The sequence below is a fragment of the Muntiacus reevesi genome, chromosome 5 (assembly GCF_963930625.1).
Source record: "Muntiacus reevesi chromosome 5, mMunRee1.1, whole genome shotgun sequence".
Classification (NCBI taxonomy): Eukaryota; Metazoa; Chordata; class Mammalia; order Artiodactyla; family Cervidae; genus Muntiacus; species Muntiacus reevesi.
Window position 1 is genome coordinate 26,093,431 of NC_089253.1, and position 61,261 is coordinate 26,154,691.

A 61,261-nucleotide genomic window follows, 5' to 3' on the forward strand; every position below is an offset into this window, starting at 1 on the left:
TCTAATATATTGTATAATATTTAAATCTAGTAGTCTAACTAAATTAGGTAAGAGACATCCCCATCCCGATCCCCCCTCTCAAGGCTTTTTTTTTTTTTTTTTTTTTTTTGAGAGTTTGATGCTTTTCTACTAATAAGGGAAACTTCTTATATTGTAAAATGATAATCTTCCCCTTCTTCCACTGAATGTAAGCAATGTGTGTATATAGATTTGTAAATGTTTATTTTTCACATACAAACACATATATATTTATAAAATAGGTTGAACTTCCCAAAGCAATTGCATTGTCTCAGAAAAGTAAATATTCTCCAATTTTCTTTTTTTAGGTTTTTGAGAAGGTTAAATTTTATACAATAGCTAATTTGTGCAAAATACTTCATAAATCAAACTGATCTTTTTATGGCTTCTCATCAAAGATAACTTTGACTCAATTTCTTATTTCGTTTTAACTAAGATTTAGTCATAATTTTGATGTAGCAGTTCGGAAAAGAATCCAATGTAAAGAAAAAATTACTAATTATATGAACAGAGGTTAGAAATACCCCAGGAAACTTCACAAATGCTTATGATATTAATATTAAATAAGAGACACTAGACTCTCTTCAGGGAAATCCTTGTACCAGTCCTGGTTCTACATCTCAAAGAAAGTCTGATTATACTCAGTAAAGATCCCAGTGGAAGTTATGACATATTAAAAGCTGACTAAGCTGACTGTGTTTCTCAGAACCTAAGTAAAGATAATGAAGCAGAAAGAGGACCTGTCAATCCATGATTCATGTGATCAGTGCTCACTTTTCATGTCCTCTTTAGAACCAAGTGGCCATGTTTGAGTGCCCTTTCATTTCCTCAAAAAAAAAAAAAAAAAAAAAAAAAATTCCATAGCCAGAAATTTCTGAGCAAATGAAAGAATGAAAAATAGGATGCAGAAATGTGTCTTAACAAATCCAACAGTATAACAGTACATGCTTTATTTGAAGAGAAGTGCATTAATCTGGGGTTTACACCACTTAGGGTATCAAATATCCTATCAATGAACCACTTACAGGACGAGTTTCTTGCCTCTGAGATTTATTAGATCATAAATTCTCCAAACAGTCTACAACATAATAGATGATAGATGAGAAAAACATTGGGTCTAAAGATCTTTTCCTAAAGAGGAAAAGAAAACCTTACTAATTTCATCTGTTCTAAAAGTAACAATATTCTTCTGAATGAAAACTACCACAGTGTGAAAAATCAATCTCTGCTAACTCTCCCTGTGAATTAAGGAAGAACGTTACTTGTCTCTGAGTAGGTCCTTGTCAGAGAATGGGGATTTTGTCATTCGGAAGTGTTTTGGAAGCATTTTTAAATGTTTTCAAGATAGTCTAAGTAACCAGCTCTCATCGGTGGGAATTTTTGACTTGGATAAGATTTGAAATAATTAAAAACAAATTGCTTTAGGGAATTTCCTAAATGAGTGCTCTTAAGGAAAATTCTAAAAATCAGATTAAGATCCTTGAAATATTTGCCCAACATTTTTAATTGCAGAAAACTTTATAATACTATGGGAGAACAAATTGGTAATTATTTTGCAATCTACTTTCACCTCCTCTTATCTCACTCTGAGAAGACAGAGTTCCTTGGGGGAGTGTTAGTAGGTAAGGAAAACTTTCAATTTCATTCTATGAGGCCACCAAGACCTGCTACCAAAGCTAGACAAAGATACCACACAAAAAAAGAAAATCATAGGCCAGTATTATTGATGAAAAATAGATGCAAAAATCCTCAACAAAATCCTAACAATCTGAATCCAACAATATTTTAAAAAGGTCATACACTATGATCAAGTGGGATTCACCCCAGGGATGCAAGGATTTTTCAATATACGCAAATCAATCAATGTTATACACTACACCAACAAATCAAAGAATAAAATCAATATGATCATCTCATTAGATGCACAATAAATTTTTTACAAATTCAGGACTGTTTATGATAAAAAACTCTCCAGAAAGTGGGTATGAAAGGTCCATACCTCAACATAATAAAGGCCATATGCAACAAACCTATGGCAACCCACTCCAGTATTCCTGCCTGGAAAATTTCATGGACAGAGGAGTCAGCAGGTTACAGTCCACTGGGTCACAAAGCGTAGGACACAGCTGAGCAACTGTGTGCAGAGTCACTTGCACATTTTAGACTAACCATTTCCCCATATTTTTTCAAAAGGAACGTAATCCAACATCCTAAAAGATAGTCATAACTTGAGCTAGTTTTCAAATATTTCTTTCAAATTATCATTTTCTAACAGTAGTTTGATGATTTTATACCTTAAAATCCATGAGGAAGTAGCCAACAAAAGCAGAAGTGATTTAGTTCTACCCATGTCACACGCAGTGATGGACGTTAATGAGTTTAATTTTTTAATTATTAAATATGTTTTCATCCTACCCATAGAAATCCTGTGATCTCCTTCATATTTCTAGGTTTTCATAAAAAAGAGGAGGATCACTAAAAAGAGGCTTTTATTTTCAAAAATTTGTTTCCTAGATTCCTTACCCTTAATTTGAGTTTTAATCACTAATAATTATTTACTCTTCTGAAAAAAGCCTCTAACTTTCTCCTCACATGGAACCACAACTTTTCTACCCTCATTTCAAAAAACACTACTATTGATTAGTTGCTGTATATCATAAGTTTATGAAAGCTTTATGGACTAAATAGTTAATGTACTAGATGGAATAGGTAAAAACACTTGTTTAAATGCAATTCCTAAGCCTCATGAGAACTCCCCACAGAAACCTCTTATTTATTGGCAATGTGGCTTGTTAAACCTTGGGCTCATGACAGGATTCTGGACTCCTTAATCTCCCAAAGCCCTGTTTCTTCAATTACAAACACTTGCAGGTGTTCCATTTATTTTTCTTATTTTTTTTTTTTTGAAGAAATAATTTCCTTACTTAAGCCAGTCATCTCCCCAATATTCATATTCATAAGGCCTCCCATTTCCCAACAACAACAAGAACAACAACAAGAAAAATAAACTATTTTCATAAAAACAACTAAAAAATAACCATCCTGAGAAAAATTCATGCACCATCCAGGGACAAAACACAGTCAAATTTCAAATTAGAATATTTTCTTCTGTGCCATGTTTACTGAAACAAAAATAATGAGATAAAGTCTAAGCAAAGTATACGGAGATTAGTAGACTTCAAATCATAAAATTGAATTTAGTCTAGATGTTCTCATTAGAAGATATACAACTGTAAATAAAGCAATAACTGCCCTGAGTTATACTTTCCCATCCAGACAGTATATGCTAACAATCTGTTATGTGAAGGGCTGGCTGTATAAAAGTAAGAAAATTCTTTGTCAAGAAAGCAGAATGTATACTGTTAACAAAAGCAAAGTTGTTTATACTTAAGAGTTTTGTTAAGTATTTATGTAACAATCATTATGTAACCTTATATCTCAGGGATTAAATGAAATATATTCTTGCTCAAGGAAGACATTGTCTGATTCATGCTACCGACGGCAAGTTGTGGATAAGATATCCATGAAGACACCATGTTAATCTCAAGTTCCCTGATTTGACCACCAGTAGACCTGTCTTTTATTTCTACAGGGAAAAACATTCATACTGAAAGAAAAAAGCAGATTTGATAAATTTTTTGAGTAATATTAATAAAGGGGGAAAAGTGAGGAAAGGAAACAGTGCTAGTGGGTAAGAAAAAAGAGACCTATTCTAAAAAAAGTGGAAATAAATTGAGAGATGACTCAGATATCTTGCCACATGTTGAAAAAAAATAAAGAATATTGTCAATAAAATTACTATGATTAAGCACAAAACCTTCCTGCCTTTGACCAGCTGCACAGAGAGATGGTCTATTCAAAATTATCTCCTACTCAGAGTTTTTCTCAGAGCAGTTTTCACATCTTTATTTCTCAAGCTATAGATCAAGGGGTTCATCATGGCAACCACATTGGTATAAAAGACAGAAGAGACTTTTTCCTCATCCATAGATCCAGCAGAAGATGGTTTGAGATACATAAATGCACATGATCCAAAGAATAGAGAAATAGCAATGATGTGGGAACTGCAGGTGCTTAGGGCTTTGGATCTGCCCTCTGTGGACCTGATTTGGAGGATGTTGGTGAGGATGAGACCGTAAGAGACAAAGATTGTGAAACTGGGCACAATGATGTTGATGCCCACCACAATGAAAACTACAAGCTCATTGACATGGGTACTTGTGCAGGAGAGCTTGAGCAAAGGGTGGACATCACAGAAATAATGGTTGATAGTGTTTGCATCACAGAAGGTCAGTCTCAGCATGCATCCCGTGTGAGCCATGGCACCAGAAAATGCCATCAGGTAGGAAGAAAGCATAAGTCTGGAACACACTTTAGGGGACATGGTAACATTATACAAGAGTGGATTACAGATAGCTGCATAGCGATCATAGGCCATTGATGTCAGCACATAGATTTCAGAAATGACAAAAAAACAGAAGAAGTAGAGCTGAGTCATGCACCCCATGTAAGAGATAATATTCTTCTTTGATGTGAAGTTAATCAGCATTTTGGGTGTAAACACAGAAGAATAACAGAGGTCTATGAAGGACAAGTTAAAGAGGAAAAAGTACATGGGGGTGTGCAGGTGTGAATTCAGTGTAATTAGGATTATTAATCCAAAATTTCCGAATACAGTGACCATATACATTCCTAGAAACAGGAAGAATAGAGGGAGTTGGAGATCTGGTTGGTCTGTTAATCTCAACAGAATAAATTCAGTCACAAACGAGTAATTTCCAGGAGTCATTCTTCTCTAAGGGAAACTGTGGACACAGGAGAAAGAGTTCCATTAGAGAACAACTCGGCTCTTCCACAGTATCACATCCTACAAAAGAGCACTGTTGTTTTTCTTGTTTAGTCAGTAAGTTTTATCCAATTCTCTTGGGATCTTATGGACTGCAGGCTGCTAGGCTCCCCTTTGCATGGAATCTCCCAGGCAAGGATATTGGGAGTGGGTTGCCATGCCCTCCTCTGGGGTTCTTCCCAACCCAGGGATTGTTCCCTGTTCTCCAGCGCTGCATGCAGATTCTTTACTGACTAAGCCACCAGAGATGCCTTTATTAGAGCTGTTACAGGCTAAATATAGCAAAGTACATCACAAACAGAGGGAAGCGCAGTCCTGCCTTATGCAAGCATACCTGCTGGAAAATCCAAGGGGAAGAGGGCTGGATTAGGATACCATTGTTCTATTGTCATCTCAACTTTTCCTTATTCACTTGAACTCTTCCTTCACCAGGATTACTGGAGGCCATGACCCTAACAATAACCTGGTGATTTCTTCTAATTCAGGTTAGATCTGATGTGGTAGAAGCCAAGAGCACTGTTCTAAACTAAGATGAAGGGACCAGAATCTGTGAGAAATAGGTTACTCCCCTTGTCACAGAGCAAAAGCCATACAGGAGGAGAAATTACACCTATTTAGAGGAAACTTCCCGACTTCTATGTCATTTGTGCCCCCTCATGTCTCTGAACATGTTCTGATCCCTCTCCAACAGATGCTTCCACTAGTTTCATTTCATTCACAGAACTGGACAGCATGAGAAACTGCGGGAGTATATCAGGCCCCTGGACTTTCCTCTCAAAAAGGGGAATCATTACTAAAAATTGAATTAAAAAATGCTCCTTTCTTAGTTCAGAAAACCTCAAGGTTGTCTCCCTTATCAGTTATCTTTACCCAGTTGATTCTGGAGATGCAACTTCCAGTTCCTAAGTCTTGATTTCTTTGATTTTCTGATGAGACGGCATTGACATAAGCCCTCGAAATCTCTGTGAACTACTGTGATCTCTGATAATCGTTTTCAGTCCTTTCATGCAGTATAGAAAAATTAAGCCTTTTGTTTTCTCACTTGCTACTTGATTGGACACAGAAGATTTAATGTGAATGTAATGATGTAATGCATTTGTTTAAAAATGGGCTAGATGCTTGCTGAGTCTTTTCCCCAGGGTGTAGATTAGATGAATACAGGTAATAAGGAGATTGTTGATCCCTCTTCATGATCTGTCTTTAGTTCCTTACGGACTCACTCTTTTACTCATTTTTCACTTTACTTTAGGGATTGTACATCCCTCAGGTGGATCAAAGTATATTCCCAATCTCATTATCTTCACCTCTGAAGGGAAAGTTACTATATTGCTTCATTCTCTCTTTATGCCCATTTACTAAGTGGACATATATTCTGCAAGAGTCCTAATTCCAGAGTTCTTTATTTCTTTTTCTAAAATATTTCAGATGCTGAAGTAACTCATTTCTTGTTTTCTCTCAGGATATTTTTGAAACTATTGGTAATGTTGTATATCCTTTCTAGAGTTTATCCTCTTAATACATACCTGAAATTTCTACCTGATTCTCCTGCTGGTTATTTTCTGTAACACTTCATTAACTGAAGTTACCAATCTTTTCTCATCATAGAAAAGAGCAGAGGCCTATGGAATTAGAGAGAGTGTTGTGAATCTTGCTTTCGTTCTTCCACCCTTACTAACTACCACACTTGGAACAATTTACTTAATCTCTCCTTTCAAATATTTAAAATAAGGATGGTAAGGAGAACACCTCTTTCATTGGACTGTTGTATTAGTAAATGAAAAATATCTAAGTGAAATGGTTGACACAGTACTTGTGATATGGTGAATAGTTAATAAGTGTCAGCTGTCATTATTTATATTATCATAAATTCCAGTAACATCTCCCTTATAACACTCAACAAACTTCTTCCTTTAGTTCTTGTGTTCCTTTATAAATTGTAAATTCTCCAAAGACAAGCATTTATTCTATTGTCTTTACTATTTTGCTAATGAATCTCAGAACAGTGCAGAGTACCTAGAAAAAACTCAGTGGCTTTTGTTGAAAGGCAAGCTATTTTTTGCCTGAAACCCTCCAGAATATATTCAACATTTCTCTTATGCAAAGACACAGCATCTACAGTCACAGCGTCCTTCATCCATGACTCTCAGCCACCACATGACTTCTGGATTTCATGTTTAAACTGAACTATAATGTTGAACTACTGTGGCCACTATTATTCTAGCATCTTCCTAGCTATTTACCCTTATTTAGTCGTGGACACTGCTGCTAGAATAATGTCTGAAATCATAGCTCTGGCCCTCCCTAGTTCAAGAATTTTCAATGGTTCTCCACTACCCACTTGAAAACTGAAACTATGGAGTAAAAATACAGTTCTTAAAATGATGATTAAGTCTTTGCTAAAACTAATGAAGAAATCGAGTCAGAGTTATCTTTGATGAGAAGTCGTGAAAATACCATTTTGATTGATTGGAGTATATTTTACACAGAATAAATATTGAACAAACTTTCAGCCTTCTCAAAAATATAAAAAAGAATGTTGGAGGATGTTTAAACTTGAGATGCCTTGAGTGTTTCAAGCCATTTTAGAAATACATATGTATTCTAAATTTAATTTTTTGAGGAATCTTCATAATGTTTTCCATTTTATTGCCACCAGCAGTGCACAAACATGCCCTTCTCCCCACATCCTCATTAATACTCCATTTTCTTGTAGATAATAGACATTTAGAGGGTTGAAGTGATATCTCACTGGGGTTTGATTGGCCTTTCCCTGAGATCAGTAAGCTGAGCATCTTTCCATGTGTGTGTGTTGACCACCTATTTGTCTTCTTTGGAAAAATGTCTATCCAGTTTCTTTTCCCATTTTTAATCAGGTTGTTTATTTTCTTGATGTTGAGTTCTATCAGTTATTTCTATATTCTAGAAATCAACGCTTTATCAGCTATGTCATTTGCAAATCTTCTTCCATTCAGTATGCTGCCTTTTCATGTTTTAAAATCATTTTCTTTATTCATTTACTTGTGACTGTGCCAGGTCCTTGCTGTTGCACAGGCTTTTCTCTAGTTGCAGGGTGTGGGGCTACTCTTCACTGCAGTGGCATCTCTTATTGAGGATCAGGGGTCTCTAAGGCAAGAGAGCTTCAACAGTTGCAGCACTTGGGTCAGTAGCTGTGCCTCCCAGACTTTAGAGCACAGGTTCAGTACCTGAGGCGCATGGGCTTAGCTGTTCCACGGCATGTGGTATCCTCCCAGATGAGGGGTTGAACCTGTGTGTCCTTCATTGGCAGGCAGATCTCTACCGCTGAGCCACCAAGGAAGCCCTGCCTTTTCATATTGGTGACAGATTCCATTACCACAAAACAGTTTTTCAGTTTGAGTAGTTCCATTTATTTACCCTTTTGTTTCTCTTGGCCAAGAAGACATAGCCAAAGAGATACTGCTATTTCTGATGTCAAAAAGCATTTAGTCTATTTATTCTGCCAGAAAATTTATGATTCCAGGTCTCATCTTTAATTTTTTAATCCATTTTGAGTTTACTTTTGTATGTGGTGTGATGGTGGCCCAGTTTCTTTTGCATGTAGCTGTCCAATTTTCCCAAAACCCTTTATTGAAGAGGCTATCTTTCCCACACTTGGTATTCTTGATTCCCATGTCATAGATTCATTAACCAGACACGTCTGGGTTCATTTCTGGACTCTCTATTCTGTCCAATTGATCAACATTTGTACTATGTCAGTACTATGCTGATTTGATGCCTATAGCTTTGTAGTATTGTTTGAAATCAGGAAGTGTGATATCTCAAGACCTGTTCTTCTTTTTAAAGACTGTTTAAGCTATTCGGTTTTTTTGTGTTTCCACACAAATTTTAGAATTATTTTTTAAGTTTTATGAGAAATGCTATTGTAGGGTTTGCAAGAAATTTCCTTGGGTAGTATGGTGGCTTTAATAATATGAATTTTGCCAAACCATGAGCAATGTATATATTTCCATTTCATAGCTCAATCTTCAATTTCTTTCACCAGTGTCATCTTTTTCTGAGCATCTGTCTTTCAGTTCCTCAGTTATGTTTATTCCAGGGTATTTTATTCTTTTTAGTGCACTTGTAAATTTGATTGTTCTCTCAAACAATCAAACTGTAAATTTGATTGTTTCTCTTTCTGATAATTTGTTAATTTAGAGAGATGCAGCAAATTGGTTTGTTCAGTTTTTTTTCCTGCACATTTACTGAATTTATGAATGAGTACTAATGTTTTTTGGTGGTATCTGTAGGATTCTCTTTTTCTACAATCATGTCTGCAAACAGTACAAGTTTTAGCTCTTCCTTTCCAATGTGGATGCCTTTATGTCTTTTTCTTGTCTGATTTCTATGGCTAGGACTTCCAATACTATGTGGACTAAAGTGGTGATAGTGAGCATCTTTTCACCATTGAATATAATGTCAGCAGTGAGTTTCTCACATGTGGACTTTACTATGTGGAGATGCCTCCCTCTGTGGCCATTTAGTGAGAGATTTGTGAAAAACAAGTATTGAACTTCTTCCAAAGATTTGTTTTTCATCTATTGAGATGATCATATGATTTTTTATTTCAATTTGTTAATGTGGTATATCACATTGATTGATTTCCACTTGCTGAATCATCCTTGCATCTCTGAGATATATCCCAATTGATAATGGGGTATAGGCCTTTCAATGTATTGGTGAAGTTGATTTTCCTGTATTTTCTTAAGAATTTTTGCAGCTGCGTTCATCAGTGATAATGGCCTATATATTTTGTGGCATTTTTGTCTTATTTTTATATCAGGGTGAGGCTGCTCTCAAATAATGATCTTGAAATTGCTCCTTTCTCTGAATTTTATTGGAATAGTTTGAGAAGGATAGCTGTTCTCCCTTTTTATTTATTTTTTTCATTTATTTTTATTAGTTGGAGGTTGATTACTTTATAATACTGTAGTGGTTTTTGTTATACATTGACATGAATCAGCCATGGATTGGAATTCACTTTAGAAGCCATTTGGTCTCGGACTTTTTAAAAGATACTGAATCAGCTTCATTACTGACAAGTGACCTGTTCATATTCTACTTCTTTCCAGTTCAGGATTGGGAGAGTGTACATTTCTAGGAATTTGTCCATTTCCTCCAGGTTGTCCATTTTATTGTCATATAATGCTTCATATAATCTCTTATGATCCTTCTTATTTGTGTGGTACTGCTTGTAATATGTCTTTTTTCATTTTTATTTTATTTTGGGGGCCATCTGTCTTTTGTCTTGATGAGTCTGGCAGAAGGGTTATTGATTTTGTTTATCTTTTCAAAGAACATAGTCTCATTGACCAATCCTAGTGTAATTTTTCAGTCTCTGTTTCACTAATTTCTGCTCTTTTCTTTATAATTTCTTTCCTTTTATTAACTTTGGGTTTTGTTATTTCTACTCTATATATTTTCTTTAAATACAAGGTAAGGTTCTTTATTTGAGGTTTTTCTTGTTTCATGAGGTAGGTTTTTATTGCTATAAACCTTGAAAGAAAGATCATATCTAAATTACTTATTTCTATTTTAATTGCATGAGTATAGCTAACTTCCACCTTCAAAAATTATTTTCTGACAATAATCTGATGGAATGAAACCTAATTTGAATGTTCATTTTTTCTAAAAATGAAACAAATTTAATTTCTATTTTGAGGCTTCTCAAATGGAAGATCTGTGACCAGCTGTTGAACATTTTTGGCACCTCAAATAATGGTAAAATAGAGAATAGAGTAGTGCACCTCTGCATACCTACAAAAGTTATAAAGAGTGTGATCATTATTGACTAATTTAGATCCACTTCTCTGTGTATAAGGAAGACAATTTTATAAAAAGGGATAGCAGATAAATGAAAAAATAGCAATCTAGGTCAATGGTTTTATATAAAAAGATCTTTTAAATGAAAATCATACATGTTGATATTGAGATCAGGGGATGTGTTATGAGTGAAAACTTCATTGAAAACTACAAATCAAGGATACAGTGAGGAGTTAAAAACTGTTAGGGTGAACATCTAAAAATATTAAAAAAGCAAACATACTATAGTGGTGATAAACTCATAGGTTCTCAGTATCTAACTCTTCAGAGGAGACTATAAAACAAACAAAAATGCTGTTGCTAGTCAAAACTGTATCCCATTTACTGTTTTTCTCAGAGCTGTTTTCACATCTTAATTTCTAAAGCTGTAGAACAAGGGGTTCATCATAGCAAGCAGATTGGTGTAAAAGTCAGAAGAGATACTTCTCTCATCCATACACCCAGCAGGAGATGGTTTGAGATCCATAAATGACATTGATCCAAAGAAGAGAGAAACAGCAATTATGTAGGAACTGCAAGTGTTTAGGGCTTTGGACCTGTCCTCCGTGGAGCTGATGTGAAAGATGTTGGAGGAAATGAGACCATAAGAGACAAAGATGGTAATACTGGACAAAATTATTTTGATGCCTGCCATGTGTTATGCCCGATGTCCCAATCCCCGAGCAGGAAGAGAGAAGGCTTCCAATCAATGAAACTCTCAGGAAGGGAAGTTTATTACTGATTCGAACCAGGACTCCCTGCCGCAACCAACGCAGTGGTGAGGGTCAGAGAGACCCGAGCCCAAGCTGTTACGAAAATTTATAGGGTGAGAAGCGGATTGGTTACATGTTTGCAAAGCAATTTCATTGGTCAATACTTTCGTGCGCGCGGGACTTTCCTGGGTGTTTCCGCCCCATTTCTAATTTCCTAAATGGCAAACATCGGTCAGTGTTAAGTGAAAGCTAATTGGTTCGAATTGGAAAACAGTGGCCATTGTTAAGCGAAAGCTACCTGATAATCTTACCAAGTAGGAAGGCCTACTTCTAATCTAAGTTGCGTTACTTCTGCTTGCCTCACACATGAAGAAAACTACCAGCTCATTGATGTAAGTACTTGGGCAGGAGAGCTGGAGCAGAGGGAGGATGTCACAGAAATAATGGTTGATGGTGTTTGCATCACAGAAGGTCAGTCTCAGCAAGCATCCAGTGTGAGCCATGGCACCAGAACGTGCTGTCAAGTAGTAACCAAGTATAAGGCTGGAACGCATTTTAGGGGACATGGCAGCATTATACAAGAGTGGGTTACAGATGGCCACATAGCAGTCATAGGCCATGGATGTCAGCACATAGATTTCAGAAATGACAAAAAAACAGAAGTAGAGCTGAGTCATGTGCCCCATGTAAGAAATAATATTCTTTGATGTGACGTTAATCAGCAGTTTGGGTGTAAACACAGAAGAATAACAGAGGTCTATAGGGGACAAGTTAAAGAGGAAAAAGTACATGGGGATGTGTAGATGTGAATTCAGCTGTATTAAGATTATCAAGTTCAGGTTCCCATCACAGTGACCACATACATTCTTAGGAATGGGAAGAAAAGGGGGAGCTGGAGATCTGGTTGGTCTTTTAATCCCATCAAAATGAACTGAGTCAGGAAAGACCCATTTCCAGGAGCCATTCTTCTCTAAAGGAATCTGTGGACACAGGAGAAAGGGTTCCATTAAAGAACAACTCAGCTCTTCCACTGTTTCTCCTCCTATGAAAGAGTATACACATTTTTGAACGCCTGTCACTATCCCAAACTGGTCCCATAGAGTCTGTCTTTTCCATTATCAGTATACAGAGTGATGTGGACTTGCCTTTATTCGAACTTTTATAAGCTAAATATAACAAAGGACATGATAATCATCCTAGAGTGGGAAGGCAAGTGTTGCCATATGCAAACATACCTTCTGGGAAAACCCAGGGAAGAGAAGGATGGACAAGGATGCGATTCTTCTACTCTCATCTCAACATTCCTTCATTCATGTCAACTCTTCCCTCACCAGTCTTCTCATTGCAGATAGACCTTATGGGGCAGGAACCAAGAACACTTTCTAAATCAAGATGAAGAGACCCAAGTCTATGAGAATTAAGTTACCATCCTTGTCACAGAGTAAAAGTCATAAAGGTAGAAGGAGAGATCTACCAACTTAGAGGAATCTGCCTGACTGTTATGTCCTTTGAGCCCTCTAATATTCTCCAATTCCTCTCCAACAGATGCTTCCACTAGCTTCACTTGAGACTCAACAGCACAAAATGAGAAAGAATGGTCCATGGACTTTCACCTCAAAACAAAGAATAAGTATTGTAAATTAAATTCAGAAACTCACCCAACTTTGTCTTAAAACTTCAGGTCTGGCTCCCTTACCCTAGGTCTTTACCCTGTTGGTTCTGGAAATGTCATTTCACGTTCTCTGAGCTTGATCCTTTTGATTTTAGACAAGAAGAGATAGATATTAATTCACCTGTGCTCTGGAAATCTTTCTGAACTTCTATAATTTCTGATATTTTCAGTGTTGTCCAGTGACAGAAGAAAATAATCCTTTTGTTATCATACTTGCTACTTGATTAGACACAGAAGATTTAATGTGAGTGTAATGATGTAGTGCACTTGTTGAAAAACTGGTTAGAAGCTTGCTCGGTCTCCTCTCCAGGGTGTAGATTATATGTAAAATACAGAATAAGGAAATTATGAATTCCAGTTCACAGTCTGTCTTTATTTCTTTTGGACCTACTCTTTTACTCATTTTTGCTTTGTTCTAGGGACTGTACATCCCTCAGGTATATCCAAAGTGAATTCCCATCTCCTCATTATCTACACCTCTGAAGGGAAAGCTACGAAATTGCCTAATTACCTCTTTATTTATATTTACTAAATGGACATATTTGTGAAAGAGATGCACTTTCAGGTTTCTTTGTTATTATTGTTTTTAATCAGAAATTCTTAAAAATGTTGCAGTGACTCATTTCAGTTGTTCTGTCTCTGAGATGTCTCTGAAAGAATCTGTAGTATAGTAAATCCCTTCTATAGTTTATGCTTTTAACATGTACCTGAAATTTCTACCTGACTCTTCTATTGGTCATTTTCTGTAATGTTTCAGTTATCAATTTGTTCTCATCATAGAAAAGAATAGGAGCCATGGAGTTAGAGTATTGTGAATCCTACCTTCCTTCTTCCTCTTTTACAAACTACATCATTTGGGAAAAGTTACTTAATCTCTTGTTTCTTCTATGTAAAATAAGGAAAGCTCAAATAGAGTCCTTTTCATAGAGCTGTTGTGTTAATTAAATGAAAAAAATGTTAAATGGTTTGGACACCATCTGGCATATGATAGACAATAAATGTCAGCTGTTATTATTCATGTTCTCACAACTTTCACTAGATTCTGTTACAAAACACTCATCAGACTTCCCCCTTTGTGTTGTCTATAAACTGTAAATTCTATAAGGACAAACATTTATTTTATCTTGTTAACTCTTTGGATCCTGAATCTAAGAACAACACAGAGTACACAGAAAGAATTCAATGAGTACTTCTGAAACTCATATTAATTTTGTCTAAGAGCTTTCAGAATACACTCAAACCTTCTCTTATGTTAAACTGTAACATGTACAACCACAATGACCTCATCCATATCCTTTAACCACCACACAATTTCTCAATTTGTCTTTAAACTGAACTACTGTAATGTTGAACTGTAGTGGCTTCTAACTATTATTTTTATCATTTTCCCACATATTCACTCTTAATTGGTCATGAACATTGCTGCTAGAGTAAGTTCTGAAAACACAGATTTGTCCCTCCCTAGTTCAAGAACTTCCAATGATTCTCCTTTACACATTTGACAAATGGAGCTATGTAGTAAAAATATAATTCTCAAAACTATTTTGGGTTGGTTAAAACTAAAGATGAAATTGAGTCAGAGTTTTCCCTGATGAGAAGCCATGAAAGGACCATTTTCATTGATCAAATTATTTTTCACATATTACATATGGTACAAAATTTTAGCCTTCTCAAAACATATAAAACAATGCTGAATAATGTTTACTTTTCAGAGACCACTCAGTTCTCTTGGGAGACTCAACCCATTTTAGAAATATACACGTTTGTGTTTGAAAAATAAACCTACATGGGTCTATATTTTAAAATGTTACTTATGTTGAGTAGAAGAAGGGAGAAGAATATCATTCTATGATAAAAGAAAGTTCTTTTATTGATAGAAAAGCATCAAAATCTCAAAAATATGTTTGCAAATGCTCCAAAAAAAGAGGGTCTCAACAAACAAAATAATGACTTGGATTCCCCAATTATGGGACTTCCCCCCCCCCCCGACCCAGTATGGTGGTTTAGTTGCTAAGTCATGTCCAACTCTGCAACTCCATGGACTATAGCTCACCAGGCTCCACTATCCATGGGATTCTCTGGGCAAGAAGTGGAGTAGAGTGCCATTTCCTTTTCCAGGGATCTTTCCAACACAGGAATTGAACCTGAGTCTCCTATATTGCAGGCAGGTATTTTACCAACTGAGATACAAGGGAAGCTCATTTTCAGTATGGCAGCATTTAAAAGACAGAGCTGGGAGACTGCTCAGCCCTGATGAATGATGATGAATGAAAATTAAAATTATGTCATGTGAAATTTTGAAAGTAGGCTTATTTGAAACATCTTAGCTTTCCGTTTCTTATTTAGAATCTTCCCAATACATTGTATAATATTTGAAATCACTAGTGCATATAAATTAGATAAGAAAATGTATATACATGATGTAGCATTTTGAAAAAGAATCCACATTTCACACCAACTTAGAGAAAGCTGTGTCCTGGTTCATGGGCACAGAGAAATCCAGGGCTTATGAGGTTGACTTTAAGCTTTAGTACCTTCAGCAGAACTGTAACTTCCCTCAACACTCTTCAGTGCCAATCACATAATTCAACAAAAGAAAAGCTACTAAGGATAACTGTACTATGTATGTACAATATTCTGACTCGATCCCCCACCCACTTAAAAGAAGCCCAAATACAGAGATACACAGTCCCATTGTTAACTAAAACATGATTTAGTTGCCTCCTTTAGCATGTTACCACCTCCAGTTATTTCAAACTGTATTCTAAGTTGGACTTCCCTTGTGACTTAGCTGGTAAAGAATCCACCTGCAATGTGGGGGACCTGGGTTCTATCCCTGGGTTGGTAACATCCCCTGGAAAAGGGAAAGGCTACCCACTCCAGTATTCTGGCCTGGAGAATTCCATGGGGTGGCAAAGGGTCAGACACAAGTGAGCGACTTTCACCCTGTATTCTATGTTACTTAAAATTTTTAAGTTAGTCAAAGATAAAAATTACTCCTTTCAAAAAGCAGTTATTTTATGCAGATGAACAGGTTTCATATTAATTTTGAGGTTCTCAAAAGATTAGTGACCGGGCTCAACTCACTTTGGGGATATTCAAATCATTATAAATTACATAACAGAGTAGATGTAGCTCTAACTCAGTAGGTTTCCAAATGGCCCAGTTACATTCACTTGTTTAGAGACACAGTTGTTTTCATTTGAAAAACAAGTTTATATAGGAAACATTAGATTAAACAAATCAACTCTAACCAATATGGTACATTTTATATGAATAGAAATTGTTAAGAAAAAATAAATCATGTTCGTATTGCAGTCAGATGATGGAATATGAGTGGTCATTGAAAACCATCAGCCAAGGATTTCTTTGTGCTGAACATCTAAAAACAAACCAGTCAAAAATCAGCTTTGACAAATTTCAAAATGCACAAATACTGACTGGAGATTAAGAAAGTTTTAAGCAAAGAATATTACTTAAATTACCTTAGAAAATGTTTACATTTTCACTGAAACAGCATATTGAGGAGTTCTAAAGTAGCACATTTTTGCCTAAAAAATTGATTCAGCATCATCTCTCATAATGTGTTTTATTCACCAAATATTTCTTTCACATTATCATTATTCTCCAAGCTGCAATTTGATGTTTCTCTACCTAAGAAATCTGTATGAGTGTAGCCACATAAAAGTAAAAAAATCCCAGAAATAATCTAGTTATTCAAAAGTCATCTAGCCCTGTTGGTTTAACATTTTAAATCTTAAATAACTTAAGCTTTCACCCTATCTAGAGAAATCTGGTGATCTAGAGAGTATTTCTAGGGCCATCCACAAAGAGTGGATCCATAGGTAAGCATTTTCACTATCCAACATAGTTCTGTGTAAATTACTTCTTCCTTTCTTGATGCAATTACTCCTCATGATTTATCGCCTATAACTGATGCTATCTACCTCTTTTTCTTTTTAGAGTTGTGCTGACTTTATGTAAATCATTATCCACTCTTGGCTTCCCTTTCCCATCCATGCAAAACATGTATTTTGATGATCAGTTATGTGTCACTTTGACTGACAAAAGTAAAAAATAAAACTGTTGAAAGAAGTTTACACCAAACAATTACAGATGCAAAATGGATTATCCTTGACAGTCTTAGAACCTTCAATCTCTGGCATTTAAACAAGATATATTATTCCCAGGGGAAATATGGGAAGTTAAGAGTAAAAACAGAATATCTTAATCATCCTTCTTATTGCAAGTGACAGATGAAAACACTTCCAGTGATATACTTCCAGTCTCAGTTCAGTACAGTTCAGTTCAGTTGCTCAGTCATGTCCAGCTCTTTGCAACACCATGAACTGCAGCATGCCAAGCCTCCCTGTCCATCATCAACTCCTGGAGCTTGTGAGTGTGTGTTAGTTGCTCAGTCATGTCTGACTCTTGCGACCCCATGGACTGTAGCCCGCCAGGCTCCTCTCTCTATGAGGTTCTCCAGACAAGAGTACTGGAGTGGGTTGCCATTTCCTTCTCCATACAACTGCCTGTGTGTGTGTGTCTGTCTGTGTGTGTGTATGTTAGTTGCTCAGTCATGTCTGACTCTTTGCGAATGCAGGGATGGTAGCCCACCAGGCTCTTCTGTCCATGAGGTTCTCCAGGCAAGTGTACTAGAGTGGGTTGCCATTTCCTTCTCCATACAACTCAAACTCATGTCCATTGAATTGGAGATGCCATTCAACCATCTCATCCTCTGTCTTCCCGTTCTCCTCCTGCCTTCAATCTTTCCCAGCATCAGGGCTTTTTCCAGTGGGCCAGTTCTTTGCATCAGGTGGACAAAGTATTGGAGTTTCGGCATCAGTATCAGTCTTTCCAATGAATATTCATGACTGATTTCCCTTAGGATGGCCTGGTTGGATCTCCCTGCTCTCCAAGGAACTCTCAAGAATCTTCTCCAACCCCACAGTTCAAAAGCATCAATTCTTTGGCACTCAACTTTTTTTATAGACCAACTTTCACATCCATACATGACTACTGGAAAAACCATAGGTTTGACTAGATGGACCTTTGTTGGCAAAGTATTGTCTCCACTTTTTAATATGCTATCTATGTTGTTCATAGCTTTTCTTCCAAGGAGCAAGTGTCTTTTACTTTCATGGCTGCAGTCACCATCTGCAGTGATTTTGAAGCCCCCCAAAATAAAGTCTCTCACTGTTTCCATTGTTTTCCTATCTATTTGCCATAAAGTGATGGGACCGGATGTCATTATCTTAGTTTTCTGAATATTGAGTTTTAAGCCAGCCTTTTCACTCTCCTCTTTCACATCCATCAAAAGGCTCTTTAGTTCTTTTTCACTTTCTGCCACAAGGTTGGTGTCAACTGCATATCTGAGGTTATTGTTTCACCCAGCAATCTTGATTCATGCAGTCCAACAGTTCTCATGGTGTACTCTGCATATAAGTTAATTAAGCAGGGTGACAATATACAGCCTTGATGTACTCCTTTCCCGATGTAGAACCAGTCTGTTGTTCCATATCCAGTTCTAACTGTTGCTTCTTGACCTGCATACAGATTTCTCAGGAGGCAGGTCAGGAGGTCTGGTATTCCCATCTTTCAGAATTTTTCCATGTTTATTGTGATCCATACAGTCAAAGACTTTGGCATAGTCAATCAAGCAGAAGTAGATGTTTTTCTGGAACTCTCTTGCTTTTTCAATGATCCAACAGATGCTGGCAATTTATCTCTGATTCCACTGCCTTTCTAACTGCCTCTTGAACATCTGGAAGTTCACAGTTGATGTACTGTTGAAGCCTGGCTTGGAGAGTTTTGAGCATTACTTTGCTAGAGTGTGAGATGAGTGCGATTGTGTAGTAGTTTGAGCATTCTTTGGCGTTGCCTTCCTTTGGGACTGGAATGATAACTGATCTTTTCCAGTCTTGTGGCCACTGCTGAGTTTTCCAAATTTGCTGGCATACTGAGTGTGGCACTTTCACAGCAACATCTTTTAGGATTTGAAATAGCTCAACTGGAATTGTCTAGTGTTCCGAAATGCATTATTTGGACAGTATTCATCTTTCCCCAGTGAAAAAAATAATTTCACAATGACAAAGAAAGCAAAGAGATAATATATTTACTATTTAATGATATTACTCAGCAGGAAATAGAGGTGATATGTACTTTGAAAACAGTGGGAAAAACAAATACTTATATAAAAATGCAAATAAATTATTCGAGCAGGACTCAAGTTTCCTCACGGTGCAAGGAAAAAAGATAATAGAAAGAATATGGTAAGAAAGCTGTCACTAAATCTAAACAGAATCTCACTGTCCTGTAACTCATGCACACAGTGAGTGTTTTTGATCAAAACTGTCTCCTCCTCAGGGTTTTTCTCAGAGCATGTTTGACATCTTTGTTCCTCATGCTGTAAATTAGTGGATTGAGGAAGGGAACAGTATTGGTATAAAAGACAGAAGAGATTTTCCCCTCATCCATAGACACAGCAGAAGATGGTTTGAGGTACATAAATGCCCCTGATCCAAAGGACAGAGAAACAGTAATGATGTGGGAACTGCAGGTGTTGAAGGCTTTGGATCTGCCCTCCGTGGACTTGACACGGAGGATGTTAGAGAGGATAAGACCATAAGAGACAAAGATTATGAAACTGGGCACAATGATGTTGATGCCCACCACGATGAACATTTCCAATTCATTGATATAGGTACTTGTGCAGGAGAGCTGGAGCAGAGGGAGGATGTCACAGAAATAATGGTTGATGGTGTTTGCATCACAGAAGGTCAGTCTCAGCATGCATCCAGTGTGAGCCATGGCACCAGAAAATGCCATCAAGTAGGAAGCAAGCATAAGGCTGGAACACACTTTAGGGGACATGATAACATTATACAAAAGTGGCTTACAGATGGCCACATAGCGGTCATAGGCCATTGATGTCAGCAGATAGCATTCAGAAATGGCAAAAAACAGTAAAAGTAGAGCTGAGTCAAGCACTCCATATAAGAAATAACATTCTTCTTTGATATGAAATTAATTAGCATTTTTGGTGTAAACACAGAAGAATAACAGAGGTCTATAGAGGACAAGTTAAAGAGGAAAAAGTACATGGGGGTGTGCAGGTGTGAATTCAGTGCAATTAGGATTATCAATCCCAGATTTCCCAATAGAGTGACCATGTACATTCCTAGAAACAGGAAGAATAGGGGGAGTTGGAGATCTGGTTGGTCTGTTAATCCCAACAGAATGAATTCAGTCACAGAGTCATTTCCAGGAGCCATTCTTCTCTAAGGGAATCTGTGGACCCAGGAGAAAGGGCTCCATTAGAGAGCAACCCAGCCCTTGCCACAGGGTCTCATCTACAAGGGAGGGTGAACACTGGGAATGTCACAGACTAGTCCTACCTAGTCCCACAGAATCTGCCTTTACCTTTATCAGGATACAGAGTGATGTGGACTTTAATAAGCTAAAAGCAGCAAAGGAAATCACAAACTTCAGAGTTAAGTCCAGTACTGTTATATGCAAATAAATTTCTGGAAACACAAAGGGCAAGAAGGACAGACCAGGACAGAGCCATCGAGTGTCTCTAAACATTCTCTGATGTACGTCTAACAGATTCCTCCGCCACTTTCATGTAAGTCTCAGATCTGCAGAAAATGAGAAAGATTGGGCATGCATTCAGTCACTGTAGTTTCATTTCAAAACAGGGAAGAAGCATGTAAATTCAATTCAGAAACTCATCTTAGTTCAGAAAACCTCAGGGCCGACTCCCTTATTCTTGGCCTTTACCCAGTTGGGACTGGAAATGCTATTTCAGATTCCTGAGGTTGATTTCTTTTATCCTGAGAGGTGTGAGCCTGAGAAGTCTTTCTGAACTATTATGATTTCTGATAATTATTTCAGTCCTTTCAAGTATCAGAGAAAATAAAGCCTTTTAATTATCATGCTTGCTACTGGATTAGACACAGAGGATTCAAAGTGAGTGTAGTGATAAGTGCACTTGGCAAAAACAGGCTAGAAGCTTCTCAATCTTTTCCCTAGGGAGTGGATCATATGTATGGATCCACTTTGGATCAGTGTAGATCCAAAGTAGATTCCCATCTCTTCATTATCTTCACCTCAGAACACAAAGCCACTACATTGCCTCATTCCCTTTTTATTCCAGTTTTCCAAATGGACATATCATCTGTTAGACTCCTATTTCCAGATTTCTGTGTTTCGTCATCAGAAATTTTTCAAATGTTTCAGAAACTCACTTCAGCTCTTCTCACTATGAAATGTCTCTGAAATAACTCGCAAAGTTATCTATTCTTTCTACAGCTTATACTTAAAAAACAAACAAACAACAAAAAAAAAAAACAATCTTGTAATTTCTACCTGATTCTCTCACTTGGTCATTTTCTGCAACATATCAGTAATCGGAGTTATCAATTTCTTCTCATTATAGAAATGAGTAGGGACTATGGAGGTAGAGAGAGCATTGTGAATCTTAATTTACTTACATCCTATAATTCTTTGGGCAATTTATTTAATCTTTCAGTTCAAAGTTGTAAAATTGGATGGTAAAGATGGTATCTGTTTTATCGTGCTGCTGAGTTAATTAAATGAAAAATGTCTAAGTAAAATGACTGAATCAGTGTCTGGCATATGGTCAATAGTCAATACACATCAGCTGTCTTTATTCATGTTTTAACAAATTCTACTAGATTCTCCATCATAACACACATCAGAGTTATTTTTCACCCCTGAATACCCGTGTTCCTTGATAAACTCTAAATTCTATAAGGAAAAATATTTTTCCTATCTTGTTTACTGTTTAGCCCCCAGATCTAAGCACTATGCAGAGGACATGGGAGGAACTTAATTAATACTTCTGATAATCATGTTGTTTTTGTCCGAGAATGTATTCAACATTTTTCAAATGCTAAACCGTAACATCTAGAAGCACAATGACCTCCACCCATGTACCTCAGCCACCACACAACCTCTGGCTTTTTGTGTTTAAGCTGAACTACTATAATGTTGAACGTTAGTGCTTCCCAATGATAATTTTAGTTTTTTCCAAGATGCTCCTATTTAGCCCTAAACACTGAGGTTTGAAATCACAGCTCTGTCCCTCTCTGGTTCAATATCTTCAATGGTTCTCCATTACCCATTTGAAAATTGAAGCATGAATTAAAAGTATAATTCTCAAAACTTTGATTAAACCTTTGTTATAACTAAGGAAGAAATTGAGTCTGTTTTATCTTTGATGAGAAGCTATGAAAATACCATTTTGATTAATATACGTATTTTGTGCATATTAACCTTTGTAAAAATTTTAACCTTCTCAAAAATCTGAAAAAGAAAATTGGAGAATTTTTACTTTTTACTTGTCTTTTTGTTTTTGCTGTTTTTACTTGTCAATTTTTACTTGTCTTGGGAAGTTCAACCTATTTTATAAGTATATGTGTGCTTGTGTGTGAAAAATAAAAATATGTGCCTATATTTACACACATTGCTTATATATATTGGAAAGCAGGTTAAGAATATTACTCTATAATAAAAGAGGGTTCTCTTGCTAGTAGAAAAGCATCAAACTCTCAAAAAAGGTCTTCAAGCTGCTCATAAAAAAGGAGTTCCTCAACACACAAAACAGTGACTTGTGCTGTCATGATTATGTGATTTATTGATTTTTTTTTTTTCATGACAATGCCTAAGAGAGAGAAATGGAAAAGACCAATAGGCACTAAATTTCTGGTGAATCAAAGTAAAGATTGTGCTATTTGAAATTTTAATTTTTGGCTTCTTTGAAACTTTAAATAGTTCTGTATTATTTATTTAGAATCTTCTCAAAATATTGTATAATATTTAAATCTACTAATCAAACTAAATTAGGTAAGAAGATGTATGATACATATGTAGTATTATGGAAAAGGATCCAATGTAAAGAGAAAATTATTAATTATATGAACTGAGGCTATAAATACTCCAGGAAACTTCACAAATGCTTATGATATTTAATAAGAGACGCTAGACAACAAACTATGGAAAATTCTTAAAGAGATGGGAATACCAGACCACCTAGCCTGTCTCGTGAGAACCCTGTGTATGGGTCAAACGAAGCAACAGTTAGAACTGGACATGGAACAACAGACTGGTTCCAAATTGGGAAAGGAGTATGTCAAGGCTGCATATTGCCACCCTGCTTATTTATCTCTGATTCCTCTGCCTTTTCTAACTTATGCAGATGACACCATCCTTATGGCAGAAAGTGAAGTGGAACTAACAAGCCTCTTGATGAAGGTGAGAGAGGAGAGTGAAAAAGCTGGCTTAACTCAACATCCAGAAAACTAAGATCATAGCATCTGGTCCCATCACTTCATGGCAAATAGATGGGAAAACAGTGGAAACAGTGACAGACTATTTTTGTGGCTCCAAAATCACTGTAGATGATCACTGCAGCCATGAAATTAAAAGATGCTTGCTCCTTGGGAAAAAAGCTATGATCAACCTACACAGCATATTAAAAAGCAGAGACTTTACTTTGCCCACAAACATCCATATAGCTAAAGCTTTGGTTTTTCCACTAGTCATGAATGGATGTGAGAGTTGGACCATAACAAAAGCTGAGCACAGAAGAATTGATGCTTTTAAATTGTTGTGTTGGAGACGACTCTTGAGAGTCCGTTGGACACCAAGGAGATCAAACCAGTCAATCCTAAAGGAAATCAGTCCTGAATAGTCATTGGAAGGACTGATGCTGAAGCTGAAGCTCCAATACTTTGGCTACCTGATGTAAAGAGCTGATTCATTAGAAAAGATCCTGCTTCTGGGAAAGATTGAATGTGGGAGAAGAGGACAACACAAGATGAGTTGGTTGGAACGCACCACTGACTTGATGGACATGAGTTTGAGTAAACCTCGACAGTTGGTGATAGACAGGGAAGTCTGGTGTGCTGCAGTCCGTGGGATCACAAAGAGTTGGACGTGACTGAGTGACTGAACTAAACTGAACCTGACTGTGTTCCTGAGACCCTGAATACTGAATGGGTTGTCATTCCCTTCTCTGGGTGATCATGTTGACCCAGGGATTGAACCTGGAGCTCACATTCAGACAGTTTCTTTACCATCAGAGCCACTAGGGAAGACACTAAGTAAAGATAAACCAGCACAAAGAGGACCTGACAATCCACAATTCACGTGATCAGTGCAGTTTTCATGTTCTCTTCAGAGCCAAGTGGCCATGTTTGAGTGCCCTTTCAGTTCCTCAAACAGTTCCATAGCTGAAAACTTCTGAAAAGATCGAAAGAGAAATAGGACTCAGAAATTCATTCTAGCAAATTCCACAATGTAATGGAATCTGCATTATTTGAAGGAAAGTGCAATAATCTGGAATTTATCCTATCTGGGGTACCAACAATCCTATCAACAGCTCACTTATAGGGACATTTTGTTGCCTCTGAGATATGTTAGATCAAAAACTCTCTAAAAAGTCTATAACATAATAGATGATACACAAGGAACATAACACTTGCTCTAAAGACTTTTTCCTAAAGGGGAATGCCTTCTTACAGATTTCATCTGTTTTAAAAGTAAAAATGTTCTTTTGAATCAAAACTACTACAGTGTGAAAATTAATCTCTGATAACTCTCCTTGGGAATTAAGGAAGAAAGTTATTTGGTCCAAGTAAGGCCTTATCAGAGAATGGGAATTTTATCATTTGGAAATGTTTTGGAAATATTTTGAAATGTTTTCATGATAATCTAGGTAAACAACTGCTTTTGGTGGAAGTTTTGACTTAAGTAAATATGAATTAGAAGAAAATATTGCTTTAGGTAATTTCCCACATGAGGGCTCTGGAGAAAATTTTAATATTCAGACTAAGATCCTGGAAATATATGTTTAATATATTTTAACTGCAGAAAACTATAAGTTATAATACTATAAGGTAATAAAAGCTAATTATTTTCCATTTCAATTTCCTCTTATCTCATTGGAAGAAGGCTTTGAGCCCTTTAGAGAAATATTAATAGGCAAAGGAAGCAGCTTTTCCAGAAATGACTTCAGGAGAAGAAAGTATACAGCCTCTTCCTTTTACCTCTCTACCCTCTCCCTTACTGTCACCATGGTCACAAATTGTACACTGAAAACACTATAACACCATAACTACCTTTGTTTTTAACCAATGGAAAAAAAGATTTTAAATAAATACATTTAAAAATAGTGATACAGGCACATTAGAGAAATGAAGTGAAAGAAAATGAAGTTAAAGCATAGATATGAATTTGCTACATTTAAATACACACGTGTGAAGGATATGTGTGTGTGTGTGTGTGTGTGTGTGTGTGTGTATCACAGAATACAAAAATAAGCAATTCCATTTATGCTCACTTGATTTTCAACAGTGATGCCAAGATTATGTGATAGAGTAGTCTTTCCAGCAAAAGTTACTAGAATAATAAAGTTAATTTTGAACGAATGAATTTGGAGCACTCCACAAAATAAGAAAGTTAGCTCAAAATAAACCTCATATCTACATATGAAAGGTAATGTTATTAAACTCCTAGAAGAAATCATCAGAGTAAATCTTTTTGGCTTTGGGATGGACAATGGTTCTTAGATATGACTAATAAAGGACAAATGAAAAAGTGGATGCTGAACATCATGAAATTGAAAACTTTTGAGGTTTCAAAGATATCATCAAGATAATGAATAGAGGACTAACAGAATGGAAGAAATACTTTTAAATAATATACCTAGTATATCTTTTAAATAATATACCTAGCATATTATTTAAATATAATATTGATAAATACCTAGTATCTAGAATACATTCAAATCCAAACACATAAAATCTTTTTTCCATTTTTAAACATGTTTCTTCTGGATTTTGAAATATAATCACTTCCCTGATGGCTCAGATGGTGAAGAATCTGCCTGCAATGCAAGAGACCTGGGTTCAACCCCTGGGATAGAAATATCCCTTGGAGAAAGAAATGGCTACCTACTCCAGTATTCTTATCTGGACATTTCCATGGAGCTTTTGGCACAGTCTATGGGGTCATAAAGACTAGGACAGTATTGAAAGACTAACAATTTCCCTTTTTTCATATGGCATTGTGTAAGTTTAAGATGTACAGTATAATGATTTGATTTACATGCATCATGAAGTAATAACCACAATAAGACCACCCATCATCTGATATGGATACAAAATAAAACGGGAAAAAGTATCCTTTTTCTTTGTAATGAGAACCCTAATACAGCAGTGTTATTTATACTTATCATATTGTATATTACATCCAATATTTATTTATCTTAGAACAGGGCATTTGTCCTATCTTCATCTACTTCCTCTTCTCTCCAGATCCCCACCTTTGGTAACCATGAAAGTGAAAGTCGCTCAGTCATTTCCAACTCTTTGTGACCCCATGGACTATATAGTCCATGGAATTCTTTAGGCTGGAATACTGGAGCGGGTAACCCTTCCCTTCTCCAGGGGATCTTCCCAACCAAGGGATCAAGCCTAGGCCTCCCACATTGCAGGCATATTCTTTACCAGCTGAGCCACAAGAAAAGCCCACTTGGTAACCATAAGTCTAATCTATTTTTCCAAACATCTGTTTCTTTGTTTGCTTTTAAAGTTTACTTTACCAACAAGATTCTATTAATTCCTAATGGATAATAAACTGATTTTCTATTTCTATACACTTTGAAATTAACACCAATATGTCTTGTTACCAACTTTCAGCATAAAGATACTACACTATAATCAACTACTTTCCCCACACTGTTCATGCCTATCACTCGTTTATTTTGTAACTGGAAGATTATACCTCTTAGACTCTCTCACCAATTTCTCTCCAATCCCCTCTTCCTTCCCTCTGGAAACAATCTGTTTATTCTCTGTATCTGTAAGAGCTTCTGCTTACCTATGTTGTTACTTTTTTTCTGTTTTGTAGATTCGAAATATAAGTGAAATCATAAGAGAAATCAGTGTTTGTCTTTCTCTATCTGACTTATTTCTCTTTACATTCTGTAAGTTCATTTATGTTGTCTCAAATAGCAAAATTTCATTCTTATGTATAAGATATATTCCATTGTATAAATATACACCACATCTCCTTTATCCATTCATCTATTATATCATTGGGCCATTAGGCAAACGTATCTTGGCTATTATAAAAAATGATGCAGTGAAATTCAGGGTATGTATATATTTTGAATTAGTGATTTTGTTTCCTTTAGGTAAATACTCAGGAGTGGAGTGGCTGGACTCTATAGTAGTTCTATTTTTAAATGTTTGAGAAAACGTCACACTGTTTTCCATTGTGTTTACATGCTGCCAATGGTGCATAAGCAGTCCTTTTTCTCCACATTGTCAGTAACAAATTTCACTTGTTGTCTTTTTGTTTGCCATTCTGACAGTAGTGAGGTATCTCCTTGGATTTGATTTGCATTTTTCTAAAGATTAGTGAAGCTGAGCATTGTTTCATGGGTCTGGTAGTCATCCATATGTCTTTGAAAAAATACACCTCTGCCCATTTTTAATTGGGTTCTTTGTTTTCTAGATGCTGAGTAATACAGGTTATTTGTAGATTTTGGATATTAGCCTGTTATCAGGCGTATTGTTTGTAAATATCCTCTCCCATTCAGCAGAATGATTTTTCATTTGCTAAGTTTCTTGTGGTGTACAATGTCTTATCAGTTTGATGCAGTCCGTTTTGCTTAACTTTACTTTTGTTTCATAGGCTGAGGAGACACATCCAAAAAGCTTTCTTGATACTGCTGTAAACTTTTCTGATACCCACCCTGAGAAAAATTCATATACTACCCAAAGACGAAGTCAACTTTCAAATTAGGGTATTTTCTCCTTTCCATGTTTACTGAAACAAAAACGATGACATAAAGTAGAAGCAAAATACCACTCTCAACTTAGTTCTCCCATCCAGGTAATATATTTTAACAATATGTTATGTGCAGGACTGGATGTGCAAACTAAGAAAAAATTTTCCATAATCATAATGCATAATGTTTAGAGAACTAAAGTTGTTTATACTTAACCAACATTATGGAACCTTCCATCTCAGGCATTTAAGGAGATACATTCTTGCTCAAAGAAGACTGAAAAGACGGGAAGAGAAAATATTGTCTGATTCATGCTCCCAATGGAAAGAGGCAGATAAGACATTCCCAATGATTCTATTTCACTCTAATGTTCCCTGATTTCATCAACTATAGAGCAGTTTTAAATTTTCAGAGGGTTAAAAAAATGTTCAAACTGAGAAAGAAACAAGAGGTAACACATTTTTTCCAAATAATATTAATAAATGGGAGATGGTGAGACAGTCTGCAAGAAAAATCTGGCTCAACACAAAGTGGAAATAAATAAAGAAGTGACTCAGATTTCCTTCTGCCTGGTTAAAAAAAAAGAACAAAAAGATTTCAACAAAGCTATTATGATTAAACACAGAAATTTCTGTCCTGTGACCAGTTGCACAGAGATACTCTATCTGTTCAAAATTTTCTCCTACTCAGAGTTTTTCTCAGAGCAGCTTTCACATCTTTATTTCTCAAGTTGTAGATCAAGGGGTTCATCATGACAACCACATTGGTGTAAAAGAGAGAAGAGACTTTTCTTTCATCCATAGACCCAGAAAATGAATGTTTGAAATACATAAATATACATGATCCAAAGAAGAGAGAAACAGCAATGATGTGGGGGCAGCAGGTACTGAAGGCTTTGACCTGCCCTCCATGGATCTGATATGGAAGATGTTGATGAGGATGAGACCATAAGAGACAAATATGGTGAGACTGGGCACAGTGATTTTGATGCCCACCTCATTGAAAACTACCAGATCACTAATGTGGATACTTGTGCAGGAGAGCTTGAGCAGAGGAAAGATATCCCAGAAATAATGGTTGATGGGGATTGCTCACAGAAGGTCAGTCTGAACATGCATCCAATGTGACCAATGGCACCAGAAAATGCCGTCAAGTAGGAAACAAGCATAAAGCTGGAACACACTTTAGGGGACATGGCAGCATTATATAAGAGTGGGTTACAGATGGCCACATAGCAGTCATAGGCCATTGATGTCAGCATATAAATTTCAGAAATGGTGAAAACCTGAAAAAGTAGAGCTGTATCATGGATCCCATATAAGAAATAATATTCTTCTTTGATATAAAGTTAATCAGCATTCTGGGTGAAAACACGGAAGAATAGCAGAAGTCTATGAAGAACTTCTGGTTGTTCAAGTTGAATTTAGAAAAGGAAGAGGAATCAGAGAACAAGTTTCCACATCTGCTGGATCATAGAAAAAAGCAAGAGAGTTCCAGAAAATCACGTACTACTGCTTTTCGAACTATGCCAAAGACTTTGTGTGGATCACAAAAAACTGTGGAAAATTCTTAAAGAGATGGGAATACCAGACCACCTGACCTGCTTCCTGAGAAATCTCTATGCAGGTCAAGAAGCAACATTTAGAACTGGACATGGAACAACAGACTGGTTCCAAATGGGGAACGGAGTACGTCTAGGCTATATATTGTCATCCTGCTTATTTACCTTATATGCAGATAACATCATGAGAAACGCTGGGCTGGATGAAGCACAAGCTGGAATCAAGATTGCTGGGAGAAACATCAATAACATCAGATACGCAGATGACACCACCCTTATGGCAGAAAGCAAAGAAGAACTAAAGACCTCTTGGTGAAAGTGAAAGAGAAGAGTGAAAAAGTTGGCTTAAAACTCAACATTCAGAAAGCTAAGACAATGGCATCTGGTTCCATCACTTCATGGCAAATAGATGGGAAAACAGTGGAAACAGTGAGAGACTTTATTTTTGGGGGCTCCAAAAATCACTGCAGATGGTGACTGCAGCCATGAAAGTAAAAGACACTTGTTCCTTGAAAGAAAAATTATGACCAACCTAGACAGCATGTTTAAAAAGTGGAGACACTACTTTAAGAAGAAAAGTCCAACTAGTCCAAACTATGGTTTGTCAGTAGTCATGTATGGATGTGAGAGTGGACTATAAAGAAAGCTGAGTGCTGAAGAATTGATGTTTTTGAAATGTGGTGTTGGAGATGACTCTTGAGAGTCTCTTGGACAGCAAGATCAAGCCAGTCAGTCCTAAAGGAAATCAGTCCTGAATATTCATTGTAAGGACTGATGCTAAAACTGAAGCTCCAATACTTTGTCCACCTGATGCAAAGAACCAACTCATTGGAAAAGACCCTGATGCTAGGAAAGATTGAGTGCAGGAGGAGAATTTGATGACAGAGTTTGAGATGGTTGGATGGTATCACCAACTCAATGGACATGAGTATGAGTAGTCTCCAGGAGTTGGTGATGGACAGGGTAGCCTGGCGTGCTGCAGTCCATGGGTTTGGAAAGAATTGGGCATGACTGAGTGACTGAACTGAGCTGATGAAGGACAAGTTAAAGAGGAAAAATTACATTGGGGTGTGTAGGTGTGAATTCAGTGCAATTAGGATTATCAATCCCAAATTTCCCAGCACAGTGACCATGTACATTCCTAGGAAAGGGAAGGAAAAGGGGAGCTGGAGATCTGGATGGTCTGTTAATCCAACAGAATGAATTCGGTCACAAAAGAGACATTTCCAGAAGCCATTCTTCTCTAAGGGAATCTGTGTATAGAGCAGGAAATTGTTTCATTAGAGGACAACTCAGCTCTTCCCACAGTGTCTCATCCTACAGAAGAGTAATTTTGCTGTTGTTGACTTGCTAATTTATGACCAATTCTTTTGCAAATCCGTGGACTATAACCCACAAGGCTCTTCTGTCCATGGGATTTCCCAGGCAAGAACACTGGAGTCGGTTACCACTTCCTTCTTCAAGGGATTTCCCCAACCCAGGTAATGAACCTGTGTCTCCTGCGTTAGCAGACGGATTCTTACCCCTGAGCCACCAGGGAAGTCCAGCGCTAAAGAGTACACACAGTGTGGATTCCTGAGACTATCCCAAATTAGTCCCATAGAATCTGCCTTTACCTTTATCAATACAGCGATGTGGACTTGCCCGTAATTAGAGCTTTTATAAGCTAAATATAGCAAAGGATATCACAAACAGACTACAGAGGCAAGGCCAGTCTACCATATGCAAACATACCTTCTGGAAAAACCAAGGGAGAAGAGGGGTGGATTAGGACACAGTTGTTCTACTTTCATCTCAACATTTCCTCATTCAGTGACCCTAGCAACCTGGCACTGGTTTCTAATACACTTTAGACTTCACGTGGTCAGAACCAAGAATTCTGTTTCTAATCCAGGATGATAGTCTATGAGAATTAAGTAACTTCCCTTGTCAGAAAGTAAAAACCATAGAGGTGAAAGAGTGAGTTTTATCCTCCTAGAGGAAACTTTCTGACTGACATGTTTTGAGCCCACTCATGTCTTGGAACATTCTCTGATCCCTCTCCAAGAGATTCCCTGGGTTCACTTGAGTCTCAGAACTACACAAAATGAGAAAGAATAGGCATATATTAAGTTCCTCAAATATCACCTCAAAACAAGGAATAAGTATTGTAAGTTGAATTAGATATGTAAGTTGAATTCAGAAACTCACCCTTCTTAGTTCAGAAAACCATAGAGCTGGTTCCCTTATTATTGATTGTCACTCTTGGTATTGAAGACATAAGCTCAGATTCTTGAGGCTTGATTTCTTTGATTCTAAGAGGAGACAGCCTAGACATATGCCTAGGAAATGTTTATGATCTGGTGTAATTTCTGATTATATTAAGTCCTTTCAGGAAGTAGGAAGAAAAATAAAGCCTTTAATCGCACACTTGCTAGTAATTAGACACAGAAGATTTAATGTGAGTATAATGATGTAATGTTCTTGGTTAAAAACGGGGTAGAAGCTTTCTAAGTCTCTTCCCTGGGGTATACATTATGCATATATATAGAAATTATATATATATGGAATAAGGAAATTATAGATCCCAGTGTGTGATCTGTCTTTAGTTCTTATGGACCTACTCTTTGACTCATTTTTGCTTTACTCTGGGGACTGTGCATCCCTCAGGTAGATCCAAAGTGAATTCCCATCTCTTCATTATCTTCACCTCTGAAGGGAAAGCTAGGCCACTGCTTCATATCCTCTCTATGCCCATTTCCAAAGTGGACATATTTCTATAAGAGTCCTACTTCAAGGTCTCTTTATTTCTTTTTTTTTTTTTTTTTTTTTTAAATATTATTTTATTAGTTGGAGGCCAATCACTTTACAACATTTCAGTGGGTTTTGTCATACATTGGCTGCAATGTTTAAGTTTTGGAATAATTAGTTACATATTATACACGTAAGCATCCTAACTTGATTTCCCTCCTTTTAGTGAGGTCCAAACAGACACACAGAGCTTCCATTGCTAATGAGTTGTAATAATTAAGCTGATTCCTTAAGCCATTGTCAAATGCAAACTTTAGAAGTGCTAATTTCATCTGTTCTAAAAGTAACAATATTCTTCTGAATGAAAACTACCACAGTGTGAAAAATCAATCTCTACTAACTCTCCATGTGAATTAAGGCAGAACGTTACTTGTCTCTGAGTAGGTCCTTGTCAGAGAATGGGGATTTTTATCATTTGGAAATGTTTTGGAAGCATTTTAAAATGTTTTCAAGATAGTTTAAGTAACCAGCTTCCATCGGTGGGAATGTTTGACTTGGACAAGGTTTGAAATAATTAAAACAAATTGCTTTAGGGAATTTCCTAAATGAGGGCTCTTAAGTAAAATTCTAAAATTCAGATTAAGATCCTTGAAATATTTGCCCAGCATTTTAATTTTTTTAAAAATTTATTTTATTTATTTATTATTATTATTTTTTACTTAGTAGTAAGCTTTTCATTATTTTTTTTTTTCATTTATTTTTATTAGTTGGAGGGAAGCTAATTACTTCACCACATTGCAGTGGGATTTGTCATACATTGACATGAATCAGCCATGGAGTTACATGTATTCCCAATCCCGATTCCCCTCCCCTCCCTCGCCACCCGATTCCTCTGGGTGTTCCCAGTGCACCAGGCCCGAGCACTTGTCTCAAACACCCCACCTGGGCTGGTGATCTGTTTCACTATAGATAATATACATGCTGTTCTCTCAAAACATCCCACCCTCGCCTTCTCCCACAGAGCCCAAAATTCTGTTCTGTACATCTGTGTCTCTTTTTCTGTTTTGCATATAGGGGTATCATTACCATCTTTCTAAATTCCATATATATGTGTTAGAATGCTGTAATGTTCTTTGTCTTTCTGGCTTACTTCACTCTGTATAATGGGCTCCAGTTTCATCCATCTCATTAGAACTGATTCAAATGAATTCTTTTTAATGGCTGAGTAATATTCCATGGTGTATATGTACCACAGCTTCCTTATCCATTCGTCTGCTAATGGGCATCTAGGTTGCTTCCATGTCCTGGCTATAATAAACAGTGCTGCGATGAACATTGGGGTGCACGTGTCTCTTTCAGATCTGGTTTCCTTGGTGTGTATACCCAGAAGTAGTATTGCTGGGTCATATGGCAGTTCTATTTCCAATTTTTTAAGAAGTCTCCACACTGTTTTCCATAGTGGCTGTACTAGTTTGCATTCCCACCAACAGTGTAAGAGGGTTCCCTTTTCTCCACACCCTCTCCAACATTTATTGCTTGTAGACTTTTGGATAGCAGCCATCCTAACTGGCATGTAATGGTACCTCATTGTGGTTTTGATTTGCATTTCTCTGATAATGAGTGATGTTGAGCATCTTTTCATGTGTTTGTTAGCCATCTGTATGTCTTCTTTGGAGAAATGTCTGTTTAGTTCTTTGGCCCATTTTTTGATTGGGTCATTTATGTTCCTGGAATTGAGCTTCAGGAGTTGCTTGTATATTTTTGAGATTAATCCTTTGTCTGTTGCTTCGTTTGCTATTATTTTCTCCCAATCTGAGGGCTGTCTTTTCACCTTGCTTATAGTTTCCTTTGTTGTGCAAAAGCTTTTAAGTTTCATTAGGTCCCATTTGTTTATTTTTGCTTTTATTTCCAAAATTCTGGGAGGTGGGTCATAGAGGATCCTGCTGTGATTCATGTTGGAGAGTGTTTTGCCTATGTTCTCCTCTAGGAGTTTTATAGTTTCTGGTCTTACATTTGCAAAATGGATCCTTAATCCATTTTGAGTTTATTTTTGTGTATGGTGTTAGAAAGTGTTCTAGTTTCATTCTTTTACAAGTGGTTGACCAATTTTCCCAGCACCACTTGTTAAAGAGGTTGTCTTTTTTCCATTGTATATCCTTGCCTCCTTTGTCAAAGATAAGGTGTCCATAGGTCCGTGGATTTATCTCTGGGCTTTCTATTCTGTTCCATTGATCTATATTTCTGTCTTTGTGCCAGTACCATACTGTCTTGATGACTGTGGCTTTGTAGTAGAGTCTGAAGTCAGGCAGGTTGATTCCTCCGGTTCCATTCTTCTTTCTCAAGATTCCTTTGGCTATTTGAGGTTTTTTTTTGTATTTCCAAAGAAATTGTGAAATTATTTGTTCTAGTTCTCTGAAAAATACTGTTGGTAGCTTGATAGGGATTGCATTGAATCTATAGATTGCTTTGTTGCCTAACAGTTTTAATTGCAGAAAACGTTATAATACTATGAGAGAACAAATTGGTAATTATTTTACAGTCTACTTTCACCTCCACTTATCTCACTCTGAGGAGACTGAGTTCTTTGGAGGAGTGTTAGTAGGTAAGGAAAAGACCTGCTACCAAAGCTAGACAAAGATACCACAAAAAAAGGAAAATTATAGGCCAATATTATTGATGAAAAATAGATGCAAAAATCCTCAAAAAAATCCTAACAATCTGAATCCAACAATACTTTAAAAAGGTCATATACCATAATCAAGGGGGATTCACCCCAGGGATGCAAGGATTTTTCAATATATGACAATCGAACAATGTTATACACTACACCAACAAGTTGAAAAATAAAATCAATATGATCATCTCATTAGATGTACAAAAAATTTTTTACAAATTCAAGACCATTTATGATAAAAAAACTCTCCAGCAAGTGAGTATGAAGGGTCCATACCTCAACATAATAAAGGCCATATGCAACAAACCTATGGCAACCTACTCCAGTATTCCTGCCTGGAAAATTTCGTGGACAGAGGAGTCAGCAGGCTACAGTCCAGTGGGTCACAAAAATTAGGACACAACTGAGCAACTGTGTGCAGAGTCACTTAAACATTTTAGAATAACCATTTCCTCATATGTTTTCAAAAGGAACGTAATCCAACATCCTAAAGATAGTCATAACTTGAGCTAGTTTTCAAATATATTTTCAATTCATCATTCTCTAACAGCAGTTTGATGATTTTGTACCTCAAAATCCATGAGGAAGTAGCCAATAAAAGCAGAAGTGATTTAGTTTTGCCCATGTCACACGCAGTGATGGAGGTTAATGAATTTAATTTTTTAATTATCAAATAAGTTTTCATCCTACACAGAGAAATCCTATGGTATCCTTCATATTTCTAGGTTTTCATAAAAAAGAGGAGAATCATAAAAAAGAGGCTTTTATTTTCAAAAATTTATTTCCTAGATTCCTTACACTTAATTTGAGTTTTAATCACTAATAATTATTTCTCTTCTGAGAAAAGTCCTCGAACTTTCTCCTCACATGGAACCACAACTTTTCTACCCTCATTTCAAAAAACACTACTATTGATTAGTTGCTGTGTATCATAAGTTTATGAAAGCTTTATAGACTAAATAGTCAATGTACTAGATGGAATAGGTAAAAACACTTGTTTAAATGCAATTCCCAAGCCTCATGAGAACTCCCCACAAAAACCTCTTATTTATTGGCAATGTGGCTTGTTAAACATTGGGGTCATGACAGGATTCTGGACTCCTTAATCTCCCAAAGCCCTGTTCCTTCAATTACAAACACTTGCAGGTGTTCCATTTATTTTTCTTATTTTTTTGGAAGAAATAATTTCCTTACTTAAGCCAGCCATCTCCCCAATATTCATATCCATAAGGCCTCCCATTTCCCAACAACAGCAAGAACAGCAACAAGAAAAATAAACTATTTTCATAAAAACAACTAAAAAATAACCATCCTGAGAAAAATTCATGCACCATCCAGGGACAAAACACAGTCAAATTTCAAATTAGAATATTTTCTTCTGTGCCATGTTTACTGAAACAAAAATAATGAGATAAAGTCTAAGCAAAATATACTGAGACTAGTAGACTTCAAATCATAAAATTGAATTTAGTCAAGATGTTCTCATTAGAAGATATACGACTGTAAATAAAGCAATAACTACCCTGAGCTATACTTTTCCATCTAGGCAGTATATGTTAACAATCTGTTATGTGAAGGGCTGGCTGTATAAAAGTAAGACAATTCTTTGTCAAGAAAGTAAAATATATACTGTTAACCAAAGCAAAATTGTTTATACTTAAGAGTTTTGTTAAGTATTTATGTAACAATCATTATGTAACCTTATATCTCAGGGATTAAATGAAATATATTCTTGCTCAAGGAAGACATTGTCTGATTCATGCTACCGACGGCAAGTTGTGGATAAGATATCCATGAAGGCACCATGATAATCTCAAGTTCCCTGATTTGACCACCAGTAGACCTGTCTTTTATTTCTACAGGGAAAAACATTCAAACTGAAAGAAAAAAGCAGATTTGATAAATTTTTTGAGTAATATTAATAAAGGGGGAAAAGTGAGGAAAGGAAATAGTGCTAGTGGGTAAGAAAAAAGAGACCTACTCTAAAAAAAAATGGAAATAAATTGAGAGATGACTCAGATATCTTGCCATATGGTGAAAAAGAATAAAGAATATTGTCAACAAAATTACTATGATTAAGCACAAAACCTTCCTGCCTTTGACCAGCTGCACAGAGAGATGGTCTATTCAAAATTATCTCCTACTCAGAGTTTTTCTCAGAGCAGTTTTCACATCTTTATTTCTCAAGCTATAGATCAAGGGGTTCATCATGGCAACCACATTGGTATAAAAGACAGAAGAGACTTTTTCCTCACCCATAGATCCAGCAGAAGATGCTTTGAGATACATAAATGCACATGATCCAAAGAATAGAGAAATAGCAATGATGTGGGAACTGCAGGTGCTTAGGGCTTTGGACCTGCCCTCCGTGGACCTGATCTGGAGGATATTGGTGAGGATGAGACCGTAAGAGACAGAGATTGTGAAACTGGGCACAATGATGTTGATGCCCACCACAATGAAAACTACAAGCTCATTGACATATGTACTTGTGCAGGAGAGCTTGAACAAAGGGTGGACATCACAGATATAATGGTTGATAGTGTTTGCATCGCAGAAGGTCAGTCTCAGCATGCATCCAGTGTGAGCCATGGCACCAGAAAATGCCATCAAGTAGGAAGAAAGCATAAGGCTGGAACACACTTTAGGGGACATGGTAACATTATACAAGAGTGGGTTACAGATGGCCACATAGCGATCATAGGCCATTGATGTCAGCACATAGACTTCAGAAATGACAAAAAAACAGAAGAAGTAGAGCTGAGTCATGCACCCCATGTAAGAGATAATATTCTTCTTTGATGTGAAGTTAATCAGCATTTTGGGTGTAAACACAGAAGAATAACAGAGATCTATGAAGGACAAGTTAAAGAGGAAAAAGTACATGGAGGTGTGCAGATGTGAATTCAGTGTAATTACGATTATCAATCCTAAATTTCCCAACACAGTGACCATATACATTCCTAGAAACAGGAAGAATAGAGCGAGCTGGAGACCGGGTTGGTCTGTTAATCCCAACAGAATAAATTCAGTCACAAACGAGTAATTTCCAGGAGCCGTTCTTCTCTAAGGGAATCTGTGGACACAGGAGAAAGTGTTCCATTAGAGAACAACTCGGCTCTTCCACAGTATCGCATCCTACAAAAGAGCACTGTTGTTTTTCTTGTTTAGTCAGTAAGTTTTATCCAATTCTCTTGGGATCTCATAGACTGCAGCCAGCCAGGCTCCACTTTCCATGGAATCTCTAGGCAAGAATATTGGGAGTGGGTTGCCATGCCCTCCTCCGGGGGATCTTCCCAACCCAGGGATTGTTCCCTGTTCTCCAGGACTGCATGCAGATTCTTTACTGACTAAGCCACCAGAGATGCCTACATGAGAGCTGTTATAGGCTAAATATAGCAAAGTACATCACAAACAGAGGGAAGCCCAGTCCTGCCTTATGCAAGCATACCTGCTGGAAAATCCAAGGGGAAGAGGGATGGATTAGGATACCATTGTTCTATTGTCATCTCAACTTTTCCTCATTCACTTGAACTCTTCCCTCACCAGGATAACTGGAGGCAGTGACCCTAACAACAGCCTGGTGATTTCTTCTAATGCAGGTTAGACCTGATGTGGTAGAAGCCAAGAGCACTGTTCTAAACCAAGATGAACGGACCAGAATCTATGAGAAATACGTTATTCCCCTTGTCACAGAGCAAAAGCCATACAGGAGGAGAGAATTACACCTACTTAGAGGAAACTTCCCGACTTCTATGTCATTTGTGCCCCCTCATGTCTCTGAACATGTTCTGATCCCTCTCCAACAGATGCTTCCACTAGTTTCATTTCATTCACAGAACTGGACAGCATGAGAAACTGCGGGAATATATGAGGTCCCTGGACTTTCCTCTCAAAAAGGGGAATCATTACTATAAACTGAATTCTAAAATGCTCCTTTCTTAGTTCAGAAAACCTCAAGGTTGCTCCCTTATCAGTTATCTTTACCCAGTTGATTCTGGAGATGCAACTTCCAGTTCCTAAGTCTTGATTTCTTTGATTTTCTGATGAGACGGCATCGACATAAGCCCTCGAGTTCTCTGTGAACTACTGTGATCTCTGATAATTGTTTTCAGTCATTTCACACAGTATAGAAAAATTAAGCCTTTTGTTTTCTCACTTGCTACTTGATTAGACACAGAAGATTTAATGTGAGTGTAATGATGTAATGCATTTGGTTAAAAACAGGCTAGATGCTTGCTGAGTCTTTTCCCCAGGGTGTAGATTAGATGAATACAGGGAATAAGGAGATTGTTGATCCCTCTTCATGATCTGTCTTTAGTTCCTTATGGACTCACTCTTTTACTCATTTTTCACTTTACTTTAGGGATTGTACATCCCTCAGGTGGATCAAAGTATATTCCCAATCTCATTATCTTCACCTCTGAAGGGAAAGTTACTATATTGCTTCATTCTCTCTTTATGCCCATTTACTAAGTGGACATATATTCTGCAAGAGTCCTAATTCCAGAGTTCTTTATTTCTTTTTCTAAAATATTTCAGATGCTGAAGTAACTCATTTCTTGTTTTCTCTCAGGATATTTCTGAAACTATTGGTAATGTTGTATATCCTTTCTAGAGTTTATCCTCTTAATACATACCTGAAATTTCTACCTGATTCTCCTGCTGGCTATTTTCTGTAACACTTCATTAACTGAAGTTACCAATCTTTTCTCATCATAGAAAAGAGCAGGGGCCTATGGAATTAGAGAGAGTGTTGTGAATCTTGCCTTCCTTCTTCCACCCTTACTAACTACCACACTTGGAACAATTTACTTAATCTCTCCTTTCAAATATTTAAAATAAGGATGGTAAGGAGAACACCTCTTTCATTGGACTGTTGTATTAATAAATGAAAAATATCTAAGTGAAATGGTTGACACAGTACTTGTGATATGGTGAATAGTTAATAAGTGTCAGCTGTCATTATTTATATTATCATAAATTCCAGTAACATCTCCCTTATAACACTCAACAAACTTCTTCCTTTAGTTCTTGTGTTCCTTTATAAATTGTAAATTCTCCAAAGACAAGCATTTATTCTATTGTCTTTACTATTTTGCTAATGAATCTCAGAACAGTGCAGAGTACCTAGAAAAAACTCAGTGGCTTTTGTTGAAAGGCAAGCTATTTTTTGCCTGAAACCCTCCAGAATATATTCAACATTTCTCTTATGCAAAGACACAGCATCTACAGTCACAGCATCCTTCATCCATGTCTCTCAGCCACCACATGACTTCTGGATTTCATGTTTAAACTGAACTATAATGTTGAACTACTGTGGCCACTATTATTCTAGCATCTTCCTAGCTATTTACCCTTATTTAGTCGTGGACACTGCTGCTAGAATAATGTCTGAAATCATAGCTCTGGCCCTCCCTAGTTCAAGAATTTTCAATGGTTCTCCACTACCCACTTGAAAACTGAAACTATGGAGTAAAAATACAGTTCTTAAAATGATGATTAAGTCTTTGCTAAAACTAATGAAGAAATCGAGTCAGAGTTATCTTTGATGAGAAGTCGTGAAAATACCATTTTGATTGATTGGAGTATATTTTACACAGATTAAATACTGAACAAACTTTCAGCCTTCTCAAAAATATAAGAAAGAATGTTGGAGGATGTTTAAACTTGAGATGCCTTGAGTGTTTCAAGCCATTTTAGAAATACATATGTATTCTAAATTTAATTTTTTTTTTATTTTTTATTTTTTTTTATTTATTTTTTTTTTTAATATTATTTTATTAGTTGGAGGCCAATCACTTTACAACATTTCAGTGGGTTTTGTCATACATTGACATGAATCAGCCATATAGTTACATGTATTCCCCATCCCGATCCCCCCTCCCACCTCCCTCCCCACCCGACTCCTCAGGGTCCTCCCAGTGCACCAGGCCCGAGCACCTGACTCATGTATCCCACCTGGGCTGGTGGTCCGTTTCACCATAGATAATATACATGCTGTTCTTTCAAAACATCCCACCCTCACGTTCTCCCCCAGAGTTCAAAAGTCTGTTCTGTATTTCTGTGTCTCTTTTTCTGTTTTGCATATAGGGTTATCGCCACCATCTATCTAAATTCCGTATATATGTGTTAGTATACTGTAATGTTCTTTATCTTTCTGACTTACTTCACTCTGTATAATGGGCTCCAGTTTCATCCATCTCATTAGAACTGATTCAAATGAATTCTTTTTAACGGCTGAGTAATATTCCATGGTGTATATGTACCACAGCTTCCTTATCCATTCATCTGCTGATGGGCATCTAGGTTGCTTCCATGTCCTGGCTATTATAAACAGTGCTGCGATGAACATTGGGGTGCACGTGTCTCTTTCAGATCTGGATTCCTCAGTGTGTATGCCCAGAAGTGGTATCGCTGGGTCATATGGCAGTTCTATTTCCAGTTTTTTAAGAAATCTCCACACTGTTTTCCATAGTGGCTGTACTAGTTTGCATTCCCACCAACAGTGTAAGAGGGTTCCCTTTTCTCCACACCCTCTCCAGCATTTATTGCTTGTAGACTTTTGGATAGCAGCCATCCTGACTGGCGTGTAATGGTACCTCATTGTGGTTTTGATTTGCATTTCTCTGATGATGAGTGATGTTGAGCATCTTTTCATGTGTTTGTTAGCCATCTGTATGTCTTCTTTGGAGAAATGTCTGTTTAGTTCTTTGGCCCATTTTTTGATTGGGTCGTTTATTTTTCTGGAATTGAGCTTCAGGAGTTGCTTGTATATTTTTGAGATTAATCCTTTGTCTGTTTCCTCATTTGTTATTATTTTCTCCCAATCTGAGGGCTGTCTTTTCACCTTACTTATAGTTTCCTTTGTTGTGCAAAAGCTTTTAATTTTCATTAAGTCCCATTTGTTTATTTTTGCTTTTATTTCCAATATTCTGGGAGGTGGGTCATAGAAGATCTTGCTGTGATTTATGTCGGAGAGTGTTTTGCCTATGTTCTCCTCTAGGAGTTTTATAGTTTCTGGTCTTACATTTAGATCTTTAATCCATTTTGAGTTTATTTTTGTGTATGGTGTTAGGAAGTGTTCTAGTTTCATTCTTTTACAAGTGGTTAACCAGTTTTCCCAGCACCACTTGTTAAAGAGATTGTCTTTTTTCCATTGTATATCCTTGCCTCCTTTGTCAAAGATAAGCTGTCCATAGGTTCGTGGATTTATCTCTGGGCTTTCTATTCTGTTCCATTGATCTATATTTCTGTCTTTGTGCCAGTACCATACTGTCTTGATGACTGTGGCTTTGTAGTAGAGTCTGAAGTCAGGCAGGTTGATTCCTCCAGTTCCATTCTTCTTTCTCAAGATTACTTTGGCTATTCGAGGTTTTTTGTATTTCCATACAAATTGTGAAATTATTTGTTCTAATTCTGTGAAAAATACCGTTGGTAGCTTGATAGGGATTGCATTGAATCTATAGATTGCTTTGGGTAGAATAGCCATTTTGACAATATTGATTCTTAAATTTAATTTTTTGAGGAATCTTCATAATGTTTTCCATTTTATTGCCACCAGCAGTGCACAAACATGCCCTTCTCCCCACATCCTCATTAATACTCCATTTTCTTGTAGATAATAGACATTTAGAGGGTTGAAGTGATATCTCACTGGGGTTTGATTGGCCTTTCCCTGAGATCAGTAAGCTGAGCATCTTTCCATGTGTGTGTGTTGACCACCTATTTGTCTTCTTTGGAAAAATGTCTATCCAGTTTCTTTTCCCATTTTTAATCAGGTTGTTTATTTTCTTGATGTTGAGTTCTATCAGTTATTTCTATATTCTAGAAATCAACGCTTTATCAGCTATGTCATTTGCAAATCTTCTTCCATTCAGTATGCTGCCTTTTCATGTTTTAAAATCATTTTCTTTATTCATTTACTTGTGACTGTGCCAGGTCCTTGCTGTTGCACAGGCTTTTCTCTAGTTGCAGGGTGTGGGGCTACTCTTCACTGCAGGGGCATCTCTTATTGAGGATCAGGGGTCTCTAAGGCAAGAGAGCTTCAACAGTTGCAGCACTTGGGTCAGTAGCTGTGCCTCCCAGACTTTAGAGCACAGGTTCAGTACCTGAGGCGCATGGGCTTAGCTGTTCCACGGCATGTGGTATCCTCCCAGACGAGGGGTTGAACCTGTGTGTCCTTCATTGGCAGGCAGATCTCTACCGCTGAGCCACCAAGGAAGCCCTGCCTTTTCATATTGGTGACAGATTCCATTACCACAAAACAGTTTTTCAGTTTGAGTAGTTCCATTTATTTACCCTTTTGTTTCTCTTGGCCAAGAAGACATAGCCAAAGAGATACTGCTATTTCTGATGTCAAAAAGCATTTAGTCTATGTATTCTGCCAGAAAATTTATGATTCCAGGTCTCATCTTTAATTTTTTAATCCATTTTGAGTTTACTTTTGTATGTGGTGTGATGGTGGCCCAGTTTCTTTTGCATGTAGCTGTCCAGTTTTCCCAAAACCCTTTATTGAAGAGGCTATCTTTCCCACACTTGGTATTCTTGATTCCCATGTCATAGATTCATTAACCAGACACGTCTGGGTTCATTTCTGGACTCTCTATTCTGTCCAATTGATCAACATGTGTACTGTGTCAGTACTATGCTGATTTGATGCCTATAGCTTTGTAGTATTGTTTGAAATCAGGAAGTGTGATATCTCAAGAGTTGTTCTTCTTTTTAAAGACTGTTTAAGCTATTTGGTTTTTTTGTGTTTCCACACAAATTTTAGAATTATTTTTTAAGTTTTATGAGAAATGCTATTGTAGGGATTGCAAGAAATTTCCTTGGGTAGTATGGTGTCTTTAATAATATTAATTTTGCCAAACCATGAGCTATGTATATATTTCCATTTCTTAGCTCAATCTTCAATTTCTTTCAGCAGTGTCATCATTTTCTGAGCATCTGTCTTTCAGTTCCTCAGTTATGTTTATTCCAGGGTATTTTATTCTTTTTAGTGCACTTGTAAATTTGATTGTTCTCTCAAACAATCAAACTGTAAATTTGATTGTTTCTCTTTCTAATAATTTATTACTTTAGAGAGATGCAACAAACTGGTTTGTTCAGTTTTGTTTCCTGCACATTTACTGAATTTATGAATGAGTACTAATGTTTTTTGGTGGTATCTGTAGGATTCTCTTTTTCTACAATCATGTCTGCAAACAGTACAAGTTTTAGCTCTTCCTTTCCAATGTGGATGCCTTTATGTCTTTTTCTTGTCTGATTTCCATGGCTAGGACTTCCAATACTATGTGGACTAAAGTGGTGATCGTGAGAATATTTTCACCATTGAATATAATGTCAGCAGTGAGTTTCTCACATGTGGACTTTACTTTGTGGAGATGCCTCCCTCTGTGGCCATTTAGTGAGAGATTTATGAAAAACAAGTATTGAACTCTTCCAAAGATTTGTTTTTCATCTATTGGGATGATCATACGATTTTTTATTTCAATTTGTTAATGTGGTATATCACATTAATTGATTTCCACTTGCTGAATCATCCTTGCATCTCTGAGATATATTCCAATTGATAATGCTGTATAAGCCTTTTAATGTATTGGTGAAATTGATTTTCCTGTATTTTCTTAAGAATTTTTGCAGCTGCGTTCATCAGTGATAATGGCCTATATACATTTTGTGGTTTTTTAGTCTTATTTTTATATCAGGGTGAGGCTGCTCTCAAATAATGATCTTGAAATTGCTCCTTTCTCTGAATTTTATTGGAATAGTTTGAGAAGGATAGCTGTTCTCCCTTTTTATTTATTTTTTTCATTTATTTTTATTAGTTGGAGGCTGATTACTTTACAATACTGTAGTGGTTTTTGTTATACATTGATATGAATCAGCCATGGATTGGAATTCACTTTAGAAGCCATTTGGTCTCGGACTTTTTAAAAGATACTGAATCAGCTTCATTACTGACAAGTGACCTGTTCATATTCTACTTCTTTCCAGTTCAGGCTTGGGAGAATGTACATTTCTAGGAATTTGTCCATTTCCTCTAGGTTGTCCATTTTAGAGTCATATAATGCTTCATATAATCTCTTATGATCCTTCTTATTTGTGTGGTATTGCTTGTAATACGTCTTTTTTCATTTTTATTTTATTTTGGGGGCCATCTGTCTTTTGTCTTGATGAGTCTGGCAGAAGGGTTATTGATTTTGTTTATCTTTTCAAAGAACATAGTCTCATTGACCAATCCTAGTGTAATTTTTCAGTCTCTGTTTCACTAATTTCTGCTCTTTTCTTTATAATTTCTTTCCTTTTATTAACTTTGGGTTTTGTTATTTCTACTCTATATATTTTCTTTAAATACAAGGTAAGGTTCTTTTTTGAGATTTATCTTGTTTCATGAGGTAGGTTTTTATTGGTATAAACCTTGAAAGAAAGATCATATCTAAATTACTTATTTCTATTTTAATTGCATGAGTATAGCTAACTTCCACCTTCAAAAATTATTTTCTCACAATAATCTGATGGAATGAAACCTAATTTGAATGTTCATTTTTTCTAAAAATGAAACAAATTTAATTTCTATTTTGAGGCTTCTCAAATGGAAGAACTGTGACCAGCTGTTGAACATTTTTGGCACCTCAAGTAATGGTAAAATAGAGAATAGAGTGAGTGCACCTCTGCATACCTACAAAAGTTATAAAGAGTGTGATCATTATTGACTAATTTAGATCCACTTCTCTGTGTATAAGGAAGACAATTTTATAAAAAGGGATAGCAGATAAATGAAAAAATAGCAATCTAGGTCAATGGTTTTATATAAAAAGATCTTTTAAATGAAAATCATACATGTTGATATTGAAATCAGGGGATGTGTTATGAGTGAAAACTTCGTTGAAAACTACAAATCAAGGATACAGTGAGGAGTTAAAAACTGTTAGGGTGACCATCTAAAAATATTAAAAAAGCAAACATACTATAGTGGTGATAAAGTCATAGGTTCTCAGTATCTAACTCTTCAGAAGAGACTATAAAACAAACAAAAATGCTGTTGCTAGTCAAAAGTGTATCCCACTTATTTTTTTTCTCAGAGCTGTTTTCACATCTTTATATCTAAAGCTGTAGAATAAGGGGTTCATCATAGCAAGCAGATTGGTGTAAAAGTCAGAAGAGATACTTCTCTCATCCATGCACCCAGCAGGAGATGGTTTGAGATCCATAAATGACATTGATCCAAAGAACAGAGAAACAGCAATTATGTGGGAACTGCAAGTGTTTAGGGCTTTGGACCTGTCCTCTGTGGAGCTGATGTGAAAGATGTTGGAGGAAATGAGACCATAAGAGACAAAGACGGTAATACTGGACACAATTATTTTGATGCCTGCCATGTGTTATGCTCGATGTCCCAATCCCCGAGCAGGAAGAGAGAAGGCTTCCAAGACAATGCAACTCTCAGGAAGGGAAGTTTATTACTGACTCGAACCAGGACTCCCTGCCGCAACCAACGCAGTGGTGCGGATCAGAGAGCCCCGAGACCAAGCTGTTACACAAATTTATAGGTTGAGAAGCGGATTGGTTACATGTTTGCAAAGCAATTTCATTGGTCAATAGTTTCGCGAGCGCGGGACTTTCCTGGGTGTTCCCCCCCCCCCATCCTAATATCCTAATTGGCAAACATCGGTCAGTGTTAAGTGAAAGCTAACTGGTTCGAATTGGCAAACAGTGGCCATTGTTAAGCGAAAGCTACCTGATAATCTTACCAAGTAGGAAGGCCTAGCGTAATCCAAGTTGCGTTACTTCTGCTCGCCTCACACATGAAAAATCTACCAGCTCATTGATGTAGGTACTTGGGCAGGAGAGCTGGAGCAGAGGGAGCATGTCACAGAAATAATGGTTGATGGTGTTTGCATCACAGAAGGTCAGTCTCAGCAAGCATCCAGTGTGAGCCATGGCACCAGAACGTGCTGTCAAGTAGTAACCAAGTATAAGGCTGGAACCCACTTTAGGGGACATGGCAGCATTATACAAGAGTGGGTTACAGATGGCCACATAGCGGTCATAGGCCATTGATGTCAGCAGATAGCATTCAGAAATGACAAAAAACAGAAGTAGAGCTGAGTCATGTGCCCCATGTAAGAAATAATATTCTTCTTTGATGTGAAGTTAATCAGCATTTTGGGTGTAAACACAGAAGAATAACAGAGGTCTATAGGGGACAAGTTAAAGAGGAAAAAGTACATGGGGGTGTGCAGATATAAATTAAGCTGTATTAAGATTATCAAGCTCAGGTTCCCCATCACAGTGACCACATAAATTCTTAGGAACGGGAAGAAAAGTGGTAGCTGGAGATCTGGTTGGTCTTTTAATCCCATCAAAATGAACTGAGTCAGGAAAGACCCATGTCAAGGAACCATTCTTCTCTAAAGGATTCTGTGGACACAGTAGAAAGGGTTCCATTAAAGAACAACTCAGCTCTTCCACTGTTTCTCCTCCTATGAAAGAGTATACACACTGTTGAACGCTTGTCACTATCCCAACCTGGTCACACAGAGCCTGCCTTTTCCATTATCAGTATACAGAGTGATGTGGACTTGCCTTTATTCGAACTTTTATAAGCTAAATATAACAAAGGACATCATAATCATCCTACAGTGGGAAGGCAAGTGCTGCCATATGCAAACATACCTTCTGGGAAAACCCAGGGAAGAGAAGGATGGACAAGGATGCAATTCTTCTACTCTCATCTTAACATTCCTTCATTCATGTCAACTCTTCCCTCACCAGTCTTCTCATTGCAGAAGGACCTTATGGGGCAGGAACCAAGAGCACTGTTTCTAAATCAAGATGAAGAGACCCAAGTCTATGAGAATTAAGTTACCATCCTTGTCACAGAGTAAAAGTCATAAAGGTAGAAGGAGAGATCTACCGACTTAGAGGAATGTGCGTGACTGTTATGTCCTTTGAGCCCTCTAATATTCTCCAATTCCTCTCCAACAGATGCTTCCACTAGCTTCACTTGAGACTCAACAGCACAAAATGAGAAAGAATGGTCCATGGACTTTCACCTCAACACAAAGAATAAGTATTGTAAATTAAATTCAGAAACTCACCCAACTTTGTCTTAAAACTTCAGGTCTGGCTCCCTTACCCTAGGTCTTTACCCTGTTGGCTCTGGAAATGTCATTTCACGTTCTCCAAGCTTGATCCTTTTGATTTTAGGTGAGAGGAGATAGACATTAATTCACCTGTGCTCTGGAAATCTTTCTGAACTTCTATAATTTCTGATATTTTCAGTGTTGTCAAGTGACAGAAGAAAATAATCCTTTTGTTATCATACTTGCTACTTGATTAGACACAGAAGATTTAATGTGAGTGTAATGATGTAGTGCACTTGGTGAAAAACAGGTTAGAAGCTTGCTCGGTCTCCTCTCCAGGGCAGATTATATGTAATATACAGAATAAGGAAACTATGAATTCCAGTTCACAGTCTGTCTTTAGTTCTTTTGGACCTACTCTTTTAGTCATTTTTGCTTTGTTCTAGGGACTGTACATCCCTCAGGTATATCCAAAGTGAATTCCCATCTCCTCATTATCTACACCTCTGAAGGGAAAGCTACTAAATTGTCTCATTACCTCTTTATTTACATTTACTAAATGCACATATTTGTGTAAGAAATCTACTTTCAGGTTTCTTTGTTATTATTGTTTTTAATCAGAAATTCTTAAAAATGTTGCAGTGACTCATTTCAGTTGTTCTGTCTCTGAGATGTCTCTGAAAGAATCTGTAGTATAGTACATCCCTTCTATAGTTTATGCTGTTAACATATACCTGAAATTTCTACCTGACTCTTCTATTGGCTCATTTTCTGTAATATTTCAGCTATCAATTTTTTTTCTCATCATAGAAAAGAATAGGAGCCATGGAGTTAGAGTATTGTGAATCCTACCTTCCTTCTTCCTCTTTTACAAACTACATCATTTGGGAAAAGTTACTTAATCTCTTGTTTCTCATATGTAAAATAAGGAAAGCTCAAATAGCGTCCTTATCATAGAGCTGTTGTGTTAATTAAATTAAAAAAATGTTAAATGGTTTGGACACCATCTGGCATATGATAGACAATAAATGTCAGCTGTTATTATTCATGTTCTGATAACTTTCACTAGATTCTGTTACAAAACACTCATCAGACTTTTCCCCTTTGTGTTGTCTATAAACTGTAAATTCTATAAGGACAAACATTTATTCTATCTTGTTAACTCTTTGGATCCTGAATCTAAGAACAACACAGAGTACACAGAAAGATTTCATTGAGTACTTCTGAAATTCATGTTAATTTTGTCTAAGAGCTTTCAGAATACACTCAAAACTTCTCTTATGCTAAGCTATAACATCGACAACCACAATGACCTCATCCATATCCCTTAGCCACCACACAATTTCTGAATTTGTCTTTAAACTGAACTAGTGTAATGTTGAACTGTAGTGGCTCCTAACTATTATTTTTATCATTTTCCCACATATTCACTCTTAATTGGTCATGAACATTGCTGCTAGAGTAAGTTCTGAAAACACAGATTTGTCCCTCCCTAGTTCAAGAACTTCCAATGATTCTCCTTTACACATTTGACAAATGGAGCTATGTAGTAAAAATATAATTCTCAAAACTATTTTGGGTTGGTTAAAACTAAAGACGAAATTGAGTCAGAGTTATCCCTGATGAGAAGCCATGAAAGTACCATTTTCATTGATCAAAGTATTTTTCACACATTACATATGGTACAAAATTTTAACCTCCTCAAAACATATAAAACAATGCTGAATAATGTTTACTTTTCAGAGACCACTCAGTTCTCTTGGGAGACTCAACCCATTTTAGAAATATACATGTTTGTGTTTGAAAAATAAACCTACATGGGTCTATATTTTAAAATGTTACTTATGTTGAGTAGAAGAAGGGAGAAGAATATCATTCTGTGATAAAAGAAAGTTCTTTTATTGATAAAAAAGCATCAAAATCTCAAAAATATATTTTCAAAATGCTCCAAAAAAAGAGGGTCGCCACAAATAAAATAATGACTTAGATTCCCCAATATGGGGCTTCCCCGCCCCCCCACCCAGTATGGTGGTTTAGTTGCTAAGTCATGTCCAACTATGCAACTCCATGTACTGTAGCTCACCAGGCTCCTCTATCCATGGGATTCTCTGGGCAAGAAATGGAGTAGAGTGCCATTTCCTTTTCCAGGGATCTTTCCAACCCAGGAAATGAACCTGAGTCTCCTATATTGCAGGCAGATATTTTACCAACTGAGATACAAAGGAAGCTCATTTTCAGTATGGCAGCATTTAAAAGACAGAGCTGGGAGACTGCTCAGCCCTGATGAATGATGATGAATGAAAATTAAAATTATGTCATGTGAAATTTTGAAAGTAGGCTTATTTGAAACATCTTAGCTTTCCATTTCTTATTTAGAATCTTCCCAATACATTGTATAATATTTGAAATCACTAGTGCATATAAATTAGATAAGAAAATGTATATAAATGATGTAGCATTTTGAAAAGGAATCCACATTTCACACCATCTTAGAGAAAGCTGTGCCCTGGTTCATGGGCACAGAGAAATCCAGGGCTTATGAGGTTGACTTTAAGCTTTAGTACCTTCAGCAGAACTGTAACTTCCCTCAACACTCTTTAGTGCCAATCACATAATTCAAGAAAGCAAAAGCTACTAAGGATAACTGTACTATGTATGTACAATATTCTGACTCGATCCCCCACCCACTTAAAAGAAGCCCAAATACAGAGATACACAGTCCCATTGTTAACTAAAACATGATTTAGTTGCCTCCTTTAGCATGTTACCACCTCCAGTTATTTCAAACTGTATTCTAAGTTGGACTTCCCTTGTGACTCAGCTGGTAAAGAATCCACCTGCAATGTGGGGGACCTGGGTTCTATCCCTGGGTTGGGTACATCCCCTGGAGAAGGGAAAGGCTACCCACTCCAGTATTCTGGCCTGGAGAATTCCATGGGGTCGCAAAGGGTCAGACACAAGTGAACGACTTTCACACTGTAGTCTATGTTACTTAAAATTTTTCAAGTTAGTCAAAGATAAAAATTACTCCTTTTAAAAAGCAGTTATTTTATGCAGATGAACAGGTTTCATATTAATTTTGAGGTTCTCAAAAGATTAGTGACTGGGCTCAACTCACTTTGGGGATATTCAAATCATTATAAATTACGTAACAGAATAGATGCAGCTCTAACTCAGTAGGTTTCCAAATGGCCCAGTTACATTCACTTGTTTAGAGACACAGTTGTTTCCATTTGAAAAACAAGTTTATATAGGAAACATTAGTTTAAACAAATCAACTCTAACCAATATGGAACATTTTATATGAATAGAAACTGTTAAGAGAAAATCAATCATGTTCATATTGCAGTCAGATGATGGTATATGAGTGGTCATTGAAAACCATCAGCCAAGGATTTCTTTGTGCAACATCTAAAAACAAACCAGTCAAAAATCAGCTTTGACAAATTTCAAAATGCACAAATACCGACTGGAGATTAAGAAAGTTTTAAGCAAAGAATATTATTTAAATTACCTTAGAAAATGTTTACATTTTCACTGAAACAGCATATTGATGAGTTCTAAAGTAGCACATTTTTGCCTAAAAAATTGATTCAGCATCATCTCTCATAATGTGTTTTATTCACCAAATATTTCTTTCACATTATCATTATTCTCCAAGCTGCAATTTGGTGTTTCTGTACCTAAAAAATCTGTATGAGTGTAGCCACATAGAAACCAAAAAACCCAGAAATAACTTTGTTATTCAAAAGTCATCTAGCCCTGTTGGTTTAACATTTTAAATCTTAAATAACTTAAGCTTTCACCCTATCTAGAGAAATCTGGTGATCTAGAGAGTATTTCTAGGGCCATCCACAAAGAGTGGATCCATAGGTAAGCATTTTCAGTATCCAACATAGTTCTGTGTAAATTACTTCTTCCTTTCTTGATGCAATTACTCCTCATGATTTATCTCCTATAACTGATACTATCTACCTCTTTTTCTTTTTAGAGTTGTGCTGACTTTATGTAAATCATTATCCACTGTTGGCTTCCCTTTCCCATCCTTGCAAAACATGTATTTTGATGATCAGTTATGTGTCACTTTGACTGACAAAAGTAAAAAATAAAACTGTTGAAAGAAGTTTACACCAAACAATTACAGATGCAAAATGGATTATCCTTGACAGTCTTAGAACCTTCAATCTCTGGCATTTAAACAAGATATATTATTCCCAGGGGAAATATGGGAAGTTAAGAGTAAAAGCAGAATATCTTATTCATCCTTCTTATTGCAAGTGACAGATGAAAACACTTCCAGTGATATACTTCCAGTCTCAGTTCAGTACAGTTCAGTTCAGTTGCTCAGTCATGTCCAGCTCTTTGCAACACCATGAACTGCAGCATGCCAAGCCTCCCTGTCCATCATCAACTCCCGGAGCTTGTGAGTGTGTGTTAGTTGCTCAGTCATGTCTGACTCTTGCGACCCCATGGACTGTAGCCCGCCAGGCTCCTCTCTCTATGAGGTTCTCCAGACAAGAGTACTGGAGTGGGTTGCCATTTCCTTCTCCATACAACTGCCTGTGTGTGTGTGTCTGTCTGTGTGTGTGTATGTTAGTTGCTCAGTCATGTCTGACTCTTTGCGAATGCAGGGATGGTAGCCCACCAGGCTCTTCTGTCCATGAGGTTCTCCAGGCAAGTGTACTAGAGTGTGTTGACATTTCCTTCTCCATACAACTCAAACTCATGTCCATTGAATTGGAGATGCCATTGGACCATCTCATCCTCTGTCTTCCTGTTCTCCTCCTGCCTTCAATCTTTCCCAGCATCAGGGCTTTTTCCAGTGGGTCAGTTCTTTGCATCAGGTAGACAAAGTATTGGAGTTTCAGCTTCAGTATCAGTGTTTCCAATGAATATTCATGACTGATTTCCCTTAGGATGGACTGGTTGGATCTCCCTGCTCTCCAAGGGACTCTCAAGAATCTTCTCCAACACCACAGTTCAAAAGCATCAATTCTTTGGCACTCAGCTTTTTTTTATAGTCCAACTTTCACATCCAGACATGACTACTGGAAAAATCATAGCTTTGACTAGATGGACCTTTGTTGGCAAAGTAATGTCTCCACTTTTTAATATGCTATCTATGTTGTTCATTGCTTTTCTTCCAAGGAGCAAGTGTCTTTTACTTTCATGGCTGCAGTCACTATTTGCAGTGATTGTGGAGCCCCCCAAAATAAAGTCTCTCACTGTTTACATTGTTTTCCAATCTATTTGCCATGAAGTGATAGGGCCAGATGTCATTATCTTAGTTTTCTGAATGTTGAGTTTTAAGTCAGCCTTTTCACTCTCCTCTTTCACTTCCATCAAAAGGCTCTTTAGTTTTTTTTCACTTTCTGCCACAAGCTTTGTGTCATCTGCCTATCTGAGGTTATGGATATTTCACCCAGCAATCTTGATTCATGCAGTCCAGCATTTCTCACGATGTACTCTGCATATAAGTTAAAAAGCAGGGTGACAATATACAGCCTTGACATACTCCTTTCCCTATTTGGAAACAGTCTATTGTTCCATGTCCATTTCTATCTGTTGCTTCTTGACCTGCATACAGATTTCTCAGGAGGCAGGTCAGGTGGTCTGGTATTCCCATCTTTCAGAATTTTTCCATGTTTGTTGTGATTAATGCAATCAAAGACTTTGACATAGTCAATAAAGCAGAAGTAGGTGTTTTTCTGGAACTCTCTTGCTTTTTCAATGATCCAACAGATGCTGGCAATTTATCTCTGGATCCTCTGCCTTTTCTAACTGTAGCCTGAACATCTGGAAATTCATAGTTCATGTACTGTTGAAGCCTGGCTTGGAGAGTTTTGAGCATTACTTTGCTAGAGTGTGAGATGAGTGCGATTGTGTAGTAGTTTGAGCATTCTTTGGCGTTGCCTTCCTTTGGGACTGGAATGAAAACTGATCTTTTCCAGTCTTGTGGCCAATGCTGAGTTTTCCAAATTAGCTGGCATACTGAGTGTGGCACTTTCACAGCAACATCTTTTAGGATTTGAAATAGCTCAACTGGAATTGTCTAGTGTTCTGAAATGCATTATTTGGACAGTATTCATCTTTCCCCAGTGAAAAAAATAATTTCAAAAAGACAAAGAAAACAAAGAGATAATATATTTATTATTTAATGATATTACTCAGCAGGAAATAGAGGGGAAATGTAATTTGAAAACTGCGGGAAAAACAAATACTTATATAAAAATGCAAATAAATTATTCGAGCAGGACTCAAGTTTCCTTACGGTGCAAGGAAAAAAGATAATAGAAAGAATATGGTAAGAAAGCTGTCACTAAAACTAAACAGAATCTCACTGTCCTGTAACTCATGCACACAGTGAGTGTTTTTGATCAAAACTGTCTCCTCCTCAGGGTTTTTCTCAGAGCATGTTTGACATCTTTGTTCCTCATGCTGTAGATTAATGGATTGAGGAAGGGAACAGTATTGGTATAAAAGATAGAAGAGATTTTCCCCTCATCCATAGATACAGCAGAAGATGGTTTGAGATACATAAATGCCCCTGATCCAAAGGACAGAGAAACAGTAATGATGTGGGAACTGCAGGTGTTGAAGGCTTTGGATCTGCCCTCCATGGACTTGACATGGAGGATGTTAGAGAAAATAAGACCATAAGAGACAAAGATTGTTAAACTGGGCACAATGATGTTGATGCCTGCAACGATGAACATTTCCAATTCATTGATGTAGGTACTTGTGCAGGAGAGCTGGAGCAGAGGGAGGATGTCACAGAAATAATGGTTGATGGTGTTTGCATCACAGAAGATCAGTCTCAGCATGCATCCAGTGTGAGCCATGGCACCAGAAAATGCCATCAAGTAGGAAGCAAGCATAAGGCTGGAACACACTTTAGGGGACATGATAACATTATACAAAAGTGGCTTACAGATGGCCACATAGCGGTCATAGGCCATTGATGTCAGCAGATAGCATTCAGAAATGGCAAAAAAACAGTAAAAGTAGAGCTGAGTCATGCACTCCATATAAGAAATAATATTCTTCTTTGATATGAAATTAATTAGCATTTTTGGTGTAAACACAGAAGAATAACAGAGGTCTATAGAGGACAAGTTAAAGAGGAAAAAGTACATGGGGGTGTGCAGGTGTGAATTCAGTGCAATTAGGATTATCAATCCCAGATTTCCCAATAGAGTGACCATGTACATTCCTAGAAACAGGAAGAATAGGGGGAGCTGGAGACCTGGTTGGTCTGTTAATCCCAACAGAATGAATTCAGTCACAATCGAGTCATTTCCAGGAGCCATTCTTCTCTAAGGGAATCTGTGGACGCAGGAGAAAGGGTTCCATTAGAGAACAACCCAGCCCTTGCCACAGGGTCCCATCTATGAGGCAGGGTAAACACTGGAATGCCAGAGACTAGTCCTACCTGGTCCCACAGAATCTGCCTTTACCTTTATCAGGATACAGAGTGATGTGGACTTGTATAAGCTAACTGCATCAATGGAAATCACAAACTTCAGAGTTAAGTCCAGTACTGTTATATGCAAATAAATTTCTGGAAACACAAAGGGCAAGAAGGACAGACCAGGACAGAGCCACTGAATATCTCTAAACATTCTCTGATGTACGTCTAACAGATTCCTCCGCCACTTTCATGTAAGTCTCAGATCTGCAGAAAATGAGAAAGAATGGGCATGTATTCAGTCACTGTACTTTCATTTCAAAACAGGAAATAAGCATGTAAATTGAATTCAGAAACTCATCTTAGTTCAGAAAACCTCAGGGCCGACTCTCTTATTATTGGCCTTTACCCAGTTGGGACTGGAAATGCTATTTCAGATTCCTGAGGTTGATTTCTTTTATCCTGAGAGGTGTGAGCCTGAGAAGTCTTTCTGAACTATTATGATTTCTGATAATTATTTCAGTCCTTTTAAGTATCAGAGAAAATAAAGCCTTTTAATTATTACACTTGCTACTGGATTGGACACAGAGGATTCAAAGTGAGTGTAGTGATAAATGCACTTGGCAAAAACAGGCTAGAAGCTTCTCAATCTTTCCCCTAGGGAGTGGATCATATGTATGGAATCACTTTGGATCAATGTAGATACAAAGTAAATTCCCATGTCTTCATTATCTTCACCTCTGAACACAAAGCCTCTACATTGCCTCATTCCCTTTTTATTCCAGCTTTCCAAATGGACATATCATCTGTAAGACTCCTATTTCCAGATTTCTGTGTTTCGTCATCAGAAACTTTTCAAATGTTTCAGTAACTCACTTCAGCTCTTCTCACTATGAAATGTCTCCGAAATAATTCACAAAGTTATCTATTCTTTCTACAGCTTATACTTAAAAAACAAACAAACAAACAAAAAAAACAACCTTGTAATTTCTACCTGATTCTCTCACTTGGTCATTTTCTGCAACGTATCAGTAATCGGAGTTATCAATTTCTTCTCATTATAGAAATGAGTAGGGACTATGGAGGTAGAGAGAGCATTGTGAATCTTAATTTACTTACATCCTATAACTCTTTGGGCAACTTATTTAATCTTTCAGTTCAAAGTTGTAAAATTGGATGGTAAAGATGGTATCTCTTTTATCGTGCTGCTGAGTTAATTAAATGAAAAATGTCTAAGTAAAATGACTGAATCAGTGCCTGGCATATGGCAAATAGTCAATACATATCAGCTGTCTTTATTCATGTTTTAACAAATTCTACTAGATTCTCCATCATAACACACATCAGAGTTTTTTTTCACCCCTGAATACCCGTGTTCCTTGATAAACTCTAAATTCTATAAGGAAAAATATTTTTCCTATCTTGTTTACTGTTTAGCCCCCAGATCTAAGCACTATGCAGAGGACATGGGAGGAACTTAATTAATACTTCTGATAATCATGTAGTTTTTGTCCGAGAATGTATTCAACATTTTTCAAATGCTAAACCGTAGCATCTAGAAGCACAATGACCTCCACCCCTGTACCTCAGCCACCACACAACCTCTGGCTTTTTGTGTTTAAGCTGAATGGCTGTAATATTGAACTTTAGTGCTTCCTAATGATAATTTTAGTATTTTCCAAGATACTCCTATTTAGCCCTAAACACTGAGGTTTGAAATCACAGCTCTGTCCCTCCCTGGTTCAATATCTTCAATGGTTCTCCATTACCCATTTGAAAATTGAAGCATGAATTAAAAGTATAATTCTCAAAACTATGATTAACCCTTCGTTAAAACTAAGGAAGAAATTGAGTCTGTTTTATCTTTGATGAGAAGCTATGAAAATACCATTTTGATTAATATACGTATTTTGTGCATATTAACCTTTGTAAAAATTTTAACCTTCTCAAAAATCTAGAAAAGAAAATTGGATAATTTTTACTTTTTACTTGTCTTTTTGTTTTTGCTTTTTTTACTTGTCATTTTTTACTTGTCTTGGGAAGTTCAACCTATTTTATAAGTATATGTGTGCTTGTGTGTGAAAAATAAAAATATGTGCCTATATTTACACACATTGCTTATATATATTTGAAAGAAGGTTAAGAATATAACTCTATAATAAAAGAGAGTTCTCTTGCTAGTAGAAAGCATCAAACTCTCAAAAAAGGTCTTCAAGCTGCTCATAAAAAAGGAGTTCCTCAACACACAAAACAGTGACTTGTGCTGTCATGATTATGTGATTTATTGATTTATTTTTTTCATGACAATGCCTAAGAGAGAGAAATGGAAAAGACCAACAGGCACTAAATTTCTGGTGAATCAAAGTAAAGATTGTGCTATTTGAAATTTTAATTTTTGGCTTCTTTGAAACTTTAAATAGTTCTGTATTATTTATTTAGAATCTTCTCAAAATATTGTATAATATTTAAATCTACTAATCAAACTAAATTAGGTAAGAAGATGTATGATACATATGTAGTATTATGGAAAGGATCCACTGTAAAGAGAAAATTATTAATTATAGGAACTGAGGCTATAAATACTCCAGGAAACTTCACAAATGCTTATGATATTTAATAAGAGACGCTAGACAACAAACTATGGAAAATTCTTAAACAGATGGGAATACCAGACCACTTAGCCTGTCTCGTGAGAACCCTGTGTATGGGTCAAACGAAGCAACAGTTAGAACTGGACATGGAACAACAGACTGGTTCCAAATTGGGAAAGGAGTATGTCAAGGCTGCATATTGCCACCCTGCTTATTTATCTCTGATTCCTCTGCCTTTTCTAACTTATGCAGATGACACCATCCTTATGGCAGAAAGTGAAGTGGAACTAACAAGCCTCTTGATGAGGGTGAGAGAGGAGAGTGAAAAAGCTGGCTTAACTCAACATCCAGAAAACTAAGATCATAGCATCTGGTCCCATCACTTCATGGCAAATAGATGGGAAAACAGTGGAAACAGTGACAGACTATTTTTGTGGCTCCAAAATCACTGTAGATGATGACTGCAGCCATAAATTAAAAGATGCTTGCTCCTTGGAAAAAAAGCTATGATCAACCTACACAGCATATTAAAAAGCAGAGACTTTACTTTGCCCACAAACATCCATATAGCTAAAGCTTTGGTTTTTCCACTAGTCATGAATGGATGTGAGAGTTGGACCATAACAAAAGCTGAGCACAGAAGAATTGATGCTTTTAAATTGTTGTGTTGGAGACGACTCTTGAGAGTCCATTGGACACCAAGGAGATCAAACCAGTCAATCCTAAAGGAAATCAGTCCTGAATATTCATTGGAAGGACTGATGCTGAAGCTGAAGCTCCAATACTTTGGCTACCTGATGTAAAGAGCTGATTCATTAGAAAAGATCCTGATTCTGGGAAAGATTGAATGTGGGAGAAGAGGACAACACAAGATGAGTTGGTTGGAACGCACCACTGACTTGATGGACATGAGTTTGAGTAAACCTCGACAGTTGGTGATAGACAGGGAAGTCTGGTGTGCTGCAGTCCATGGGATCACAAAGTGTTGGACGTGACTGAGTGACTGAACTAAGCTGAACCTGACTGTGTTCCTGAGACCCTGAATACTGAATGGGTTGTCATTCCCTTCTCTGGGTGATCATGTTGACCCAGGGATTGAACCTGGAGCTCACATTTCAGGCAGTTTCTTTACCATCAGAGCCACTAGGGAAGACCCTAAGTAAAGATAAAGCAGCACAAAGAGGACCTGACAATCCACAATTCATGTGATCAGTGCAGTTTTCATGTTCTCTTCAGAGCCAAGTGGCCATGTTTGAGTGCCCTTTCAGTTCCTCAAACAGTTCCATAGCTGAAAACTTGTGAAAAGATCGAAAGAGAAATAGGACTCAGAAATTCATTCTAGCAAATCCCACAATGTAATGGAATCTGCATTATTTGAAGGAAGTGCAGTAATCTGGAATTTATCCTATCTGGGGTACCAACAATCCTATCAACAGCTCACTTATAGGGACATTTTGTTGCTTCTGAGATATGTTAGATCAAAAACTCTCTAAAAAGTCTATAACATAATAGATGATACACAAGGAACATAACACTGGGTCTAAAGACTTTTCCCTAAAGGAGGAATGCCGTCTTACAGATTTCATCTGTCTTAAAAGTAAAAATGTTCTTTTGAATCAAAACTACTACAGTGTGAAAATTAATCTCTGATAACTCTCCTTGGGAATTAAGGAAGAAAGTTATTTGGTCCAAGTAAGGCCTTATCAGAGAAAGGGAATTTTATCATTTGGAAATGTTTTGGAAATATTTTGAAATGTTTTCATGATAATCTAGGTAAACAACTGCTTTTGGTGGAAGTTTTTGACTTGAGTAGATATGAATTAGAAGAAAATATTGCTTTAGGGAATTTCCCACATGACGGCTCTGAAGAAAATTTTAATATTTAGACTAAGATCCTGGAAATATATGTTTAATATATTTTAACTGCAGAAAACTATAAATTATAATACTATAGGGTAATAAAAGGTAATTATTTTCCATTTCAATTTCCTCTTATCTCATTGGAAGAAGGCTTTGAGCCCTTTAGAGAAATATTAATAGGCAAAGGAAGCAGCTTGTCCAGAAATGACTTCAGGAGAAGAAAGTATACAGCCTCTTCCTTTTACCTCTCTACCCTCTCTCTTACTGTCACCATGGTCACAAATTGTACACTGAAAACACTATAACACCATAACTACCTTTGTTTTTAACCAATGGAAAAAAAAGATTTTAAATAAATATATTTAAAAATAGTGATACAGGCACATTAGAGAAATGAAGTGAAAGAAAATGAAGTTAGAGCACAGATATGAATTTGCTACATTTACATACACATGTGTGAGGGATATATGTGTGTGTGTGTGTGTGTGTGTGTGTATCACAGAATACAAAAATAAGTAATTCCATTTATGCTCACTTGATTTTCAACAGTGATGCCAAGATTATGTGATAGGGTAGTCTTTCCAGCAAAAGTTACTAGAATAATAAAGTTAATTTTGAACGAATGAATTTGGAGCACTCCACAAAATAAGAAAGTTAGCTCAAAATAAACCTCATATCTAAATATGAAAGATAATGTTATTAAACTCCTAGAAGAAATCATCAAAGTAAATCTTTTTGACTTTGGGATGGACAATGGTTCTTAGATATGACTAATAAAGGACAAATGAAAAAGTGGATGCTGAACATCATGAAATTAGAAACTTTTGAGGTTTCAAAGATATCATCAAGATAATGAATAAAGAACTAACAGAATGGAAGAAATACTTTTAAATAATATACCTAGTATATCTTTTAAATAATATACCTAGCATATTATTTAAATATAATATACCTAGTATATTATTTAAATATAATATTGATAAATACCTAGTATCTAGAATACATTCAAATCCAAACACATAATATCTTTTTTCCATTTTTAAACATGTTTCTTCTGGGTTTTGAAATATAATCACTTCCCTGATGGCTCAGATGGTGAAGAGTCTGCCTGCAATGCAAGAGACCTGGGTTCAATCCCTGGGATACAAATATCCCTTGGAGAAAGAAATGGCTACCTACTCCAGTATTCTTATCTGGACATTTCCATGGAGCTTTTGGCACAGTCTATGGGGTCATAAAGACTAGGACACTATTGAAAGGCTAACAATTTCCCTTTTTTCATATGGCGTTGTGTAAGTTTAAGATGTACAGTATAATGATTTGATTTACATGCATCATGAAGTAATAACCACAATAAGAACACCCATCATCTGATATGGATACAAAATAAAAGGGAAAAAAGTATCCTTTTTCTTTGTAATGAGAATTCTAAGGATTTCCTCTCTTAACAACT

General features: G+C 36.8%; 3 protein-coding genes and 3 pseudogenes across 3 annotated transcripts; all 6 read right to left on the reverse strand.

Moving 5' to 3' along the window:
• Window positions 1-3,880: 3,880 nt before the first annotated feature.
• On the reverse strand, window positions 3,881-4,807 carry LOC136168775 (olfactory receptor 8B3-like). Its single transcript, XM_065936474.1, has one exon. The coding sequence runs from the start codon at window positions 4,805-4,807 to the stop codon at window positions 3,881-3,883; it is 927 nt and encodes a 308-aa protein (XP_065792546.1).
• Window positions 4,808-11,009: 6,202 nt separating this feature from the next.
• Window positions 11,010-12,361, reverse strand: LOC136169125 (olfactory receptor 8B3-like; annotated as a pseudogene).
• A 7,053-nt stretch (window positions 12,362-19,414) lies between these two features.
• Window positions 19,415-20,343, reverse strand: LOC136168833 (olfactory receptor 8B8-like; annotated as a pseudogene).
• A 16,648-nt stretch (window positions 20,344-36,991) lies between these two features.
• LOC136169232 (olfactory receptor 8B3-like) lies at window positions 36,992-39,207 on the reverse strand. The gene is made up of 2 exons (XM_065937039.1): window positions 39,196-39,207; window positions 36,992-37,924 (listed from the first exon to the last, which is right to left on the reverse strand). Exons 1-2 carry the CDS (start codon window positions 39,205-39,207, stop codon window positions 36,992-36,994), a joined length of 945 nt encoding a protein of 314 aa, XP_065793111.1.
• Window positions 39,208-45,912: 6,705 nt separating this feature from the next.
• LOC136169234 (olfactory receptor 8B3-like) lies at window positions 45,913-47,247 on the reverse strand (annotated as a pseudogene).
• A 7,079-nt stretch (window positions 47,248-54,326) lies between these two features.
• On the reverse strand, window positions 54,327-55,259 carry LOC136168767 (olfactory receptor 8B3-like). Its single transcript, XM_065936467.1, has one exon. The coding sequence runs from the start codon at window positions 55,257-55,259 to the stop codon at window positions 54,327-54,329; it is 933 nt and encodes a 310-aa protein (XP_065792539.1).
• Window positions 55,260-61,261: the final 6,002 nt, after the last annotated feature.

Coding starts and splice junctions, on each gene's coding strand:
- LOC136168775 (XM_065936474.1), bottom strand. CDS start 4,807: ATGACTCCTGGAAATTACTCGTTTGTGACTGAATTTATTCTGTTGAGA.
- LOC136168767 (XM_065936467.1), bottom strand. CDS start 55,259: ATGGCTCCTGGAAATGACTCGATTGTGACTGAATTCATTCTGTTGGGA.